This window comes from Leucoraja erinacea, chromosome 31, assembly GCF_028641065.1.
Source record: "Leucoraja erinacea ecotype New England chromosome 31, Leri_hhj_1, whole genome shotgun sequence".
Classification (NCBI taxonomy): domain Eukaryota; kingdom Metazoa; phylum Chordata; class Chondrichthyes; order Rajiformes; family Rajidae; genus Leucoraja; species Leucoraja erinaceus.
This window is the reverse complement of record NC_073407.1, coordinates 8,582,190-8,654,278: the sequence shown is the minus strand read 5'-3', so window position 1 is coordinate 8,654,278 and position 72,089 is coordinate 8,582,190. Positions and strand designations below refer to the sequence as shown.

General features: G+C 45.3%; 1 protein-coding gene across 7 annotated transcripts; it reads left to right on the top strand.

Annotated features, from left to right (window-relative positions):
* Positions 1-12,791: 12,791 nt before the first annotated feature.
* Positions 12,792-64,096, top strand: LOC129711879 (LIM/homeobox protein Lhx2). 7 transcript variants are annotated; one of them, XM_055659863.1, is made up of 5 exons: positions 12,792-12,926; positions 30,515-30,717; positions 34,309-34,667; positions 53,241-53,446; positions 60,303-64,096. In XM_055659863.1, the coding sequence occupies exons 1-5, from the start codon at positions 12,885-12,887 to the stop codon at positions 60,591-60,593; spliced, it is 1,101 nt and encodes a 366-aa protein (XP_055515838.1). In that variant the 5' UTR covers positions 12,792-12,884; the 3' UTR covers positions 60,594-64,096. The 7 variants fall into 7 exon arrangements, with proteins under 7 accessions (XP_055515838.1, XP_055515840.1, XP_055515842.1 ...); XM_055659865.1 differs by lacking the exon at positions 12,792-12,926 and adding an exon at positions 12,968-13,116; XM_055659867.1 differs by lacking the exon at positions 12,792-12,926 and adding an exon at positions 22,745-22,982.
* The last annotated feature ends 7,993 nt before the right edge of the window (positions 64,097-72,089 follow it).

The window sequence follows — 72,089 nt, the reverse complement described above, 5'->3', positions numbered from 1 at the left end:
GCGCGCGTCTATCATGTGTGTGAGAGAGAGTGTGTGTGTGAGAGAATGTGTGAGTGTGTGAGCGAGTGTGTGTGAGTGTGTGTGTGAGAGAGCCAGAGAGTGTGTGTGTGTGATTGAGTATGTGTTAGTGTGTGAGAGAGAGAGCGTGTGTGGGAGAGAATGTGTGAGTGTGTGAGCGAGTGTGTGTGTGTGTGTGTGAGCGAGTGTGTGTGAGTGTGTGCGTGTTGCAGCGAGTGTGTGTGAGTGTGTGAATAAAGAGCTGATTGAGGCGACCATGCAAGAGGGCTTCTTAAAAACTCCAACAGGTTGTGCTGTTCCAATAATGAACAATACCATAAATTGATTACAGTTATACTAGTTATAGGGCAACACCTAGTCTGTAGTGTAGCCAAGGCCCGGTCCATAGAAGACCATCATTGCTGACACCCGCATAAGGTGGAGGATGTGTGTATCAACCAGAGATTCAAGGGTTTACGTTTATGTTAGTAAAACGAATAAAGAGCTGGGGTTATTGATTAAAGGCGACCATGCGAACACCGAGGGCTTCTTAAAAAACTCCAACAGGTTGGCACGTTGCTGTTCCAATAATGAACAATACCATAAATTGATTACAGTTATACTAGTTATAGTGCAACACCTAGTCCGTAGTGTAGCCAAGGCCCGGTCCATAGAAGACCACCATTGCTGACACCCGCATAAGGTGGACAATAATGATCTGTTCGTAATTTTAGACTTGAAATATTTAATTTGTTAACCAGAGATAATAAAGTAGGCTGTGGGATTGGCTGAGTCTAGCGGGCCAACACGCAACGTTATCCATGGTACTCTGCGTGTTAAGGCTGCTGTGGTGATAACTCGCCGCGCACACAACTCGGGTGGGTTTGTAACTATCAACAACTAAACAAAACACTTCTCTGTTGTGCACTTCAGTGATATCACACCGCACATTGCACTGTCAGCAAATCCAACCAGATGACAGCAAGACTGTATAAACAGTTGTCAGCACCTTGCGGGAATACACGCAATCATACAACAGGCCTCACAAGTCTGTTTTTCTTTTATATTTGGACCAGCTACACCATTTCCTAAAGCTGGGGCCGAGTTCTGGAGTATATTTTAAAGTGACTTAAGTCGAGGAGTCACTCCACTGGGGGTATCTCTGTTTGCTTTAGTGTTACATTCTCCTAGCTAACAATGATCTATTCTGTTTAAGAAGGAACTACAGATGCTGGAAAATCGAAGGTAGACAAAAATGCTGGAGAAACTCAGCGGGTGAGGCAGCATCTATGGAGCGAAGGAAATAGGCAACGTTTCCGGCCGAAACGCCTTCAGATTACATTTTCTTTCAACTCAATCCCCTTTGACTCGTTTTCACACCTTACACCTCCTTATCAGTATCTCCCTCTCCTCTGACTATCAGTCTGAATAAGGGTCTCGACCCGAAACGTCGCCGGTTCCTTCTCTCCAGAGAGCGGATAGAAACTTGAGATGCTCGAAGCGGAAACAAAAGCAGTTCTTCCAGCCTGGTACAACTCCGCCTTCGAGAGCGCGAACGCTTTAAAGGAGAGAAGTGCGGGGGGCACAGAGAAGGAACGCGGTGCCGGCGGTGGCGGTGGGAGCAGACACCATGGCGGCATTTAGAAGGCTATTAGACAGGCATTTGGATATGTAGGAAGGAGGAATGTGGGTCGTGTGGATGCTGTGGAAATTCGTTCGACCTCCTCTCCCCCTACCAACCCTCACGGTCCCTCAGATCCACACCAGCCGGTCTCCTCTCCATCCAGGCATTTTGAGGGAGCCGTGCGGTCTCCAGTCTGGAATTGATCCGCTGTCTGTTTCCAGTCCCGCCTGATTCTCTTCACCTCTGGAACCCACGTGCCCCCTTTTCATCTGGGTCTGGTTTTGCCTCATTGTTTTTGTACAAAGGGCGGTGGGTGTATAGTCATGACTATTTATTTCAACGTGGGAACGAACGAGGTAGGTAGACTTTGAAAGGCAGGCACTATTATAGCGTTCAATAGGCATTTTGGACAGGTACGTGGACAGGATAGGTTTAGTGGGATATAGGCCAAGCGCGGGCAGGTGGGACTAGCGTAGATGGGGCTTCTTCTTCTATCGTGCGGCGTGCACAGCCTAAAGTTGTTGGACAACTTGTTCTATTTGATCTTGCGTTTGTGCACGTCGAGTTGATTGCATTAGTCGAAACAGGGCGGACCACGTGAAGGTTGCAATCTTCCACCCAGCGTAGATGGGGCATGTTGGCCGCTGTGGGCAAGTTGGGCCGAAGGGCCCGTTTCCACGCTGTATGACTCAATGACTCAGGTACTCTACGCCCTAATTTCATCCCACACTGCAGCGCCGGGGAGGTAGCCGGCGAGCAACCACCCACACCCATGCACGCTGTAAATGTGGCGAGGTGTCTATCCAGCCTCTATCATTCTTCTGGCAGCGAGTTCTTCGCCCCAACCATCTTCTGAGTTAAAAGGGTCCTCGTCTCCACTTTATTCCTTCCACTATCTCCTTGACCCCTTCGCCAACATGATTACTGTTCCATGTTCCGCACACGAGAGAGAGAGAGGCGCCGAATGTAACGTCTTTCTCTCTGAGTGAACGTGTGTTCACTTCAGCTTTTAGTTTAAACAGCAACAAATAACGAAATGTCTAAAAACGTTTCTCTTTTTCTCTATTTCCGGGACAGTAACTTATTCAGTAGATAATATGGTGTCATGTCGGTATCAGGAAATACAGTTATATATCTCGTGTAGAAGATTCGTGGACCTTGTCAGTAAACTCAGCCGGTTAAAAGATGTAAACTGCAAGCGAAGGAACTCGGCTATGGTGTAAGAATTGTGTTAAGAGTGTGCATGACTCCGTGTTTGCGCGTGGGAGAAATGTTCGTGGGAGAAATTAATACACCGGCTCACAATAACGTACACGTTCCGGTTTCCAGCCTCTGAAACTGACACGCTAATGTACCACCTTGTACGACTTTACTCCAGCTCGTCTCTCAGATGGCTCGATGTTGCCCCGACTTGCCGACGAGTGCCAGTCGCCCTTATTCTCCAATTTACAGCAACTGCACCGTACACCAACCGAGGCATGATTCTCCTTAGAATTGTCTGCTCCCACAAAATGCCGCCCCCCACCCCCCGCTCCCGTGTAACATTCAAGCTGCGACCCTTCATTAACGGGTCCACGGCAGATCCAACCCAAGGGGCTGTCCCATCGCACCAATCCCATTCTCAATCTCGCTCCACACTCTCATTCACCTCCAAGAAGCTCGCCGCCGGAGTGGGTGTAAAACTGACAGACACTAATCGCTGGAAACACAAGATACAGCAGATGCAATGTGCTAGGCAACTTCAGAATCCAGTTTGAAGAAGGGTCTCGACTTTAATGGTCGGCTGTCTATTCCCGTCACAAATGGTGCCCGACTCGCTGAGTGACTCGCTGGCCATTCTTGTAGACACAAGGAACTGCAGATTCTGGAATCTTGCGTAGAACATGCAGCATCTCTGGAGGACATGTATAGGCAACGTTTCGGGTCGGGACCGTTCCTCATACTAAGAAGGCTCCCGATCCGAACCGTTGTCTATCCATGTCCTCCAGCGACTCGAGCACTTTGTGTTCTACTGAACAGTATTGGACAGCTCTGCTCCAGAACCAAAACTGCACCAACTTCAGTCACCGAGTTGCTGTATACAGATGATGTTGGAGATAGGCGTTAATCTGGATCTGATCACGCAACAGCAATCGTCCACCCTTCAGAACGCATGGGAATACGGGCAATGGACTATTAGGAAAGGTATCACAGCTCTGGCTGACAGTGTCCAGGTCCACTGGCATCAACGGCGTCCACTTCCAACAGACATCTTCGGCACGGAGCCTCTAATCATTGGTTGAGCAGGTCACACTGCCCCATGCAAAAAAAAATAAAACTGCTGGAGGAACTCAGTGGGTCATGCAGCATCCCTGGAGGAAATACATAGGCAACGTTTCAGATGGGGCAAAGAACTGTGAACTTTTCGGCTCCAGTCCCTGCATCAGAACTCTGTCCCCATTGTCCAAGGCGGGAAGGCATAGCTTTAAGGCGAGAGTGGGAATGTTTAAATGAGATAGACACAAAATGCGGGAGTAACTCGGCGGGACAGGCAGCGTCTCTGGAGAGAAGGAATGGGTGACGTTTTTAGGTCGAATCCCAATCTAAGAAGGGACTTGACCCGAAACGTCACCCATTCCGTCTCCCCAGATATTCTGCCCGTCCCGCTGAGTTACTCCAGCATTTTTGTATCTATCTTCGATTGAATACCATAATGGCGTTTAAGAGAATTTCCATAGGCACATGGACACGTGGGGAATGTGGGGACATGGATCACGTGGAGACAGAGGAGGTTGGTTTACCTTGGCATCACGTTCGGCACAGACACTATGGGCCGAAGGGCCTGCATTTTTCAATTTCCTTTGCACTTACCTCTCTTGACAGGACAAATTTCCTTTGCACTTACCTCTCTTGACAGGACAATCCACTCATCCCAGGAATTCGCCTGGCAAAGTTATTCTACACTGCTTTCAATGTTCCTACATCCTTTTTTTTTAATGAAAGGGAACCAAAACAGTGCAAAGTCCCACCAGCACCCTGAGTGATAGGAGAAAGATGTCCTTACTTCTGAACTCCACCAGCTTCGCAAAAACTGGCTTAACATTTGCTCATTTAGTTCCTTGCTGCACCTGCCAATGAACTGGCTGTGATTGATGCACACAGACATCGATCTGTTCCTCATTCATATAGGTTCATAGGTGATGGGGAAATGTTTAATAAGAATCCGAGGAGTAACCTTTTCACACAAAGGATGGTGGGTGTATGGAACAAGCTGCCAGAGGAGGTAGTTGAGGCTGGGGCTGTCCAATCGTTTAGGAAACAGTTAGATGGGTACGTGGATAGGACAGGTTTGGAGGGATATGGAACAAGCGCAAACTAGTGTAGCTGGGACATTGTTGGCCGGTGTGTGCAAGTATGGCCGAAGGGCCTGTTTCCACACTGTATAACTCTATGACTCTATATCTTCCAACTCCTGAAACTAGCATCTCGCTCCGACCGACCTCTCTTGCATTGAGCCATTTCCGGGGAAACCTTTGAAAGACAACTAGGAATGTAATGCTCACTGACGAGCGGGATACCTGCCCTATAGGCTCCGACCCTCGGACACACATCAGGACAGGAACTTGAATATTTCCAGTCTCGCCAACGAGAGCAGGCGGTGGCCGCTGCAAGCGGCGGAGGAAGGATCAAAAACATAAACATTATTTTATTGACCCGCTGAGTTCCTCCAGCAGTTTGTTGCTCTTTTGCGCCAGTTTGCAGCCGTCTCTCGTGTCAGGCATCCAAATAATCTATCGAATGACCAACCCTAACCTCAGCGCTCCCACCTAGGGCAGGTTGTATAGATTCCACAATCTGGATAGAGTGTACGTGGGGAGGATGATTCCACTAGTGGGAGAGTCTAGGACCAGAGGCAGTAGCCTGAGAATTAAAGGGCGATCCTTTAGGAAGATGAGGATGAATTTATTTAGTCGGAGGTTGGTGAGTCTGTGGAATTCATTGCCACGGAAGGCTGTAGAGGTCGTCAATGGATATTTTTAAGACAGAGATAGATAGATTCTTGATTAGTACGGGTGTCGGGGTTATGAGGAGAAGGCAGGAAAATGGGGTTGAGTGGGAAAGATAGATCACCCATGATTGAATTGGCGGAGTAGACTTGATGGGCGGAATATGGCCTAATTCAGCTCCTATCGCATATGCAGGGCTGGAGGCAACGCATCTCGACACCGAGGGTCTACCTCGGAAGGATAATCCATGCCCAAGACTAATTGTCCATGGTAATTTCTAACCTCACGGAATTACCATGTGAACTGGGCAATGATGCGGAAGGAAGCGTCAGATCTATGAGAGAATGGGTATCTAACAATAACAACAGCCCTTACTCTGCAATCTGTCCACCAATATTATACAAACCATCCTATTCGCTATGCATAACACAAAGCGCTAGAGGAACTCAGCGGGCCAGGCAGCATCTGTGGAGAGAAACGGACAGACGACGTTACGGGTCTGTTTTCAGACTGGGTATCTTAAAGGGTCCCGACCTGTCTGAAGAACAATCTCGACCCAAAATGCCATCTATTCCTTTTCTCTGGAGATGCTGCCTGGCCCATTGAGTTCCCCCAGCGTTCCTTGAAATTTGCTCAAGATTCCAGCCTCTTCCGTCTTCCATGCCTTCCTTCTCCTTCTTCGTTCTATTTTACAGATTTGCTTGGGAGACGCAACGGTCTATTCATTCGCTGAGTACCATCAGCAGCTGGAATTTGTTCTTGGCAACGTGTGAAGAGTAACGGAGATGACCAGCCCCGTTGACGTTAGTACAAGTCACCATTGGGAGAAATGAGCGTTCAACTGAGAATGAATGCAGTCTCATCTGATTTCGTAACACGGATTGCGGGATTGTTTAGGGTGTGGTCAGACGTCGGCGATGTGATGTGAAATGCAACAACATTAATGGCCGTTCTCTCCAATCGATCTACCAAGACCATCGTGCCGGCATTTGCGATCCTCCAATCACCCAGCTCAAGGACCATGTCAGGCAAGAAAATAACTCACGAATGTGGAAAACGGGATCCAAAGCGGCGAATATCCGTTTACAAGAGCTAGGGGCCGTTGCGCCGACCAGACTCAATGGGTTTTCCTATAACGATGTTGACTTTCACTCTCTGATGTTGACAAGTGGAGATCGTCACCGGGTAATTTCCCCAGCGCGTCTACATTAGATTAATACAAGATTATTGCATATGAAAGAGTTAACATTCGCCCTCTGGAAGGCGACTGGAAGTCGTTGGTGGTGGTGGAGGCAGACACCATAATGGCGTTTAAGAGAATTTCCTTAGGCACATGGACACGTGGGGAATGTGGGGGCATGGATCACGTGGAGGCAGAGTTTCTTGGCATCATGTTCGGTACAAACATAAAAACAGTTTTTATCCACGAGTAGTTGCTCTACTCAACATCCCAAAAAAATCTCCCTTTGACCTGGTATTTTGTTGGTTCACATGCTTGATCAATGGTGTTTTATCATTAATGTTTTATTATGATTAATGTTTAGCGTTTTCTGAGTCATTCGTAATTGTCACTGTGTGTCATGTTGTGACTTGTGGGCGGAGCACCAAGGCAACTTCCTTGTTTGTGAATGCTTGGCCAATAAACTTACTTACTTACTTAGAACCAAGACAAGGTCAGTTGCAGAGGGCGAGTGGAAGAGAGATGAGATTGATACAACCAAACTAGTCACCGGACAGACTTTTAAATAATACTCTCTCGAATACTCTTATAGAAACTTCTACATCATGTCTACTGACTGCAGAGAACACATTGACTGATCACGGGACAAAACTAGCACATGCACACTGACTGGTTACACGATGGCCTAGGATTTCGGCAACTCCAACACCCAAGAATAAAGGAGGCGACAGAGAATGGTGGGCGTTGCCCGACCCATCACAGGCACTGACCTCCACGCCATCAAAGGAGGCACTGCCCAAAAAAAGACAGGCAATATCATCAAAGAGCCACACCACATTGGCCTCGCTCCGTCTGACTACCACACTCCGGATGAAGATACGGGAGCTGGAAAACTGTGACCACCAGGTTCTTCCCAGCGACCATCGGGCTCTTAAACACTACACGACACCCCCCGTCATATCTCACTCTGCGAACAATGAACCATTCTACATTTCCTTATCAACGTCTGCTTCGATCTGTCGTTTTCACACCTTACCCTTCCACTACCTCCAGACTCCCTCTCCCCTGTCTGAAGAAGGGTCTTAACCCGAAACGTCACTCTCCACAAATGCTGGCTGTCCCGCTGGGTGACTCCAGCATTTTGTGTCTACTGTGTAAACCAGCATCTGCAGTTCCTTCCTACTAACTTCAGCAACTATGTTCTACTTTGGACAATGCCTTTGGTTGCACTGCGATGTTCGGGGTTTGTACTACTGAGGTCACCTGGTATCATGGTTATTAAATTATTGTATTTTGATTATAGCATTAAATTAATAATATAATGAAAATGTGGTTATATCGTCAAATTATATATTATGTGTGTGTTTTTATGTTCACGGGCTGTTCAGCTGTAGGAAGTAAAACGTGTATTGTTATAATGTGGGTACATAGGACAATTAGACGCTTGAATATCATGATTTAGTGCTATGACAGACGTGTGAAGTACATGGTGGTGGTGATAGGGTTTTAGTTGAGTGAGCCGTAGGTGTGATGGCGGAACAGTTAATAATAGGGTTGAACAAATAGTTAAATATAATATAATATAATATAATATAATATAATATAATATAATATAATAGATATTTCAAGTAACACTTATTTTTCCTCTCCCTCCATCCTTCCCCACCTGAGTTCTCCAAGTGTGACTGTTCTCCTCATTAAACTTGTATATTTCTATGCTTCGTCACCCCCTAGCTAACAATGATCTATTGTACATTCTCCTCGAGCAGCGTCGCCTTTGATTTCTCGTTTTCACACCCTTGTCTCTGTGTCTCCCTCTCCCCTGACTCTCAGTCTGAAGAAGGGCCTCGACCCGAAACGTCACCCGTTCCTTCTATCCAGGGATGCTACCTGTCCCGCTGAGTTACTTCCGCGCTGTGTGTCTATCTTCAGTGTAAACTAGCATCTGCAGTTCCTTCCTACACTGAACGCTGCTTTGAATAGTCAGTCACGCCAGAACTCCTCCAGGTAATCCGGGATGAGTGGATTGCCTTTAGTTCCATTGCACCCAGCGTGCATCAAGATAGCTGACTCCCTTGTTGGGAAAGAAGCAATGGAAAGAGAGGGGGGGGGGGGGGGGGGGGGGCAGAGAGCCGAACTTGATTCAAGAACCAGAGACGGCGAAGAAATGCATAAAGACGAGGTGGCAATTACGAAGTGTTGGGGGAAAGAATGCACAGCTTGCGTCTGTCTCTGTAACGCCGTTCACCTCCACCGTCCACCACAAACTATCAATCTGCCAGTAAAGTACTTCCTGAAGTGCAGGCTGCAAGTGAGAAGTGGAGATTGTCAAAGAAACGGGAGAAATGGAACGGAGATTGAGATGGAACTATAATTCAACTCGTAAGGCTTGACAGACGTGTAGAAAACTGAAAAGGGAAGCCGATTAATAAAGTCAAGATGAAAAAAAGTAAATAAACGATAGAAATATGAATTTTGTTTTTGTCCTTGCTAAAAGGGAAAGCGAGGGTGGGATCTCCGGGCCGCAACATCCACAACCTGGTTCTTAGTCCGTAGTAACAACACAAAGGACAAACCTTAACACGTTAACCCAAAGCCTGTGTATGAAGGAACTGCAGATGCTGGCTTATACCGAAGATAGACGCAAAATGCTGGAGTAACTCAGCAGGTCAGACAGCATCTCTGGAGAAAAGGAATGGGTGACGTTTCGGGTCGAGACTTGGAGTCTGTTGAAGGGTCTCGACCCGCAGTTACTCCAGCATTTTGTGTTTAAATCAAAAGCTGTGTTGGTTGTAGGTTGGACTTGTTGAGTTAAGAGTTACACCCTGGGTTAATTCCAGTTGATATCAGCGCTTCATTTACACACGAGAACATCCACATTATGAGGGAAATAAGGTCTAATTCGGTTATATTTGCTGTTTGTAGATAATTGCCCTACCGAGGGAACGCGAGGTGTCAAAGGTGACTATTACTGTTGGATTATCAATAAGTCCTCAACAAATGACGTGACAAAATAGTGCAGTTATCCATCTTCAGAGATTCATATTCGCAAAAAGTTCGCGATGTGATCAAATTAGGTTTATCCCCGCCACTTATCATTTAGGAGCAATTACAAATGATTTGTCAGCGCACGGTGATATTTTGATACCAGCACAAAGGTAGATATCGACTGCGTATTGGAAGTCTGACAGAAACAAACTATTGATGGATGGGGCGAGGTCGCAGGAAGCGGAGAAAGACATTGATAAACAGAACTACAGTTTTAGGGTCGATGGCTAAACGAGGGCGCTTGAGTGGTGTAGGTATGTTTGGGCACATTTAATTGTCCGATATCAACACAATTGTAACACAGTTAGAATCCTGGGGACATGGGTTTGGCCCGCGATCTGCGCTTCCCTGCACGCTTTGTCCTTTACGTTCAGTTTAGAATGCTAGAAATGTTACCGTCTGATTGTGACAATTTAAACCCCGCCAGAAACTAAACACGCAAAACCTTCGCAGCCTTGAGGGTAATTTCAATCTCGCCCGGTTCTTGGGGAATGTGATTTAATTAAAAGGAAATAAAAACTCCTCCTACTCATTATTTGTCAGAGTGGGGCGGGGGGTTGGGAGGAGGGGGGGGGGGGGGGGGGTGGGGGTGGGGGGGGAGGGGGAGAGGGAGAGAAAGAGTGGTGTCGAGAGTTTAGAACTGGGTGGATAATGCCTAGCTCCCGAACTGACCGTTATCAAAACAGATAAAATATTCACTGCATGAGAGGCCATGCACAGAAAAATAAGTCATAATACTGCACGTAATTCTATTTTGGCATCGGCTATTATTTTTTATGCAATTGCAGGTATAAGTGCGAATTTCTGAAATGCTCCCTCTATTTTATATGCTGATTCTCAATTTTTTTTAAAGAAAAAAAATAATTAATATTATTTCCTGCTGTTTTCTTTTTTTTAAGGTTGGCTTAAAAAAGAGATTATTAATGTTAAGTGCACACCCCTCCAAAGCGCGTTCACACACACACACACACACACACACACACACACACACACACACACACACACACACACACACACACACACACACACACACACACACACACACACACACACACACACACACACACACACACACACACACACACACACGTGACGATGTAATTCTTATTTGACGGACCCTGGTGTACCCAGCTTTGTTTAACGAGCACATTCTCAGTGACAGATTCATTATTTGCATTCAGTTGCTTTAAGTCAAAACACATTAGTTACACTTACATTGCAATACAGATTTAATGATTTACTGTTTAACACCAATTTATTTTGATTAACATCTCGCTATTGGCAATTGTAAGTCCAATTAAATACAGGACAACAGCGATTATGCCTTGTATAAATTAAAAATTCCACAAACAGCAAATGTTACACATTATTAGTATAATTCTGCCTGTAATTTCATATATGAAATGTATTTAATGGAATGTTCCAAAGGGAGCCTAAAGAAAAATTAAACAGAGCATTGTTAAATAACTCGGGAATATGATTTTAAAATACCTTTTCAATATGTGACACGAAATTTGTATTTCGATGGGATTTTTTTTTTTTACGGCTGTTTAAGGTATATCAACAGTACATGAATATCATTGATTTCTTTTGGAATTGACGTGTATCTCCGGCTGCCAAGTTGGCGAGCGTGATACTGTTTTGCAATTTATGAATTTCGAGGAAGGATTTCAGAAAGTGTCAATCATTATAATGTCATTTTTAATATATCGTGTGAAATATTCAGGGTCATCAGCTCCTACACTGGAGAGCCAGTGGTGATTTAAAGCGGGGAATCTTGCTCCATGATGTATGCTAATCTGGGATGCATGCAGGTAAAACCGAGTGCGTGCATTGAACCGCCGCTTCGACATCACCGCTGCAGCGCTGTCATATGTTGTGGCTTTAAAGTGGGTTCATGTAATATAAATGATGTAAATGCAGACGATGTTTACCATTCTTGTCACCTCCAAACAGACTGTTTTCAAAATAATGACACTTCACACAACTCCGGGAAGGGCTCTGTTGGGTAAAGGGACACGTGAAAGATTCATTTACATTCTGAAAATGTGGACTGTGACAGCAACGTTGAAAATAATCTAATTGAGGAAATTAAAAAAAAAACAAAAAACTGTTGCAAGATTAAGAACCAATGCCAATTACAAACCCCCAAAGGAAAAGCCATTTGCCCATCAAGTGTTGCCCGTTAATAGCAGCGTCGAGACGATTCTTTTTTTATCAACAGTTATCGCTCCGTCTCTCTACACTCGGGATCCCACCTCCGAGACACAGCTGTCCCGTTGCGCTGCTGTCCCAACGCAAGTTTAGAAATTCTTTAAAAAAACACCCAAAGGCGATGGTTTATCACCAGCAACAATTTATTTGTCCTCGGGTCAGCGCCGTTATATGGGAGAGGCGCTGGCTTTTCAGCCGGCTTTGCTAGATGAGGTGGCTAGCTGTAAAAACTAATCTAAACCATCCGTTTGAGCGAGCGAACATGAGTTTCCCTGCTATTAGACGTGGCCGACGTGGAAGAGTAGCTATTCGTTTCCGGTACAGCACTTCATCGGAAGGGTTTTATTTTCACTGAGTTAGAGTGAGGGGAGAGGTAAAGGGCATTCCTTGAACTTATTAAGCGGGCGGTGCATGGGGTCCTTGGCAGCGTCGAGACAGCCCGACGGTACAGCAATTATTCCCAAAGAGGTGCTCTTTACATCTGCAGCATTAACATTTTATACAATCTAACCCCCCCCCCCCCCCCCCCCCCCCACCCCCCCCCCTCAACCCCAACCCCATTCTTTACGACATTCCCTTCCAGGTATGCGGAGCTCGTCAAAATATGTTATGACACGTTAAGATTGGTTAGAGTGGATTTATAAAAAAATCTTCACCTCTCCTTTGTCAAAGAATTCACAAAGAACACTAAACTGAACGCGGTCGCCGCACAACCGAAACTGTGGTTGGACGTTGTGGTTGGCGTTTATCAGATCATGGTCAGACGTGATTGACTTGTCACGGGCATGTTTAACAGAAAAAGTCATCCGAGCATCCAGCAGCAAAAAGTTCAGGAATGGATGAGGAATTGATGCGGGCGCCCAGCTCGACGATGCAGGTGGGTCAGAGGTCAGATATACACAAGGATTATAAAGGGAGTGTACTCTGGATCACAGCTGTATGTGGTGTTCCGTCTGGGTTAGTGGCGATCGAACACAGATCGGCCAATCGTTCATAAACAATCAGGTTACGGTCTTGCGAAGAGACAGGTCTGGAGGTGTCAACACAGTGGGCGAAACTGGCTGGCGGTAAGGCAAGATTTATCCAATGGTGGCGTGATATTGTTCGAGCCCAGCACAAATTTATTAGACTGTGAAAATTTAGTACACTTATTAATTTATGCTTGGTTGATGCATTAATCGTTTGTGAATGTTGCAATATCATATTTCACACACGCCTGCAGACATCCTGTGTACAAGAATGATGTATAATGTATAAACCAAATATCCAGACATTATGATGCCCTGATAAAATGCGCATGTATTAAATATGTATTTATTCAATTAAGCATTCTGCATGTTTTAATTTGCATGGGGCCCGGGTAAGCCGAGGCCGATCTCTAAGCAGTTGCTGTTTTATTATGTAGATCCGTGGACGCTGTAAGGTTATTGATTTTAATCCTTAGCAGCATGGAGCAGACTCCCAGAGAAAGCAGATTGGGAAATTGTAACTAGTGATTGCAATTGCAGAGAGAAATATCCGCCTGCCCCTGTCCAGGATCCAGCTCGCTGCTTTGCATCGGGTTTAAATATATCATGTACGTTTCCATAAAGACAGCCCTGGTGAAATATTTTAGAGGTGCCATTCGATGCATTGCACGTGTGGTGATCCTTGTTGCGCGATGATTAAAGAAAATGTGTTTTAAAAAAAATGTGGCGGTGCTCTATAAACCGGCCCTTATAAACACTGCATAAGCCAGGTCGCTTTGCAACGGCGAATCCCGTGCACGGTTGAGGTTTCTTTTGTGTTGGAACTCCAGTGTGGATTTTCTTTTCATTGTCCCGTTTTTTTCTGCTCTCTTGATGGGCCGTTCAATGGTGGCTAATTATCCAAATGTCGCTTCCAGAGAGTTTGACTTACTCCTACAGCGTTTTCCCGTTTTAGCAGAGCCATGCACGCTGTCAGGACTAATCACACTGCACGCCTCACTCTCGTGTGGTGCTGCTCGTCAACAAAGCTGCAACCATGTCTCTGTATTGTTAATGCCCACATTTATTGGTCTACTTAAGTAACGTTTGTTTTCTTTGATTCCAACGCGGTGTGGTCAGAGCTTTAATAAAAGCAGGGAAGCGTATTGTTTCACAGGATGTCCGCTGGACATATTTCCTAGTGAAATTTATGTTAAAATAAAGTAACGTTATAAGTACTATGATCTACTGTGATTATTTATCTTAGGCAATGACATTGCGGTGGCTGTTTAAAACATGGTTACATGCAGTGGGAAATAACATTATTAAAATGTGCCTACCATCATTTAATACGAGGCTGGTGACCGTTACTTAAGCACTCTGTGAAATTTAGGAATTTTCAGTTGCTGCGGTTTTAATGTGATGTCTAAAGATGTACTGTTGGATACAAGCTATTAACACCTAAACTTGACGCCATGGAGTGTAAAACTAGTATTCGAAAGAGGACACTGATATAGTCTTTGCGAGCACTTCTGAATTTACACGTTGATTTTGTAGCAATATTATTTTCTAACCGAGCTGATATGTGTTACTAAATCGTACGTCTGCGTTGCAAATAAACTGTAAACCAGCCTGAATAACGCGTGGAGATTTGTATTTACAAATCCCCTAGGGATATTCAGTACAACAATCAACAGTGTTAGTTAAACTAGTTAGTATGAATAAAGCGCATTGGTGACTTGTGACTAAATTACATAAATTGGACAGTAAAAGTCAGTTTTCTCTCTCGATTTACACTGAGCAAGACCTACAGAAGGACATGGTGATGGGGGACGGGTCCAATTGGTTTTTGATCTGTATAAATCTCTCGGACTGCAAATAGTTCTCCTGTTAATTTGCAAGGCAAATTAATTTGGTAGACGGTCAAAGAATTGGCTTTAAATTCATCGGTACGAACTTTCTCCCGCATGCTCAGATTTTGCAAATGTTCATTTGTGACCCAGCATAAGTTTTGGAATCAAGGACCAAGTTGGCACGTGTTGGTCAGATTTCCACGTTCTATCAGTTATTAATAAAACTGCACTACATCCGGATATTGACCGGCCCAGCGTGTTCACAATGTCCATACACATGAATATTATGGTGTAAAATATTCAATCGCGTTTGTCCGTTAGATAATTCACAACATGTGGGCACCGGGACAATGGAGGTAAAATTGCTGCCACTTTTACAGTAAGGTTTTACCGTCTTTGAGTTATTTGGAGTACAGTATTAACTTCTGCTGATATTACTGAGAAAAACAGTTCTCGTGAACGATCAGAACAAGGGGGTTGGAAACGCGTTGGGCCTAAGAGACGGTCTTATGGATGGCGAACGTAAACTGCAGATTGATCTACAGCCCGCATTCATGAATCAAACGCGGAATGAATTGATGTCACGACTAAAGTGTACAGCATAGATCAAATTATCAGACAACATAAGACACGCCAATTGCTGGCAGCTTGCACTCGCGTGTTGATAGATTGGAGGGACACCCATTCATCGTCATGAATTATCAAGTATGATTGCAAATCAGTTAATCAGCCAGAAAGTTGCCCTTCGTATTGTAAACCTCTCCAGCGAGTTAATGGTTTAATTGTAGTATTAATGCACGACTTAGTGAAACTCTATTAGCATTGGTTAACATTGATACCCTACACATAGAAATATCTCACACAGGCTTCAATGTTTCAGCAAAAGATCCAAAATTAAAGTTTCTGTCCACTGATACGGACAAATTGACGTCAAAACCAATGTCTTGGGCACGAATAATGCTAAATGTCGAGAAAGAATTTGACTTTGAATTGGTGTTGGTTACACTTACAACAAGGCAATTATTTTGTTAACCAGATCACGCGAGGGCAGGTGCAGAATAAACGGTGTCTTGATGCAATAAGGAATGCAAATATTTACAAAATGCCTCCCATCACTGTACATTTAGACCACCACACCCACCACACACAGTATTTGATACGAGGGTTGCAGCGTCTTGGCCAATCTGCAGTTGGAGGTAGCTTCTGAAGAAAAACCTTGTCTCAACATTTGCCAGCACAGTACGTCAGAATACGAACCACTTTTGTACAAACAGCTCGCACCTATTTTATACTGCAACTTTTATCCACCATGGCAATACACGTATTGGCTATTGCTTAAATCCCCTGCGCCTAATTCCATGGACTACCTATAGCTTTCCATTGGCCAGCATCCAAAGTTAAATCGCTCACTAGCACAGTGGTGTTTGGTGCAGTTGACCCCCTCACCCTCCCAGTGTTAACAGGCAGTGTTAATTATTCTGGTTTACTGGGTATTAATGGCTTGACCGGTCAGGTCTTCCCAATTGATTAACTAAAGTAACTCATGATTGTAAGGTCCAATATGCTTGAACTGTTTTATCAGTCCAGTTGCCTTGTTAGGGTAGAGCGGTAACAACTGGTCAACAGATGTCAGTCAGGCTGAAATAATGATTAATCTGTTGTACAACAGGGACCAGTTACCACAGCAGACTGTGTTCACACACACAGCCACCGTCAGCTGACGAGACAGTTTCCAATACCGAGCAGAGCTGACAACGAGATCCTCCCTGCCCCCCTGCCTCCCTCCCTCCCTCCCCCCTCTCCCTCCCTCTCCTCCTCCTCTCCCCCTTCCTGCCTGCAACATATATTTCGGCCTTAAACGGGACTAACAGAACTAATGGGTTGACAGGTCCAACACGAATATAGTTGCTTGGCGAACAGCAGCTTGCAGTAAAAGTCAGTGCCGATTTCACAGTACACGTGGGCGGAGGTGTGAACAAGTCAATTTCACAGATTGATTCATGCAGTGGGTGTGCCGTTTCCAACCCTTTATTAAATCGAAGGAATAAACACCACTCGGCAATTTACTTCACAAACAACGAGAGCGCTCCTGTTCGCATGGGATACTCTTCTGAGATAGAATTTGAGGTGTTAGTTGCCTCCCTGGCCTCGGGTGTTTAGTTCCAATACAGATTGAAAACAAAAACATTAAAAAAAAAAATTAAGCCTGAATGTAAAGTTCTGATGACGTCGAAATCTCCCCCAAACCAGAGATAAAACAAATTACTTGTCAAATTTCAGATCATCATTTAAACCGAGGCGATGGCGTGTATACTAATCCAGAAGGACTTCGATCCTGATAATACTTAGGTTAATTAAACGATAGACCCCCACCATACAGTCTTCAGTTAATAGTATAATTTAAATAATTGGAATAAAATATCGTGTTTGATGTATTTTCTGGAGATTAGAACTGTCGGGATAATCAAGCTCTTGATTCTGATTTATAAAAGTTAACCGAATCCGCCGGTTCGCATTGTACAACTCGATAGATACAACTATTTCACGGAAAAACAATACGAGCCAAAACCCTACACGACATCTTTGGATTATTTTCCATTTGTTTTAGTGTAAAGCAGTTCTACTGAAAACAGAATAAAGGGGAAACATGCGCTTTGTACGATATAGTGACTGTCACTTAGTAGAAGCGTATATTTCACCGGCTCTCCCAAAGCATAGGTTTCTTAGATTAAAAGGTTTAACTTTAAACTTGTTACACTTAGCGAAGTGAGTTACGCTTGTATGAACCATGTTTTCCAGCTCGCTTCTGATGGGCCTTGGAACTTTCTTGTGACGAGGCGTCTGGCCCCAGAGCTCTTGTCAAATCCATGAAATATAAATGCAACCATCTAACCAACTGATCAACTTTGATGATCCGGTCAAGGAAAAGCAGGCTAAACGTTAGAGATAGCTTCTTTTTTTTTGCCAGCGTCAGAACACTTCCTACTAAACCAACATTTAAATTAGTTGAGGCGGGCATGCAACGAAGATTGGAAACACTAACATGACCATCATCATAATTACAATCAACACGTAGAAATGACCTGGCACCTTTATATGTTTGGCCTGGCACTTAATTAATCTGCTTTCTTGTGAAAGATGTTGACGTGTTTGGAGATTTAAAAATAAATCTAACTTTTTTTTCTTTTGAGGGAAAGGCACAATGCTCGCCTTCCTTTTCCTCATAGCGAGAATTATTGACTAGCTTCCAACCTCGCCCTGCAAAAGGTGCAATGCTCTGTCCTCAGTAGGAAAAAAAAACCGACCAGGAACAGTTAATTAAAGCAAGGACCGGCTAATTGCTACTTGCGCTGATACGCAGCGATCTTAAAGTGCGTTTGGAAGACGATGGGTTCAACGTGTGAAGTGTACTTTCTAATTTTGTTTAACAGCGTTTATGTGTGTAGAACCTTGGGCATTTTGGCCGCCTTCTTCCGATCATGAGGCAAGCCGTGACATTTAAGTGTCCAATTGAGTTCTAATTAATGGGAATGCGTAGCCCGATCCTTTAGTGGAAGGACTGATACACTGAAGCTTTTATTTAATTTTCGGCAGGTGGCTCCGTTTAATGAGAAGAGGAGAATGAACCATAGACTGTTTTAAAAAAAGACGAATATATTTAAAATATGAACTTAATTCAACATAGGTGTTTGTTCGGTCCTTATCATCAAACTGACAAAAACAAAGGTATTTTAAAGGTTTGTCTAACCTCTCCTGCTAAATCAGTTGCAAAAATAAACATTGTTCAACGCTGAATAGGCATCTTGACATTCGGTTTCCTACGTCTCAAGACATTATACGAAAATTTCCCGGTATTAACTGCTAGTTGTTTGTGCCTTGCAGGCTGTAAACACGGTGCAGTGGCTGGCTAATTCGGTATACACGAATACGTACGCTGGTACACGTTGTGTTCTCTTTGGTTTCTGGGCCCGGTTACAAAGTTCCATATACTTTTTGTTCTACCTGGAACAGTAAAAACTCCCAAAAGTTTGACTTAAAAAAAAAGTTTGAACGTGAAACCACTTATAAGTGAAATCCCCAAATCGCCCCACCGCTTTGCAGGGATTGAAAGTCCAGACCGTAGGCATTGTGCAAAGTGACAAAGTAAAACTCGGAGAACAAAACACATCTCCGGGAGTTCATGTAGTTCCACGGTCCTTCCATTATCGGGCTGGGATCAATTCGAATCACATCGACTGCTCGGGTTGCGGCTTTTAATTTATAACGTTTTTAAAAATGTTTCAAAACAAACAATATTTTATTCCCTCTTATTTTCATTGACTGCAATTGCGCCCGAAGGAAATTCACTTACGCCGATCCACACACACACATACACACGTATCCCACATATACAACTACACATTCACATATGTACAAGTACACACACGCACACGTGTATGCAAACGCACACAGGCACATATCCCAAAGCACATGCCAATTAATACACAAACACTCACATAAACGCACTCAGAGATAAACTCTCATTCAACATACAAAGTACTGGAAGAACTCAGCGGATCAGGCAGCATCTGCGGAGGGATTTAGACAGGCGACGTTTCGAATAGGGGCCGTTCTTCAGACTTTAGTCAGTTTCCTGTGATGGAAACAAGAGAGATCGAGAAATGGGGGAGAGGTGTGAGATGGATACGTTTGAAAAAGGGTCCCGAACCAAACCGCCGTCTGCCCATTCCTTCCTCAGATGCTGCCTGACCCACTGAGTTCTTCCAGCACTTTGTGTTTACCTCAAGATTCCAGCATCTGCAGTTCCGCGTGTCTCCAGGAATACAACGCGCACACGTGGGCACATGCGCACGACCACATGTACGCAGAGATGCACACACATGCATGCGCTCGCATGCAACCACATGTCTACACAAGCAGCCACTTTAATTCCGGATGTACGGGGACAGACATGTAGTTGAGCTCTTTTGTTGTAGATGTTTAACTAAGCCGGTCTCCTGTGCGAAGCCAGTCCCTTGGAAGTAACGCGATCCCCTTCTCTGCTGTTTGATGAAGAATGCGGAAACATTGAGCATTCCAAAAAAACACTTCTGTGTCTAAAAATTTCATTTGTAGACAGATTTCCCGCAGACGAAAACCCCCTACAGCAATTCCTATAACTCCGCTCATAAAAAGGGGAACTTGCAGAAACACGTCAAATAAAAGGGCCTTCTTTACTTAATATTTCCCCGAGAGGAGACTTTAAGTGTCTTGAGTCTTTTTGATGTGGAAAGGAAATTAAGAAATATCAATTCCTGCAGTCTACAATAAACACGTCCCATCTGAAAGTCTGCTGGCTTTGAACCACAGCTGAATAACATTTCTCAGCGAGGGATATGTCGCGGGGGGAAGCATGGTCCTGCACTAAGTGAGCACAGTTCGGATGAATAGTTGATCCGTCCTGTGAACCTCGGTCATGGGTCCACCTTCTCAGGCCGAATCTCGCTCTTTGCCTATTTGCCACATTTATGGTATAAAGCCACTTTACTTTTTTAGTTGTTAATGTTTCATCTCGTTCGTAAGATTCCATATAACCCCGCCAGGACAAATAATCACTGGCAAGGTTATACTGGCAATAGCTGCTCATTAATTCAGGCCAGAGCTTTCTTTATTATCCCGAGTATCATTATTTTGAAGGGAGACAGCAGGGAGAGGTGGGGGAGGGATATACACACACACTCACACACATTCACACTGACACACGTATACGTACACACACATATACACACACTCACACACTTATACACGTACACGCACACACTCACACACGTATGCACACACACACATACACACACGCACACACGTATACACGCACACATACACATACGCATATACACACTCACACGCAATATCTCTCACTCACACACACAAACATGCATACACACAGCACACACACACACACATACACAGACACACACACACACACACACACACACACACACACACACACACACACACACACACACACACACACACACACACACACACACACACACACACACACACACACACACACACACATACACACACATACACACACACACACACACACACACACACACACACACACACACACACAGACACACACGCGCGCAGAACCACGCTACTCAGACACAGGCAGTCTCATCCCCATATACGCAGACAACCCCCACCCCCACACATGCATGCAGACACACAGATATAGACACACACACTCCGGTACACACAGGCAGACTCATTCACACACCCTCTCACTGAAACTCGTACCCTCTTTGCTTTTATCTATGTACTTGAGCTTGGCTTGGTTTTATTTATGAATTATTTATACGTGGTATATCATCTGCTCGGATAGCATGCAGGACAAAGCTTTTTCGCTGTACCTCGGTACACGTGACACCAATAAACGGAACCTATATCAACCAAACTTAGACGCACACTTACACATCCACACTTAAAGACACACACACACACACGTACTCGCACGCTTCATCTTCCACTCACAGACGGAATCCAGGTGCTCGCGGAAGAGATTCTCCAAAACATGTGCAAGTTACATGGCACAGCTGACTCGCATTTCTCCAGCTCCAGTTTCCAAAACATGTTTTTGGGGAAAGCAATCGCGGGGATGACGCAGGGAGAACCAGAAGGGAACCAGAAGCTACCTTTATCAGAAAGGCTGTGCTGAGAAAGAATAGATTTTTTATTTCCAACTAAATGGGAACGTTTCCGGGGAACCTGCTGATATGTATGTACAAGGTTGGTTGAGGGCGGTGTGATTTATTTGGCAAGGCCAGGTTTAATCTTGCTCAGCACAGAACCGACAAAGCGATAATATTATCACTACGCCGACAGTGGTGAAAACTTAAGAGAGAAAAGGAACCGTGGATAGACACAAAAAGCTGGAGTAACTCAGCGGGTCCGACAGAGAGTGAGATGCTGTCTGACCCACTGAGTTATTCCAGCTTTTTGTATCTATCTTCGGTTGAAACCAGCATCTGCAATTCCTTGGTAGAGAAAAATGCTGGAGAAACTCAGCGGGTGAGGCAGCGTCTATGGAGCGAAGGAAATAGGCAACGTTTCGTTCCTCAGGCTCCTTCCTACACAAAGGAACTGCAGATGCTGGAATCTGCAGCAAGACACAAAATGCTGGAGTAACCCAGCGGGTCAGGCAGCATCTGTGGTGGGAATAGACAGGCGACGTTTCGGCCCGGATAAAGTCTCCTATCCATTCCCTCCACAAATGCTGCCTGACCCGCTAAGTTAACTGTAACACTGCGTTTTGGGGTTAAAGCCTAACACTGGCTTACAATAAGGTTCCACTTTCGCCTGTATGAAATAACGCCAACGATTCATTAATCAGATCTGTACACGGGCATCTTCACACTCACTGGGAAACGACTAATCGAGACAGCGGACATTACTCCGAATTCAAAAGAGAGTTTCAGACCGAACTAGTGAACTGAAAACTTCAGGTCAGCTCACATGGCCCCCCTCCTCAGCGTTGGCCGTTCCCCCATCATACACACTAGTCACAGTCTCCCGATAAAACAAAAGCGAGGCGTTTCAAGCTTTCTAGTAACGATCGATGGTGTATTTATTTACTTGTAATAAATACAGCGGCCGCAGCGTGATGGGCAGAGCCGCGCAGATTTCCAATACCACGTATTCCCCGCGTCCGGGGATCTCGGTTGTTCAGTGAAATATTGGCGCTGAAAACGTGACAAATGAGCTTGTCAGTAGGCAGTAACTTCTGCACAATTAAGGCAGGTAGATTTCACGCCCCTCCCATTTAGACCGCGACACCTACGCGCGATCCAATTTCAATGAAGTCGCAGATGTTTACCAGCCCAAGTGTGTGTGTGTGTGTTTTTTTTGACGATTGTATAGTAGGAAATAAGCCCTCCTCTCTGGGACCTGGGGGATCTACATTCAACCGGAGACTTGGTGAGGGAGGGGATTGTTATGGATCTGAGTTGCCGGATTCCACTGACTCCGCGGCTGGTGTCTCCAAGCCTGGCAGCGTCTCCTGTCCCACTAATTGGGCGCGTCTTTACGTGGGGATAGGTGACGGCGCAGGATGGGAGGTAACTCCGGCCGGACACAGCCTGCGTGAAGGTAAAAGGCCTCGCATTTATTTTTTGTTGTTGTTGCTGTAAGCAAAGGAAGACGCTGCTTCAGGAAACCATTCACCAGCCATTCACCTCCAATTATTTTAGGAAGCGGAAACTGTGAATGAAATGTCGCTACCGTGAGGACACCAGGGTGTACAAGTCCAACCGTTTAGCGGACAAACAGGCTCGGCGACAAAGCTCAAGGGTGAAGTCTCCCACCGACCGCCCTTCCGCTGTCCGTCGGTGACTTCGGATCCAACGCACGCTTCAGTCCCCCTGTCAACAAATACCATGCTCGCCTTTATTCCACCCGAACAGAAACGGCAAATCTTGATCAAAAACAAACATTAAACATCTCCCCAATAACGCAGCAAAAACGGGCTTCAGGCAGAGCAACAGATCAGACAGAGCACACAGTTCACAAACTAATCCAATTTGGACCTCAGCGCGCCGTTAAATGATCAGAACGAGCATATTAAATGTAATTCAATCTGATATCTCGTCCTTTCATTCAGAATTAAAATTCCGACGTAAATAAAGCGCTTGATTACTGCACTCGAGAAAATGACTGGAGAAGGTTGCAAAATAAACCCCATACTTACAGCAGCAATAACTATGATTAATGACACCTTGTCAATCACAGTGAATAAAGATATAAATACGGCATCAAGCAATATACTAGGCGCCTGGAGCAATTACAGGTTTTAATTCGCTGTTCAATTTATATCAAATTAAGTACTTGAATTTTAAATTCAGATAAAATCATTTAAGTGGGGAGTAATATGGTGATGGTGCTGTCGCTGTATAATATCAAGAGGTTTGCCTGATCATGGTATCCAGATTACAACCTGTCATTTCACAGATCGGAGCTCGCTCGCCTAGATTAAGCAGTCTGCGCTTTGAGTTCTATTGTTAGGAGTTAGTCACGGTTTGTTGGCTGGTGCTACCTTTGTGTGTTGGTGTGGGAGCTGCTGATAACAGATGGCAGCGGAGTGTGTGACGTGTGGATGCTGAGGTAGTTTGCAGCCGAACCATCAGTTCACCTGTCACCTATCACCCAGCGCAGGAAACCCAACCTGCACACAGTCTACGGTGCCCGCGCCGCTCCCTGAGTGACTAGATAACAATTATTTTAACGAACCCTTTCAAAAAGACCACTGAACCGAATCTAATTTAGATCCGCGGTCTCTTGATGTACATTCACAGGACAGAGATGTGTGTGTGTGTGTGTGTGTGTGTGTGTGTGTGTGTGTGTGTGTGTGTGTGTGTGTGTGTGTGTGTGTGTGTGTGTGTGTGTGGGGGGTGTGTGTGTGTGTGTGCCTGTGTGTGTGTGTGTGTGTGTGCTTGTGTGTGTGTGTGTGTATGTGTGTGTGTGAGTGTGTGTACGTGTGTGGGGGGGGGCATGGGTTTGTGGGTTGGTGGGGGGGTGTGTGATTGAGAGAGTGTGTGGGTTTGAGTGTGTGTTTGGGCTGTGTGTGTGTGTGTGAGAGAGAGAGAGAGAGAGAGAGAGAGAGAGAGAGAGAGAGAGAGAGAGAGAGAGAGAGAGAGAGAGAGAGAGAGAGAGTGGAAACTGCAGACACTGGAATCTTGAGAGAAATACAAAGTGCTAGAGTAACTCGGCCGTTCAGACAGACAGTGCGAGTTCATGCGTGTGATTGGATTTGTGTTAGTCTGTTTCAATCTGAAGAAGGGCCTCCACCCGAAATGTCGTCCGCACATTCCCCCCACAGATGCTGCCTGACCCGTTGAGTTCCTCCAGCTGCAGTTTCTGTTTCTATATCTCTGTATGTGTGTGTGTGTGTGTGTGTGTGTGTGTGTGTGTGTGTGTGTGTGTGTGTGTGTGTGTGTGTGTGTGTGTGTGTGTGTGTGTGTGTGTGTGTGTGTGTGCGCCATATGCGTGATGCCAACAAGTTGCCAATATTAAAATATGTTATAATTCTTTAACGGGAGAAGCGGTGAAAGCTTCCCCCCCCCCCCCCCCCCCCCCCCCCCCCCCCCCCCCCCTGGATTTATTTCCTGCAGATTCACACCCGTAAGGCAGCTCTCTATACACGTGGATTCCACACAGCCGTGTAAATTGCAGAGGGAAATGCGATCTAGAAGATAAATGCGTTGCATTCGTTCTATATACATGTTTGACTGCGTGGATTAGGTCTGACGCGGGTTGCACTTTGTTTGAATTGCATCTGTATTCACGGGTGCCCCCGGCTCTTTGTGATCAGCCTAGGACGCCTTGATTTCCAAGTTTAATCTTGTTCTGATTGGGCATCGTCCGCTCCCTCGACTAACATGATTATTTCTGTTTTCTAAGGCGATCTGCTTGTAGTACATGTTATTCGAGGTTCCCAACACCCACCCTGCGCTCCGCTCAGAGGCGAGCGCTAACAGCTATATTTGCAATGCATTCGTGAGAATATTCCAAAAGGAATTATTTTAATTGCAACCCAAAAAAAAGGAGGAAAATTCAGACGTCACGGCTGGCATACACGTTCTGGGGATTTAATGATACCATGGCAATCGTCCAACTCTTGGTTCATTCAGCAATTACCTCAGGATACAATATCTTGGCTGTTGTGGGAAACTCGGCGTGAAAGAGTACGGCTTGTATCCCCGTATAACGCTGCAGAATTGATATTCCTATATGTTTCAGGGAAATTATTTCCCGAGAAAAAAAGGTATAAACGATATCTAGACCGGGATGCAGTTCCTAATGACTGGGTAGGGAGGGAGGAAGGGAGGAAGGATTCTCAACCACGTTCAGTTGCCAGCGATGAATCCAATGTTGCCCCGCAGTCGCTCTTTGTCACAAAAAAAGGGGGAGTAAAAAAGCATTCAGCCACCAGAAATGGTTAACAACGGAAAGACATGTAAGTAGAACAGTAACATGCCAACTTGTTTATCTTTGGACTGTTTAAACACGCGTTAACAACTTTGAATTTAATGACCAGTAGACTGGCATTTACACTACCCCCGCTATCCACACCGGCGGTGCACTTTAGGCTATTTGCATCTTAAGTTTGCAAGATGTGGTCCCCGCCAATGACAGACGCTCACAACTCTAGCTTATGTAGCGTCAAATTAAAGATGCAGCACTTCAATGTATCAACCTGTAAAACGGATGCCCAGTTGAGAAGAATAATCATCTGTATTGGCGGCATCATGAGTTACTCCAGTATATTCTGTCTGTAAACTCTACCTTCTTTTATACTGAGTAAAAGAAAAGCGGTGGCAGCCAATTTAGGTATTGTCAACAGGCCTATTGTAATGTGAGGGAGGCCTCTGTGTGTTGGCTTTGCTGCCACGGGTTGTTTGTCAACTATATCCGAGTGTGGCAACTTCAACGTTACCTGCAATTCAGCATTGACATTATTAGAGAGACGCAGGATAATAACTGTGGGGTTGTTGTCAATAGAAATGCGTTCTATTCATGTGCAGTGACTTTATAAATTGTTGACTTATTCAGGCAAACAATTGTACAACGATATTCTCTCCCCTCGCTCTCTGGTATTAACAGGGTAACATGTAGCGGTTGTACACAAAAATGCTGGAGAAACTCAGCGGATGCAGCAGCATCTATGGAGCGAAGGAAATAGGCAACGTTTCGGGACGAAACGTTGCCTATTTCCTTCGCTCCATAGATGCTGCTGCACCCGCTGAGTTTCTCCAGCATTTTTGTGTACCTTCGATTTTCCAGCATCTGCAGTTCCTTCTTAAACAAGATGTAGCTGTTGTTATGAGGCGGTATTTGAAAACATACATCCAATGCTGACTAGGAAGTAGACATTTGTGTTGATATTTACCTCTCTCGAAGACAACATGAAGACCTGGACAGTACCCACCGTAATGTATTTTTTTAATGTTATTTAAGCAATCCTTCCCCCCCCCCCCCATTCCCCTTGCTCCAAGCATTCCCCTTGCTCCAAGCAGAATCGCATGCATTTGCAAACTTTGCAAAAAGACAGCTGGCTTTCGTAGTTGCGGGGTCCCCAAGTGATTGACTCGGCCAATGCATATGTGACAATCAAAAAAACAACCTCACTGTCCCGCCGGTGATTGGCGACCGGGTTTAATGCGGCCCGGGGAAGTAAGACAATCCCCCGCCAGGGGGGGAATCCTGCCCCTTGGGTGTTTGCAATGTGGTGCCGAGAGGAACCAACCGACTATCTTTGTATGGATACTACCGCTCTATTTGCATTTATAGACGGCTTGCAGTTTCACAACTGAATCTAAACCTCATTGTTCTTCCAACAAGAATCCTACAACAAAAAACGAACTGCTCGTTAAATCCGTTCACAATATAAAACCACACAAATAATGAAAATTAAGACACCGGTTTTTAAGGCAGACCATATATGTTTAATGGGAACCGCTGTCTTTCTCGCCACTGATGACACATCGACATTAATAAACAAGAACACTGCAAACGAACACGAACAACTTTCGAATTCTATTTTAAAAATCGCAGCCAGCAACAGAGTTTAAAAGATCTAACAATTGCACCACTCGTTCACATGGGATTGGTTTGTTGATAGGAACATTTTGCAGATAAGTTGGCTTTTTAATTTATCGTCAATCGCAGACAATCTGAAAACTTTGCTCTTAACGGAAAAAAAACACCCGGAGATTTTGAAACTCTACCTTTTGATTTTGCAAGAAGTACCGACAGAAATATCTGATATCAATGATATTGAAACAAAATCAGATTACATTTGAATGGTGAATATTTACCTTTTGCAATGACTGCTACATATGCGCTTCTTAAATCAGGAGACTGACACGGCGCGCACCGTTATATGAAAATGGTTCTTTCGCCCGATTTAAGGTGTTGTGTTTAAGGGCAATGGCGAAAATGCAAGCCCAGAATTGGGACTGTCGTTTGCACTCGTTTGGGGTTGTACCTGATCATTTTCAGACCAATCCACACACATTCAATTGCAGTTTAGTGCAACTGATGGTTTGCACAATGTTTATTTATCCCACTGTCCGCCACCAACGCACACTGTGCAACCCTGTGAAACCCAATTAACCGGGGTTGGAGATAACTTTCTTCCGATTCATCCGAAGCCCCCGAATTTAATTCTGGGGCAGTTAGACGCTTCTTTGCAAAGCAGCGGCGGAGTTAGTCAGGGTAATTATTGCAATGACCCGAACGCGTGTAGCCAGGGCTGCGATTGACTTAATGGGACAAACTAATTAGGAATCTGCATGGGGAAAAAAAAATCCTTGAGCTCTTAATTTTTTTAATTTTTTTCCATGCAGTCTCCCTTTAAATCTGAGAGCCCCCTCCCCCACCCCCACGCCCCCACCCCCAGCACGCGTTGCGATAATAAGAAGGAGGTGGCTCTGGTGCGGCCAATGGTTGCACAGGGGAGGCGGTGAAGTGAACGTCCCGGTAGAAAAGGCGCGGAGCCGGCGCTAGCCCCAGCTGCCAATCACGGCGAGCATGAGCCAGGCAGCTGAGCCGCGTTAAAGGATTACACCAAATTCAGAGCTAAACCCCACCTCCCCAATTACTCACAGAAGGCTTTGCTTTGCACAAGAGTAACTTACTAAAAACAACAAGCCATCAAGTCTGCAGCTTTTTGCATCGAGATCAGGCATTACAGAATACAAACCCTCCTAGTGTTTTCCCTGTGACCAAGCGACTGATGGCAACTATTTAAACCCGAGCGGGGCACCTTTCTCCCCGCTAAACAAACAAAAAAAGGTCGCGATTCATTTTTTGGTGAAAAAAAAAAATCTTATTCTTTTTTTAAAGAGCCGATCCCGTGGTCTGTTCTCGCTTTTGTTTCTGTTGCTGGGAGAGAGGTCGGGAGGTAGCGCCGTGTGTGTGTGTAAATGCATGGCTTGAGTCTTCGTCTTATGGAAGTTCTGAATTCGAAATCTCAGCAAGACACGTGTAATTTCCGCCACTCAGCGATGCTTTTCCACGGAATCTCGGGGGGTGAGATGCAGGGAGTTATAGAGGAGATGGAGAGGCGTTCGAAGATCGAGCCAGCAAGCAGTGCGGGGATAGACATTGGGGAAACGGAAACGGTAGGCATCAAAGGTTTAACAAATCTATAGAGGACTGCGCTGGGATTGGGCAATTGTTATTTAAAACAAAAAATCGTTTTATCCACCACGCCTCACGAAGTAAGTTATGTATTTTTTATTCTCCTTGCTATGATCTGTTTTTACCGAGAACATGTTACTTCCTGCAAAGAAACTAGAGCGACTTGTATCCAAACTGGAGTTCGGAGAGTGAAGTCTGGCTGCTAGAGCTCTCGGAGTCTCTCTCTCGCTCTCAGAGATGGAGGATTTAATCGAGCAAATGTCATTTTTTATCAGATTCTAAAGGAAGATGTGTGAAATTGGGAAATCAGAACTTTGAGGAGCGCCTACAAGTAACCAGACCGGAGAGGAGTCTCGGATTACAAACTCTGACTTTTTTTTTTAAACCTTTACATTTCACCCAACAAACGAAACAAAAAAAACAAATGTTTTTTTTTTAAAACAAAAATTCAATGGCAGCTTGATTTCGGGGTTTGAACGAGTTTTATTTTGTCGAAATTGAAATAGCGATGACTGCGCACAGGCGAAAAGAAATCGGAAACCCGCGCCGAAAAGATTCAACTATTCGAATATACTTGGTATTTCTCTCGGTGTTTCTAACGCAACGAAAATTGGGATTAAGTTGTGGGGTAATTGAATCTGTGGAGGGGAATTGCAGCTAACATAAACTCGCAAATATAGCTAAAGAAAAAAACCTTTCAACAATTTGTCAAAAACGAGCGATAAGATGTTGCCTTTATTGAAATGGGGTTATTTCACTCCGCTGGCGTCTGGGTTGCAAAGAATTAGCCGCAAAGGAGTAACAGGGTTTAAAAATAACCGGAGCCCAAGAAAGGCCTGTATCATAAATAATAAAACTTGTCATAAAACAGCGACTTTAAACCTGACAGTTATTGCAACAGAATATGATTAATAGTTTGGCAAAGGATCAGTGATCTCTGTTTGGAGAACGAGAGCGCTGCTTGCATTGAGCGAAAATTGGTAGCAGGAATATCTGCATTAAAATGTGGATGAGACGTTTTAAACAGCAGGACTTGTGGTGCATACAAGCAAAATACTATAGAGAGGTTAGACACAAGGAATTGCAGATAATGGTTTATTTTTTTTTTAAAAGGCACAAATATTGTTAGCCCAAATTTACTTTTTATAATAGTTTCTTTGAAGGTTTGCAAGAATTCTGAATCTGCACAAATAATATTAAAGCGATGATATTTACAACCAGTAACAATACCTTGTTAACTTTAATCAGACATTATACAGCACTGCACCGATTATAACATACTCTCTGCTGACTGTGGATATAATGTAAAACGGGTAACGCGTTGTAGTGGAATTAATCCTACAATAATTTGTGCTTTTAACGCTTTGGGAAAATAAGAATCTTCTCGACGGTGAGAGCTGTTGAGGAGATGCAAAGCCTTGTCTGTGTCTGCTGCTTGGTACAGTGGTGCCGTTGGGGTAAATCCTTCTGTTGTTTTTCAGACCATGCCGTCCATTAGCGGCGACAGGCCGGCTCTGTGCGCAGGCTGTGGGGGCAAGATCTCGGACCGCTATTATCTACTGGCGGTGGACAAGCAGTGGCATATGCGCTGCCTCAAATGCTGTGAATGTAAACTGGCTCTGGAGTCCGAACTGACCTGCTTCGCCAAGGATGGCAGCATCTATTGCAAGGAAGATTACTACAGGTACCTTAAAAAAAAAAAACCCGCCGTGTTCTAAACCACAATCTACAGTCCAAATCCCATTTTTTGGGGGGCAAGAGAGAAGACGTGAAATTTCAATTGAATTCGTTGGGATAGTCGGACTTAGACTGATATAACCATAATTAACGTTGAACGTTGTTGCTGCCGTTGTCGGATTCACTGTGAGCCGGTTAAAGATTTTATTTTTACATGAAGGACTTGAGAATGGAGAGTAGATACCGCACTCGAAGCAGAGTGTTCAGTTTTCCCGGTGGCGAAATGAGATGGATTTTAAAATAAAATTGTTTAATGTAATGAGATACTTAGATACAATGTTTGTAATGTCCTTATCACTGCGTCTGGGTGATAGCGTGGAGGCAGAAAGGATTATCTATGATGAAACCGCCTCGGAATATTGAATCCAAACACCCAATTAAATTGATTTGTGCGAGACAAAACAGTTTGAAACCAGTTATTGGATGTGTAAAAAAACATTCAAACCATTGGGCACTAGTCCCGCCGTAGGTAGATCACAATAGAATGAATACAATGAGGTTTGTTAATGCTCTAATTAAGCTTAATTGTGTCCTAACTGTGTCCTAACATATAAAATGTAATGGCCACAAACAATGATTCGTACAGTTAAATGTACTGGAAGGAACAGCGTCCAACAGTTACAATAACTTGGGCAGATTCCGTGTATATTCCCGTTGTATCAGGCGAAAGCCGTAGGCATAAGGTTGGCCAATTTATATGTATTTGGGGCGCTTGTTGTGGAATTAAATAGCTTTGTGAATTTAACGTGTGGCAAAAGTGCATAGACGGGGAGATTCGACGAGACTATATCCTCAGACCATTGTTAACGGACTCGAAGAAGGGGAAAGTCAAACAAGGTTTCTGTGGCGCGGGGAGTTTCACACGGGGGTGATCAACACTAGTTACCGGTGTGACGTTGTGTTTTTGAAGGCGAGACATACAGGGTCGTCTGATTCTGTTGTATTGCAGGAAAAAACGGTAAATTATTCGCTCATTAATAGTGAGAAGCAAAAAAAGCTTTCTCAAAGTTGTGTACCGCAAAAAAAGTGCGGAATACGACAATCTGATCCAATTTAGTACAGTTATAGGCGCATCTGTAGAAGGGGGGAGGGGGGGACACAGACAGTTCACGGAGATTTCACACCTAGCGTCAGTTTGGTCTGTGAGATATTCCTTCGATATTTGCATAGGCCGTTTAAATAGTTAATTTTTTTAATCAGGCGGTTTTGCACGGAACGTCATGTTTATGTATGACCCTGTAATTAAAGGACGCGCTACGCAATTTAAAGCAAACCGGAGGAGATACAATAGTGAGTCTCAGTTCAGTTCGCCTGTTCTAGGCCCAACTTCAGTTCCCGTGAAGCAGTTTTAAAGCGTCCAGTTCACGGGAATTTTCGAGCTGAAGATAGAGGGGACAATGCAGAGACCGAATTATCACGGGGGAGGAGGTTAGCTAACATGTGTGGGATACAGCGTAGGAAGCATGTAGTGCGAGGGATTGTTTAACACACTCACACACTCACACACTCACACACACACACACACACGCATACTCACACACACACACACACATACACAATATCTCTCTCACACACACACACACACACACACACACACACACACAATATCTCTCACACACACACACACACACTATCACACTCACACACACACACACACACACACACTCTCACACACACACACACACACACACACACACACTCTCACACACACACACACACACACACACACAATATCACACACACACACACAATATCACACACACACACACACACACACACACACACACACACACACACACACAATCACACACACACACACACATCACACACACACACACAATCACACACACACACACACACACACACAAAAACACACACACACACACACATACACACACATACACAATATCACACACACACACACACACACACACAAATATATATATACCTCCAGTTTGGGCTCCTGTTTCAATGGTAGTTAACGAAAGTGAAAGTGCGAGGTTTAAACTGAGCGCACCTTTAACCCAGTGAGAGAGTTAAATTGTTTATTTAAGAAGGAACTGCAGATGCTGGATAATCGAAGGTAGCCAAAAGTGCTGGAGAAAGTCAGCGGGTGCAGCAGCATCTATGGAGCGAAGGACATGGGCAACGTTTCCTATTTCCTTCGCTCCATAGATGCTGCTGCACCCGCTGAGTTTCTCCAGCACTTTTGTCTACCAGAGAGTTAAACGAACAGCTGTAGAATGTGTGAGTCCTTTACCGAATTAACTACAACCTGTAAAATGTCTGTCTGTGAGGACTGTAATATTTCTAAAGTAAAAGCAATTAAAAAATAAAATATAGATACAACTAGGGAGTGCATGAAGTTGGCCCTGATAATATTTACAGCGACGGTCTTCCATAAGATGGTCAGAACTTCGAGCCAGTCGCATCCAAGTGATGACCCGCCCATGAGTGCGTTTGATTTTTAAATTGGCACTTCAGGTATACATTGAGGCGTTTTGAAATTCATCTCTTCGTCTGTGGAATGAGTTATTTCTGCTAACGTGTTGTTCGGTACAACAACGGTATTAACTCCTGATCGGATCCGTGGCCAAAACCGAAACCCCTTTCTGGGAGTCCTGACCATTCCTGGGAATCCAGTTTACTGCTTGTTTACATGCATGTACGTGGATGGAAGTACAGGTGTGTGTGTGTGTGTGTGTTAAAGACACAGCGAGAGATAAAGACACACAGAGAGATAAAGACGTTGAGACAAGGCACAACTGCAGGTGCTGCAATCTTCAGCAAAACACAAGGTGCTGGTGTAAATCAGCGGGTCAGGCAGACAGAGATTGTGATTTTGTGTGAGTTTGTTTCAATCTGAAGAAGGGCCCCATCTGAAATGTCGTTCGCCCATTCCCCCCCACAGATGCTGCCTGACCCGCTGAATTCCGCCAGCATTTTATGTTTTGCTCAAGTTTCCAGCATCTGCAGTTTCTTGTGCGTGTCTGTGTGTGTCTATATGTATGTGTGTATTGGCGTGTGTGTGTGTTTATGTACGTACGTATGTGTTGGTGTATGCATGTATGGGATGTGTGTATATGTATAGCTGCGTGTGTGTGGGGTGCATATATATATATATTTGTATATATATATATATGGTATATATATATATATTGGTGTGTGTGTGTATATATGTAGTGGTGTGTGTATTGGGTGTGTATATATGTACTGGGGTGTATATGTATACATGTATAGGTGTGTGTATTGGTGTGTGTGTGTGTTGGTGTGTGTGTGTGTATTGGTGTGTGTGTATATGTGTGTATTGGTGTGTGTATGTATATGTGTATTTTGGTGTGTGAGTATGTGTGTGAGATAGTGTTGAATTGAGCAGTGCAGAATGCTCCACTTTCTGTGTACAACACTGGTTCGTTCACCAGGAGTATCTGCTTGTGGTGATGTTGTTCACCATAACAGGGGGTTTAAACGAGTCCAGCCACATTTGACACGAGACACCCATGTATGAAACATAACACTGTTCTCCCGTTCTCTGCAGGAGATTCTCCGTGCAAAGGTGCGCCAGGTGTCACCTCGGCATCTCAGCCTCGGAGATGGTGATGCGAGCCAGAGACTTGGTCTACCACTTGAACTGTTTCACATGCACGACGTGCAACAAGATGTTGGCGACAGGAGATCACTTTGGCATGAAGGACACCCTGGTCTACTGCAGGATTCACTTCGAGACTCTGGTTCAGGGCGATTTTCAGGCTCACTTCAACCACACGGACGTGGGCTCCAAGGGTGGCGCCGCTCTGGGTCTACCCTTCTACAATGGTCTGAACACTGTGCCCAAGGGCCGGCCCCGCAAGAGGAAGAGCCCGGGGCCTGGAGGAGATCTGGCAGCATATAACGCAGGTAGGAACCGCCCACCGCACCGGGAACAGGCTGGCTGTGATCACTCTTGGAGTTGGGACACACTTGGTGGGAGGGGGAGGGGGAGGGCATGACTCCACAGCCGACTAGTTTGTCCATGTTGACTGCAGGCAGGATGGAGGTGCACCCGAGTCAGGATACTGTACCATATCAGTTTGAGGAAGGGTCTCCCCCGCTTCGTCGCCTGGCAATTTCCCTCTGCAGATGCTGTCTGATCCTCCAGCACTTTGTGCTTTGCTCAAGAATCCAGCACCTGCAGTTCCTTGTACTTTCAGAATAACACCCGACAGCTCTGGCCCCGGACACAAAGCGCTGGAGGAACTCAGTGGGCCAGGCAGCATATGCCGAGGGGGAACGGGCAGGAAGGACCCTTCTTCGGATCTGTAGTTCTGGGGTCCAATGTCGTCCAAACTCGCTGAGAAGTTGCTGTAAATGTGACGCTCCCGCAGCTTGTAAACGACTCACTCAACCAGTTCAAGTTACAGGCTGTGTCTCAATAGCCAATAGGTGCAGGAGTAGGCCATTCGGCCCTTCGAGCCAGCATCGCCATTCAATGTGATCATGGCTGATCATCCCCAATCAGTACCCAAATCTCCTGACACTCACTCGTCAGCACCCACACCTCTTTGGAACAGAACGCCCACACGCGTGTGAGTGAGTGTGAGTGAGTGAGTGTGAGAGAGAGAGCGTGCGTGTGTTTAGATGTGCGAGAATGAGTGCATTTGTGTTTTAAGGCTTTCTGCTCTTCAAGTTTCGCTCGCCTTCCCTCGTCTCATGTTTTACTGAGATATATATATATATATATATATATATATATATATATATATACACCACATTATTCTTAAAGCGACAACAATGTCTCAATTCTGACGCATCTCCCCAGCAATGCACAGCGCGTTCTGGGATCCGCCCTGAAAAGTTTGCGAGTTCTTCCGACCACGTTGCCAGGTACACACACACAGTACTAACTTTAAACATTCGCATTGAGCCAAAACGGCAGGGGGGATGTGCAGGTGACGGCGGCGACACTCGAGGCGGTTGGGATCTTCAGCCAAGCTCACAGTGCTGGAGGGACTCAGCGGGATTGGACAGGCGAATTTTCCGTCGAGTCGAGGACCCCTTCCTTCTTCAGTGTGGCTACTCCCTCCACAGTTGCTAACTGGCCCGCTGAGTTTCCCCCAGCACCGCGTGCTTTGTGAAGGAGACGATTGAAGCGAAAGTCGTGCTCTCTGGGTTCTCTCACTCAATCCCCTCCAGCCCCCTGACACTAGTTGGAGGACGTTGGTGAGATATACCAGCGCGCTGGGTGTTTGTGAAACAGTGTCGGTGTGAGTGCATTTGTCCTGCTGCCTGTATAAAAGGGCGCCATTTGTTCAAGAGGCCTACACTGGTGATAAGGTTGCATGCTGAAGCCCCCCCTCGCCGATCTTCTGCCGTGGCAGAAAGAACTGCAGATGCTGGAATCTGCAGCAAACCACAAAGTGCCGGAGGAACTCAGCGGGCCCGGGCAGCATTTGTGAAGGGTCTGAAAAGGGGCCCCGACCCGAAACGTTGCCTGTCTATTTCCCTCCATAGATGCTGCCTGACCCGCTGAGTTTCTCAGGCATTTTGTGTTTATAACGAAATATGATGAACTGGAAGGGGTTTCAAAGTTAGATCCCCCTCCAAGCTTAGGGGCGCTCTGAGGGGTGAGTTGTGTGTGGGGGTGGGGGGGGGGGGGGGGGTGGGGGGGGGGGGGGGGGGGGGGGGGGGGGGGGGGGGGGGGGGGGGGGGGGGGGGGGGGGGGGGGGGGGGGGGGGGGGTGGTGTGTGTGTGGGGGGGGGGGGGGGGGGGGGGTAAGGAGGCGAGCTCATGTTTGGCGTACTGGTGTCGTGCTCAAATGCCGCTCGCTACTCACATATCTGCCTTAGTTTTGGAAACCGCTGGATAGGACAGTCCTCTTGACTGACTGTTATAATGGGAGCCTTTTCTACCTTCATCACCCCGACTCGCATCCCCCCCCCCCCCCCCCCCCCACCCCTCCCCCCTCCTTCCCATTCTTAAAATTCCGGATGCAACATTGTTTGTGTTTCTGTTGTGATTGCCATGGAAAGCGTAAACAATCTTTGCAGGACTTAATATATTCGCCTATAGTTGGCAAATGTCTCAATCCACATTTCAATGGGACACTTCCATTTAATGCAACGCACCGTGTACTTGCACCCCTGAAGGTGACTCGGGCGGGCGATCTGCACAGACCGAGGTCCAAATTCATGGAATCCTTTGCAATGATTGCAATAGAAGTCTCCCCGCCATTGATTCGCTTTCAAAGACTCCGGGAGTTTACTGGAGACTTTTTGCCACATTGTACTTGGCTCTTTAGAAAGTTGGGGTGGGAGGGTGGGGACTGTGAGCAGGTTTCAGAGAAGGATCGACACTGACAAGTGGGTAGCAGGTCAGACATATCCTGGGTCTCCAGGCGCCTTTCTTTGCCAAGATTTCTCTTTTATTCTCCCATTTTCTGCTCATCAGTCGAATAGGGTGGGGGCAGGGGACCATTTTTTCCCGAGACCTCCAGTGTTTTGCGGTCAGTACAATCAATGAGTGAAATCTTGTGGAACACGGGTTTGGCTTGAAACGGAACACCTGTACAAAACAAATAACCCCCCCCCCCCCCCCCCCCTCCGTTTCCCAGCGAGTCAAACAATCCCGAAGAAAACTTCACTCTGAGTAACTCCAGCTTTTTGTGTCTATCTTTGAAGATAATCTTTTTTTCGAAATGTCATTCCCATCTTTATGATAGGGCCCCATTTCTAGCAGCCGTTTACATTTACATTTTAATTTAAGAAATTGCAATTATTTGGTTCAAAATTGCATTGCTAGTTGTGGATTGAATAGTAACCGTGTTTTGATTTTGCTGGAACGGCCAAACGCTGCCTCTCTTAGAACACACATTTCCAAGCAAAACAACAGAAAACAGGTTTTACAAATGAAAATATTGCATTGTGGAAAAAAAAATAACACACAACCCGTTTTAGGTAATGGTTTTTATTTCTAGCCACCTGCAAGTTGCGAAAACGATGCCGAAAACAGTAATAACCATACAGATGTTGATATTCATTCCCGTTCGGCACCATTTATGTTGGCAGCGGTAAAGGGAGTAAATAGCGGGTCTAGCTAGCAATCGCATCAAACCTCGACTTCCCTCGAGTGACTGTACCCCCCAAGTCCTCCTAGAGTTTAGAATGACGCCTGTTTTTGTTTTACAATACATATCTGTCGGGCCGCTCTTTGTGGGGGGAAATTCTAGTGTTTAAAATCGTTTGAGTTCAGATTATTTTTTATATTCTACAGTATTGCCCTTTTGTTAATTATCGTCCGTGTGGTGTTTTGAAATTTATGAATTCCAATTGGGATTCTTCTGTTAAAACCTACTCCGTTAAAATATAAACCCCTCTCTCTCTCTCTCTCTCTCTCTCTCTCTCTCTCTCTCTAAAACATATTTCCCCAAGATAGCGAGGAAAACACAGATCATAAAATTTGTCAATATATTCATGCTTAACTCATTATCTGAGCCACTTCACGCAGCACTGGTCAGTTATGCTAATTGAGTCTATTGCCTACTAATTACACGTTCCCGTTACTAAACACTTTGTTGTTATACATGAAACGGGGCTTGCAATCCTCTGAATGAAGAGAAAAAACACCAGTTGTTTAATTTGAGAGAGAGAGAGAGAACCATTTACAACAAAGACATTAGGAGAGAAGACAAAAAGAGCGATTTGCTTAATTTCTCACCACTTGCGTTTATTATTTACTAAATAGATTTTCTTTTCGTCTTGGAAGAAATTATTAGAATCAGTCTCCCAGCAATGGCGATCCAGTCAATCTGAACTGCTCTTCCCAGCTCCGTATTCTCTTTGGATCATTGGCTGGTGTCTGGCGCCGGATTTTTTACATCTATTCCCCAAAGCCTTAATACAGAGCTGACACTGATTAGTGGATTTTAATTGAAGGAAATTGATCTGAAGTCGTGGAACAGATCACGGCCAAATGCGAGCGTAAACGGCAACATGGGTTTTGGAATCCCTGAAATCTTTTAAAAATTGGATTACATCGGAAAATCCAGTCAGATCGGAGAATTTGAAACCTGGATATGCTGCGTAAATACTGCTTTTGTATTGTGTGAATCGTCAGATTAACGCGAGGCAGGCTTGTAAATACATACTTGCAACAGTATTAGGGGTTGTTTTTTGTTCGAACCCGAGAGTAGCAATCGTTTCTGGAATGTATCTGCTTGGAAGCGGCGACATCGCGGTTAAAGTGCCCCTTCCTAGTGCCAGGGTAAAGTAAACAAGTATTTGATTTTTGGAAATATATAAAGGCTGTATCTTATTAATCGTTCCTGACACCAATTCACATTAGTGGCTGCGCTACTAGCCAAGCAGCTGTGACTAGAAGAAGCCCCCCTCCACTCCACCACCTCCACTGCTTTCCCAACGCAGCCCGTAAACGGGAGCATCATCACACCGTGGATAGACCCACGTTCAATTTATCAACATTCGTTGTAGAATTTTACCATCTGATCACTCAGACCCGTCCAATGTGAGGGGAAAGTCGAAGAATAAAAAATGCAAGGGCGCCTGGCAACTGAGAGATTTTTAAAAATTATTTAGCCGACCTCTCACTACTAACTGCCACAGAGACTTTAATTCTGTTGCATCGTCGGTGTTGCTGGTGAAAAGTTAGTTAAGGCTGGTGCATGTGGCCACTGAGTCTGGATCACTGCCTCCCCCTGGAGGCGGTCTGGTGACTAGCGCCGCGAACCGTAACACTGTCCACTGGACAATGAACGAGGCAAGCAAATGCAATCTCCTCCCCGCTGTAAACATCCACTTGGTGTTGTTCTTGCTGGTGATGTTTGATTGGGAGTTTGCTTATGTGGTTGGACTAGTCTGGAAAAAAGAACCTCAGTAATAATACAACACCAAACATGCAAAAGTAGCCTTTATTGAATATGATGATAGGCCTATCTTAAAGACTCATTTTTTAAATAACAGATCAGTCTCCAAAGAATGTACAGCAACATTCTATGACTGTAGAAATATATCTAAACAGTGAAATAAGATGACAAACATTCACACCTTCTTGTCATTTTCTATATTTTGGAGAGAAAATGATAATATTTAGGCAAAACTAAATTGTGAAACAAGATCTTAAAATACTGACAAGATAATTATTTAATTTATGAAGTAATGTAATGGCACAAATAGTTGTTCTTCATATGGCAATTATGCCTTGACTGTAAGGAATAATTTCAACCTTCCTTGACTGTAAATGTAAGGTGATGATTCTTTATCGGAACTCCGTGTGTGAAATGTATTTCAGAACAGTGGCTCTTTGGTTTCTGGTGTACAGCGCATCTATGCAAGGTGCTGGTATATCTTGGCCCAGCTGTGATACAATGCACATGATGCGTGGACTGAATGCCAGTAGTCACTGACTACATAACATTACGGTCGAGGTCAGACCAGTCGTGCAACTTGCGTAAATTTCCATGGCCGACTTTTTCCTTTCCTCTGGCTTCTGCCTGTGACAGTTAAGGGCAAGAGTGGTGATTGGTGCTGTAAACCATGATTTGCCAGAACATAATGCCACACAGAAGCATAATATTCTCCAACACATTGTCTTCCTGGGTTCCTAATGATGTGCTGGGGGAAACACACGGTGACAAGGTAGCTTCAGGAGTTGTTCTGAGCAAGTAGATCAGAATAAGCCTGGAGACCTGGAGTGCCCGGAGCATCTGATGGAGATACTTTTATTGCGGAGGTCTATTCGATTTAAATAAAATTTAGGAGTGATTGACGCAGGAACGTAACCAGGCAGAGAAATTATAAAATTAACTAGAAAATGCAGCAAATACTCAGTCTTTTGAGTCAAGAGTTTTAATGTCATACATCCCAATACTGAACAATTAAATTCTTGTTTGCTGCAGCACAACTGATGTGTAAACATGGCACTCTGTAAAACAGATAACAAACTATATATATATGTATATCTATATCTATACCTATATCTATTGTATGTGTGTATATATATGTATATGTGTCTATATGTATGTTTATGTATATGTGTATATATATATATATGTGTATAAATATACTAATAATAATAGTGCAAATCCAAGTACAATGCTCCCCAGTCTACATAGTTCAGAGCTTATTTGGTGGATGCTGCCTGTCCTGCTGAGTTACTCCAGCATTTTGTGTCTACCTTTGATGTTTAATAGCCAGATAGTTGTGAGGAGTTAGTTGAGCATTGTTTTAACAGTGCGCCCCCCCTCCCCCCCCTCTTCATAACTCGCCCTTGTCCGAGTTCTGTCCTAACTTAGTGTAATCACGTGTCTATACTCCCGGGGTTCGAGGAATGCTTGCTTCCATTCTGGTTCGGGAAGCTTCGAGGTGGCTAATGAGGGCAATGCTGGATCTCCAGATACGCCCACTGATGGGACGGTTGGGTGGGCCGTTTGTGAACTGTGCTCAACATTTCTGTGTACTCCTAACATTTGGACTCAAAAGTTCTCTATGCCCACCTGTACAGCAACTGAAACAAAACCCATTTGTTTGAAAGTCGTTATCGCAGGATGCGGATGTTACTGATGAACGTGTCATTTACTAGCTCTGTCCCTGGTTTTTCTTTCCCTAAACTGCGTAGTTTGCTGGGCCATTTCTGAAGAGTCGCCCATATTGCTGTGGGTTTAATGTCACGTACAGGCCCAGACGTGGGTAAAAACAGAAGGTTCCTTCCCCTGAAGGAGATTAGTCATCCACATGGGGTTTGCAACATTTCTGTAGTTTTATGGTCATCATTGCCAATGCTGACCTTTTTAAAATTCTTGCTTTATTTAATTACCTGCACGAAAGTCCCCCTCGCTGCCCTGCTGGGATTTGAACTCGTGTTTGGATCATTAGTCCCGGCTTGCAGGTCATTAGTCCAGTTAAAAACGACACTCTCTGCTGTTCCTCTTCGCTTCCAGGCTGTTGTTCGCAAACTATCTCCCCAAATTGTTCTTCTGTTCTGAGATAATATTCTCAGTCCTTGTTACAAATGGGTCCCACCCTCGGATCAACTCCACCACTGAGGTCGATTTATGACTCATCATCGCCCACCTTCCGACAATTGTGCATTTTAATAAACATCCCTTGGCGTAGGGTTTGTCACAAAAGTGTTGGGACCTCGGGTGTAAAGCATAAAATTTAACCTGGAAATACATGAAATGCATTAACAGAACAACGCATATCAATGTCTGTGTGGGTAGGGAGGAGAAACAAATGCCTTTGCAGATGCAGGGAGCACAGAAGCTTAGATTATCACTGGGAAATAAAAGATAATAGATCGGACCTCTGCTGTGACTGGTTAAGCCAAAAGACATTGGGTACAAGCATTGAAATCTACTAAGCGTGCCCTCTTATTAAGATTAATTTTCCAACGCAAGTATTTTTAACACAAGCAGAAGCACGTTGCAGCGGGTAGTGCTGCTGTCTTACATGTCCAGTGCCCCGGCTTCTAATCCTGACCTCCAGTGCTCTCTGTGTGTGGGGTTTGTTCATAAGATACTGGAGCAGAATTAGGCCATTCTGCCCATCAAGTCTACCCCGCAGTTCAATCATGTCTGATCTATCTCTCCCTCCCAACCCCATTCTCCTGCCTGCTGCCATTACCCCTGACACCCGTCCTAATCAAGAATCTATCAGTCTCTGAAGTTTGCTAGTTCTCCCTGTTGCTGTGTGCCTTCCCTCCCACATCCCAAAGATGCGAAGAATCTTTGGTTAAGTGGCCTCTTACATTGCCCCTGGTGGTAGAATGTGAGAGGGAGTTTGATGGGAATAAAATAGATCAGGCCGGGTTGGCACAGACTCAGTGGGTCGAAGGGACTGTTTCCGTGTCACTCTACGACCATTGAACAGATAGAAAAGCTCCATGTGATACAATCTGTTAAAGTAGCCGAGGCGTTACATGTTTGGCGTATCTGTCCACATGTTGATTAGAAGACAAGGAAAAGAGATGCGTAATATTAAAGTGTGTTCTAAAGATGAATCGGAGTTATACATATTTATAGTTATCATAGTTAAGACTCACAGTTGTATCACAATTATGTGGCACAGGCATATACCCTTTGGCCCATCAACAGCCTATCTACATTAGTCCCATTTATCAGCACTTGTCCATAGCCTTCGACCTTGGTGATTGATTTACCTGTTCCTTGGTGTCATGAAACTCCATCATCCACTCAGTCAATGCGCCAGATCCCCTCAAAACCTATTACCTCTCGCCCTATATCTGTGCCCTTTAGGTTTAGATACCTCTGCTACAGGGGAGAGTTTCCTGTTCTCCACATTACCTATCCTGGTACACACCTCAATCAGGTGCTTTTTCAGCCTCCTCTATTCTGTGGAAATCCAAATCCAGCGTCTTCATTCGCACTTCACTATCTCCAGAATGCTCTCCCATCGACACTGAACAATTTCCTGGCTACATCCCTTGCATAAGGGCCAGTATGACATCTCCTCTCATCACGCTGTCTGTGTTCTGGTCCTGACAGTTCTGGATGCATTTGAACAATTCCACCCCCTCGTTATCTTTCACACTAAAGTGGACAACTACTGTGCTTTAGACTTTAGACTTGCAGCGTGGAAACAGACCCTACGGCCCACCGAGTCCGTGCTGACCAGCGATCACCTCGTACACCAGCACCATCCTACACACAAGGGACAATCTATAACTCGCAAAAGCCAATTCACCCAGACACCTGTACATCTTTGCAGTGTGGGAGGAAAGCTGAGCAGCTGGAGAAAACCTATTTGGTCACAGAGAGAATGTACCGTTGATCTCAGGTCTCTGGCGCTGTCGGGCAGCAACTCTACCGCTCTGCCACTACGTCCTAATACTGTACTCGGAAATTATTCTGTGAATTGTCTACATGTAGAACTGTACAGCACAGAAACAGGCCCTTCGGCCCGCAATGTCTGTGCTGAACACAATGTCAAGACCAACTCTTGACTGCCTGCACGTGATCCATTTCCCTCCATTTCCTGCTCATCCATATGCTTATTTAAAAGACACTTAAACACCATTATTGTATCCACACCACCACCCGTGGCAGTACATTCCAGGCCCTCATGACTCTCTGTGTCTAAACAAAAAAAGACGCGTTGGAGGACCAGGCCTCCCGTGGGGGCTATGGGTGAGTGGTGGAATATTGCGTTGGGGAACGTGTTGCGTTGGGGGACCAGGCCTCCCGTTGACACTTGTTCTAGTCTACTTTAAACTTTGCCCCTCTCATCTTAAAGCTATTTAACATTTAACAGCCTTTGACATTTTTATCCTCCTAAAAAGATTCAATCCTCTGGAAAAAAAAACCCTGCCAATGCTTCTCATAATTTTATTTACTTCAAACAGGTCTCCCCTCAACCTCTGATGTTCCAGGGAAAACAATCCAAGTCTGTGCAAGTTATCCTTGTATGTACTCTGACTGTCAGGAAGTCTTTAGTGACCCCCCCCCCCTCCAAAATAGGATTGCCCTCTTTTTGTTGCTGAATTCTTATCTGTACGGCCTCATTTCAAGTATTTCAAGTCAAGTTGAGATTATTGTCATATAGGTGGTGAGGTGCAGTTATCATGAACATCTTATTTGGAGCTGCATCATGGGCACGTGGACTCCGACAACGAAAATATAAATCATACATAAATTCATATAAATTCTGCAAGACAGTCGAAAGATAAAGACTGCACAAAAATAACACATTAGTGTCAAACACATTTAGAAAACAAGTTGAAGGTAGTGGAAGACGTGAGCCATAGTGTTCAGTAATTTAGGGAGGTTGTACAGGTCGGTTCAGGAACCTGATTGTTATGGGAATGTAGCTGTTCCGGAAACTGATGGTGTGTGACTTCAGGCCCGATGGCAGCAGTGAGAAGAGGGCACGGCCAGGATGGTGCCGATCACTGATGAAAGATGCTGCCGTCTTGAGTCAGCGCCTTCTGTAGTGTTTAGTTTTCGGTTTTAGCTTTCGAGATACAGTGCTGAAACAGGCCCTCCAGGGACAATTTACAGAAGCAAATGAACTTACGGACCTGCACATCTTGGGAATGTGGGAGGAAACCGGAGCACTTGGAGAAAACCCATGTGGTCACAGGGGCAACATACAAACACCGTACAGACAGCACCCATCATCAGGATCGAACCCGGGTCTCTGGCGCTATGAGGCAGCAACTCTACTGCTCTGCCGCTCGAGCAGATGCCGCTCATGCAGATGCATTCAATGGTGAGGTGGACTGTGCCTGCGATGTACTGGGTTGAGTCCATCACTCTGCAGTCTCTGGACTTCCTGTGCTTTACAGCTACTGTTCCAGGTCACGATGCAAAGCGTCACGATGCTTCTACATGTGGTGGGCCTTCCAGCAAATCCTCCTTCCTTGTTGCAGTCATTGATTTCTGCATCAACACTTGCAAAGCCCCCCTAACGTTCCCCTGCCATGCCCAAAATCTGTATTGTTGACTATCCAGTCCTTCCCTTCCTTCTGAAGAAGGGTTTCGGCCTGAAACGTTGCCTATTTCCTTCGCTCCATAGTTGCTGCCTCACCTGCTGAGTTTCTCCAGCACTATTGTCTACTTTCCCTTCCTTCAACATCTTTCCATCATGTGGTGTGGAGGTGAAGGTGCGATGCAGAAGTAGTGCAAAATGGCAGAAGTTCAGCATTAGTTTAGTTTAGTTTAGAGATACGGCAACAAATCCGGCCCTTTGGCTTCTCCGAGTTCACGCTGACCCTCGATCACCCATTCACTGTAGTCTCGGTTATCCCACTTTCCCACCCACTCCCCACACACTCGGGGCAATTTACAAAGACCCGATTAACCCATCAAACCCGCACGTCTTTGGGATGTGGGAGGAAACCAAGTGGTTAAAGGGAGACAAAATAAAGCAGCAAACATTTTTCACAAATATTTAGCTTCTTCCCTACAGCCTTTTGAACACTGGCAGGCTGGGCGATGAGGCTATTAAATCAGGCTATTAAACACAACAACCTCCAAAATAGCTCTCAACACACATTATATATTCATACCCACACACACACATTTTGCACACACACACACACACACACACACGACTACACACAGATCCGCATCTCACAAAACAATCAACCACAACAAAACACACAAATACACACACACACACACACACACACACACACACACACACACACACACACACACACACACACACACACACACACACACACACACACACACACATTATACATACATATATATATACTGAATGTATTGTTTACGGTGTACTATGTTTACATATTCTGTTGTGCTGCTGCAAGTGAGAATTTCATTGTTCTGTTTGGGACATATGACAATAAAACACTCTTGACTCTTGAGATCAGGATTGAATCCTGGTCTCTGGCTCCTCGAGGCAGCAGCTCTCGCAGCTGCGCCACTCTGTAGTGTTGAGCAATGAATGGTAAAGCACATCAGATGCTCTCTTGTATCGGACAGACGTACGACATGCAAGACCCCGTAGCCTGCGACTGCCCACTCTTTACACTGGGAGCAGTGAGCATTAATGACCACCTCCATCCCCATAGAATGCAACTTGCTCTTCCACTGTTGCAAGTTGCAACTTCCATAGGAACTAGTGCATCAAAATATGTCAACATCCGTGTCCAAGTGCCATCAAATTCCTTCGCAAACTTAATTTTTTTTAGCGTATGGGATTTTTTTTTCAGGGGATTCTAAGGCTGAGGGGAGACCTGATAAAAGGTTGAGAGGCGTAGATATCCGGCACCTTTATCCCAGCATGGACACATCAAATAAGAACGAGCACGGATTTAAAGTGAGAGGGACGAAGCTGAAAAGAGATGCGTGGGAGATGTTTTGTTACAGAGAGTGTGATGGGGGGCTGGAACGCATTGTGGGGGTAGTGGTGGTGGAGGCAGATACCATAGTGTTGTTTAAGAGGCTTTTGGATAGGCACATGGATATGCAGGTTTGGAGGGATATGGATCACATGCAGGAAGTGCAGATTAGGGTTCGATCCTGACCACGGGTGCTGACTGTATGGCGTCTGTACGTCCTCCCTGTGACCGCGTGGGTTTCTCCAGGTCCCACATTCCAAAGATGCGCAGGCTTGTAGGTCAATTGCCTTCTGCAAGCTGCTGCTAATGTGTAGGATGTGAAACTGGGATGACATAGAGCTCGTGTGTGACTGAGTGATTGTTGGTTGACACTTGTGCCTGTTTCCACACTGTATCGCTAAGCTAAATGTAACTAAACTACGTTTGAGAGATTTTTGTGAAGATCTAATGTGGTGGACATAGATAATCAAAGGGAGAGTTTCATGGATATGGCAACCCCTGCTCTGGAGAAAAAGAGCCAGAAGACACAAGTAACTGCAGATGGACACAAAATGCTAGAGTAACTCAGTGGGTCGGGCAGCATCTGTGGAGGGTATGGGTCAGGTGATGTTTGGACAGGTGACGTTTGGGTCAGGACCCTTCTTCAGCTTCTGTCAGAGGGATAATTCTTTTGGGAAAGAGCGGAGTGATCGGTTGGTTCTTCAGACTGAGGAAGGGTCCCGACACGAAACATCCTCTGTCCATTCCCTCTGCAGATGCTGCCTGACCTGTTGAATTCATCCGGCACTTTGTGTCTCACTCACATCCGGGGACATGGTTGCCTGCGGATATCATCCCGGTTCTGTTGACCACTTCATGGGACTTTCTGAATCAGAGGCCAAAATATCATCATTGAGCTTGTTTCTATGGAACTCTTAAATTAAAGTGGAGTCATGTTTTAATGCTTTTCATAAGTTATCGGAACAGAATCGGGCCATTCGGCCCGTCAGGTCTACTCTGCCATTCAATCATGGCTGATCTATCTTTCCCTCTCAGCCCCATTCTCCTGCCTTCTCCCCATAACCCAAGAATCTGCCAATCTCCACCTTAAAAATACCCACTGACTTGGCCTCCACAGCCGTCTGTGGCAATGAATTACACAGATTCACCATCCACTGACTAAAGAAATTCCTGCACATCTCCTGTCTAAAGGTACGCCCTTTTATTCTGAGGCTGTGCCCTCTAGTCCCAGACTCTTCCACTGGTGGAAACATCCTCTCCACATCCACTCTTTCCAGGACTTTCACTATTTGATAAGTTTCAATGAGGTGTCCCTTCATCCTTCTAAACTTTGGTCTTTTCAACGCAAGTTCTAGTCGGCTGGGAACACCCGAGTGCATTTGATTCTGGAGGCACGTTTGTTTATGCCGACTGTTTCACGGGACGATAAGGTCCACATTTAGGGCCCACCTCGACCTGCTCCTGAGAAGGCCGTTAGGTGTTGACCACATTGCTGTGTGTCCAGAGGGAACAGCTCTCCATCCCACCAGACTCCAGAAGATCAGTAGGACTTTGCAATGATTTATGCAATGACAAAAAGACAGAAAGTGCTGGAGAAACTCAGCTGGTCAGGCTGCACCACTGGAGTAACATGGATAGGTGACGTCTCAGATTGGGACCTTTCTTCAGACAATGATTCAGTTGTCAACTCTTCCACCTCCAGCTGCCATGGTCACAATGGGCTGGTGTAAGTTGCCAGGAGAGTGAAGATGAGCAGCAGTATCAGGGGGACACGGTGGAAATGCGAAGAGGAAAAAAAGGGATTGATGACGAGCACAGATCCAGTGGGCTGAAGGGCCTGTTTCCATGCGGGATGACCATGACTATATCCAAACCGGATGATAGTCTTATTGAGGTTTATAACATTTTGAGAAGATGTGGAGTCAAATTTACAATGGGGGGCTGCATAACTGAAAAATAGACGTGTTGGAATACACAGCTCAGGAGGCGTCAGTGACTAAGGCAGGCACGGTGGCGCAATGGTAGAGTTGCGCCAGAGTCCCGGGTTCGATCCTGACCACGAGTGCTGCTTATACAGAGATTGAACCTTCTCCCCGTGATCGCGTGGGTTTTCTCCGGGTGCCCTGGTTTCCTCCCACACTCCAAGGACGTGCAGGTTTATAGGTCAATTGGCTTCTGTAAAATGTTAATATTGGCCCTAGTGTGTAGGATAGTGGTAGTGTATGGGGTGATTGCTGGTCGGCACAGACTCGGTGGGCTGAAGGACACGTTTCCATACTGTATCTCTAAAGTCTGGTCTAAAGGTGGAACAGTTCAGGTGCCTCTTGCTACCTGGCTCCTGGTCCTTAACCAAGCAGATTCTTGATCTTCAATGCTACCCCATTAAATATGGCCACTTGTCTGCCTCCACCATCCCCTCAGGCAATGACTCTCAGACCTCCGTCCTCTTCAGCTGAAGAAATAATTCCTCATCTCTTGTCTGACCCTTCCTCCAATTAACGTTAATCAAGCCTCCTGATTATTGATCTTCTGCCACGGGAAGCAGGCCCTTCCTGTTTAGGCCCCTTACACTTAATTAACATCTCAGTTCCAGCTCCTCTCAGTCCCAGAGGAAACAGCCACAACCAGACCTGTCTCTCTGCATCGCTGGATAATCCACCAGCCCTGGCATGATCCTCGTAAATCTCGTCCGCCACCCCTGTCTGGTGTCTTCCTGTGGTGCGGTGACCAGAACAACACAGACTTCTCATCGCTGTGGGCTGGCCACGCTTTAATGCCGGGCTTTTCAATATCAGATTTATTTTATTAACTGAAATTAAGTGTCGTGGTGGGACTTGAATTAATAGCTCCCCGTCATTACTTCACAATTGCTAATACATAGCCGCTGTCACATGCACATAACAAGCTATGGGACACCATGAACAAAGACAATACCTGCATTATTTGGTGGGGCAAGGAGCCATGAGTCTTTCATTGTCATTTGCATCAGGCAAATGACAATGAACAATGCAATTCTTACTTGCTGCAGCTTTGCCGGCACCTTCCCTGGGTCATTTTTGGCCAGATTTAAACTAAATGTAGCGTTTAAATCACTTATTATAACATTTTAGAAATGATACTCCTTTATTCTAAAGCTACAAATATGATTCAAGGCATCCATCAAGAGAGATACTTCATTTCAATGGTACACAAAAATGCTGGAGAAACTCAGCGGATGCAGCAGCATCTATGGAGCGAAGGAAATAGGCAACGTTTAGGGCCAAAACCCTTCTTCAGACTGGGTTTCGGCCCGAAACGTTGCCTATTTCCTTCGCTCCATAGATGCTGCTGCACCCGCTGAGTTTCTCCAGCATTTTTGTGTACCTTCGATTTTCCAGCATCTGCAGTTCCTTCTTAAATACTTAATTTCAATGTTACGTCCCCCATAAGCAAACACTGTTCTAGACTTTAGTCTTTAGAGATACAGCGCAGAAACGCACCCTTCAGCCAACTGAGTCCACGCCAACCTTCCTCCCCACCTCATATTGCTACTTAAAGTAAAATGATCACATTCACGCTTTAATCTAACACCTTCTCATTCATGTTGCTATTTTGAATGGAGCAGGAAACTGTGATTTAGACCACGTTTAGTTTAGTTTAGTTTAGAGATACAGCACGGAAACAGGCCCTTCGGCCGGCCGAGCCCGCGCTGACCAGCGATCACCCCGTACACTAACACTATCCTACACGCTAGGGACAATTTATAATTTTTACCAAAGCCAAATAACCTACAAACCTGTACGTCTTTAGAGTGTGGGAGGAAACCGGAGTACCTGGAGAAAGCATATGCGGTCACGGGGATAAGGTACAAACTCTGTACACACAGCAACCATCGTCAGGATCGAACCCGGGTTTCTGGCGCTGTGAGGCAGCAAGACTACCACTGCGCCACAGGGCTGACCCATTCTGTAATTTGCTAGAACACCAACCAGATTGAAGTATTAAGATACAATGCATATCATATTCAGAAATGTTTAAGAAGGAACTGTAGATGCTGGAAAATCGAAGGTAGACAAAAGTGCTGGAGAAACTCAGCGGGTGCAGCAGCATCTATGGAGTGAAGGATTGGGTCTGAAGAAGGGTTTCAGCCTGAAACGTTGCCAATTTCCTTCGCTCCATAGATGCTGCTGCACCCGCTGAGTTTCTTCAGCACTTTTGTCTGCCTTCATATTCAGAAATGTTTCTTTTAAAGAGCGACTTAATTTGGTTCTTCTGTGCTTAGCGGGGTGAAAATACTGGCGTACCATAGTTTGATGAAGTTGGCAAGCAGCATGCTGGCAGAGTTATTCAGTCCTTAAAGCATGTTCTATATTCTCTGGAGTTCAATGTAGAATATGGGACTGAGGATGGGTCAGCGCTGGAACAGGCCCTTCGGCCCACAATGTCCGTGCCAAATATGATGCTGAGTTATACTTGTTTCCTCTGTCCGCACATGATCCATATCCCTCCATTCCCTGCATATCCATGTGCCCATCGGAAAGCCTCTTAAATATTCCCATTGCATCCACCACCACTGACAGCAGATTCCAGGCACCCACAACCCTCCGCATAAAATAAAACTTGCCCCGCACATCTCCTTTAAACTTTGGCCCTCTCACCTTAATGCTATGCCCTCTATCCTTTGACATTTCCATCTTGGAGAGAAGGTTCTGACTGTCCACCCTATCTATGCCTCAGAGAATGACGAACAATCTTATTGAGACATGAGATCTTCAGGGGGCATCACTGATAGATGTTGAGATATTTGAACCAGTGGGAGACTCACGAACGAGGGGGACAGAGATACAAGATTCGAGGGACGATCATTTAAAACTGAGGTGTGTGGAAGTTCCTGGTTCATTCAGATCGGTCGAGAGATGGGCACCGGGTTGATCAGCAGTATCGGACTGAGAGAGGAGCAACTCCACGGTGGTCCCAACAACACTTTGATTAACAGCTCCCTCACCCCACCTGCCCATAACATGACCCTCCCCAACTCCATAGCAACTGGACCCGGCGTGTAAACCCTTCAAACTCTTCGAACAAGGGTCCAACCGGAAAGGTCGCCTATCCATGTTCTCCATGCTGCCTGTCCTGCTGAGTTACTCCAGCATGTTGTGTCTTTTTTGTTGTTGTGAACCAGCTTCTGCAGTTCCTTGTGTCTCTGATGCCCGATTGGTTCATTATCTAGATTATCGAGCCCGGGGCTCTGGCACTGTAAGGCAGCAACTCTACCGCTGCACCACTGTGCCACCTTGCGATATTCCGCATTGTATCTGCTTCTACCAACTCCCCTGGCAGTGTGTTCCAGACATCTGTCACTCCCTGTAATAAACTTGCCCGGCATATCTCCTATATACCATCCCACTCTCACCTTGATGCGATGCCCTTTAATATTTTGATGCTTGCACCCTGAAAAAAAAAGACCCTGTCCAAGGCTCTTGGAATTTTATTAACTTCTATTGGACCTTGTGGCACAGTGGTAGAGTTGCTGCCTTACAGCGCCAGAGACCCGGGTTCGATCCTGACCACAGGTGCCGGCTGTACAGAGTTTGTACATTCTCCCTGGAACTGCGTGGGTTTCCTCTGGGTGCTCTGGTTTCTTCCCACATTCCAAAACTGTGCAGGTTTGTAGGTTAGTTGACTTACTGTAAATTGCCCCTAATGTGAAAAAAATAATATAAAATAATCTCATTTATATAGCACATTTTTAGTCAACTTGCATTGACCCCAAAGTGCTTCACATAATTACATTACATTTACACACAGGCAAAGGTGGGTGAAGTGTCTTGCCCCAAGGACACAACGACAGTATGCACTCCAAGCGGGATTCGAACCGGCTACCTTCCGGTCGCCAGCTGAACAATTAGCCCATTGCGCCATCTGTCGTCCCAGAGACGTCCCACATCTGTCGTCCCACGCCATCTGTCCTCCCTGTCGTGAAGGATAGAAGTAGTGGAAGGGCCTGCTTCTGCACTGTAAACTAAACTAAACTCAACTAAACTAAATCGATCGTCTCACAGCCTCTGATGTTCCAGGGAAAACAATCCCAGTTTGTCCAACCTCTGCTTGTATTTAATACTCTCCAATCCAGGCACCATCCTGGTAAAAATGGAGACACAAGGAGGCTAGAATGAGTGGGTCAGGCAGCTTCAGTGGAAGGAATGGATACATGACATTTCTGTGTGGATATGGAACACACAGGCTGCTGGAGTAACTCAGAGGGTCAGGCAGCATCTCAGCAGAACATGGATGGGTGATGTTTCAGGTCAGGACATTTCTTTATAGATCTTGGTAAACCACTTCTACACCTCCTCCAAAGCCTCCATATCCTTCCAGTAAAGCGCTGGGTGACCCAGAACCTATTTTCCTGCCCATTTCCAAAACCGGCCCTTCTTTCATTGAGTTTTCGCTCTCCGTTATATTTGACCCATTCGAGATGCGTCTCAAGTCAAAACTAATCACCAAACTAAGGGCATCTTCCTGCATTCACAAAGTGGGAACATCTCCAAGTAAAAGGTGCAGAGAACACTGATTCTATTGAATCATCAGTGGGATGCATTTTTAGCCAATAGTCACACTTATTCAAAATTTCTTCTTAAATTTACAGTAAATCTTCCTAATATTTTGTAGCATTGAGTTGTAATGAAAATGATGGTGAACACTTGGACAGAGAGCAGCAGTACCCGCCCACGCAGAAGACAAAACGCATGCGCACCTCGTTCAAACATCATCAGCTGAGGACCATGAAGTCTTATTTTGCCATAAATCACAACCCCGATGCGAAGGACCTCAAGCAACTAGCACAGAAAACCGGGCTGACAAAGCGCGTCCTGCAGGTAAGAAGATCTCGCTTCAGTTAAATGTCGGAAGTTCTGGAAATCAGAAAATGTAGGCAAACAGCTCTGCGGAAAATGCTCAGCAGGTCAGGCAGCATTTGTGGAGGGAACACCAGAATTTAGTTTAGTTTAGTTTAAAGACACAGCATGTAAACCAGGCCCTTCTGTCCACAGAGTGTCGATCACCTTAGTTTCCTTTAGTTTAGTTTAGAGACACGGCATTTAAATAGGCCCTTCGGCCCACCGAGTCCGCGGCGACCAGCATTATCCTACACGCTAGGGACAATTTACAATTTTTTTTGTTAACCGAAGCCAATTAACCTACGAACCAGAATGTCTTTGGAATGCGAGAGGAAACCGGAGCACCCGGAGAAATCCCATGGGGTCACCGGGAGAACTTTCAAACTCTGTACAGACAGCACCCATAGTCAGGATTGAACCTGGGTCTCTGGCGCTGTAAGGCAGTAACTCTAAGGCAGTGGGTAGTTGAGGCCAGTTCATTGGCTATATTTAAGAGGGAGTTAGATGTGGCCCTTGTGGCTAAGGGGATCAGAGGGTATGGAGAGAAGGCAGGTACGGGATACTGAGTTGGATGATCAGCCATGATCATATTGAATGGCGGTGCAGGCTCGAAGGGTCGAATGGCCTACTCCTGCACCTAATTTCTATGTTTCTATGTTTCTACCGCTGCGCCACCGTGCCGCCCTGATCACACTGGTTCTAAGTTATCCCACTTTCGCATCCAATCCCAGGGAAAAATGTACCGAGGCCAATTAACCTACAAACCCGCACGTCTTTTGATCCGGGACGGAACTGGAGCACCCGGTGGAAACCCATGTCGTCACAGGGAGAGTGTGCAAACTCCACATAGACAGCACCTGAAGTCAGGGTTGAACCCGGGTCTCTGGCGCCATGCCACAGCAGCTCTACCAGCTTGGTGTTAATGCTTCAGTTCTGATGAAGGATCATTAAATTGAAGCATTGACTCTTTCTCCCTTTGTAGATGCTGCTGCTGACTCACCGGACATCAGTTGAGCCCCTTTTCAAATGATGTTGCTCAGGCAACCTCTCCTCTTATCCTCCCTTCCTCATATTGCTATTTAAAGTAAAATGATCATATTCGCGCTTTAATCTAACACCACCTCCCACAGGATGCCATTGTGAATGGAGGAGGAAACCGTGATTTGGTCCAACCACTCATTTCTCAAACACGTTTGGTTTGGTTTAGAGATACAGCGCGGAAACAAACCCTTTGGCCCACTGCGTCCACACCGACCAGCGATCATCCCGTACACGAACACTATCTTACACACTAGGGACAATCATCCCGTACACTAGCACTATCCTACACACTAGGGACAATTTGCAGTTTTTACTGAAGCCAATTAACCTACAAACCTGCACGTCTTTGGAGAGTCGGAGGTGGAGATAAACCACGTGGTCACAGGGAGAACGTGCAAACTCCGTACGGACAGCACCCGTAGTGAGGATGGAACCCTTGTCTCTGGTGCTGTAAGGCAGCAACTCTACCACTGCGCCACCGTGCCCCCCCTTCACGGAGCATGTGTTACAATTAGAATCACACTATTGTGGGGCTGTGACATAGGAGAGGGAGACCATTCAGCCTGTTGAGTCCATGCTAGCTCTTGGATTTGGGATGTGGGCTCAGCCTGCCCTGCGCAGCTGGTTGAACTGCTTCCTGCCAGCGCCAAAGACCTGGGTTAGATCCTGACCAAGGGTGCTATCTGTGTGGAGCTTGCACGTTCTCCCTGCGACCACCTGGGTTTCCTCCGCGTGCTCTGGTATCCTCCCACATCTCAAAGATGTGCGGGTTTGTGGGTTAATTAACCCAGTACCATTCACCAGCACTTGTTTATAAGGTATAGGAGCAGAATCAGGCCATATCCCATCAAGTCTACTCCACCATTCAATCATGGTAGATCTATCTCTCCCTCCTAACCCCATTCTCCTGCCTTCTCCCCATAACCCCTGATACCCTTATTAATTTAGAATATGTCAATCGCTGCCTTAAAAACACCCAATGACTTGGCCAGCACAGCTGTCCCTGGCAACAAATTTCACCGCCCTCATCTCCTTTCTAAAGTACATCCTTTAATTCTGAGGCTATGGACTCTGGTCTTAGACTCTCCACTCTATCCAAGCTTCTCACTGTCCATTAAGTTTCAATGAGGTCCCACCTCATCCTTCTAAACTTCAGCGAGGACAGGCCCAGTGCGTGAAACGCCCATCATATGTTAACCCAATCATTCCTGGGATCATTCCTGTAAACCTCCTCTGGACCCTCTCCAAGGCCGGCATATCCTTCCTTAGATATGGTGCCAAAAACTGCCCACAATATTCCCAATGCGGCCTGACCCGTGGCTGATGAAGTCTCTGCATTACATCCCTATTTTTATATTCGAGTCCTCTCAAAATAAATGCTGGCTTGTTCGGCATACGTCGGCAAACAATGTACAGGCTTGTCCAGAATGCTTCTTAAGTGTCTCTGACTCCACGCTCTTAAGTGTCTTGGCTCCACGCTTGTTCGTCAGTTCCCAAATTTCAAATTCACTTTTCTAAACATCCCAGCTGCTGCAGTAGTGGGGTCTAATGCTCGTGCAACTGAATCAATAATCCGAACCCATGTATTGAACCAGTAACTTAACCACTAACCTCCCATCTGAGCATCAGAACCATACTCTTACAAACAAAACATAACATCATTTTGTTTTTGGATGGCACAATGGTACAGTGGTAGAGTTGCTGCCTTACAGCGCCCGAGACCTGGGTTCGATCCTGACTACGGGTGCTGTCTGTATCGCGTTTGTACGCTCTCCCCGTGACCGCGTGGATTTTCTCCGGTTTCCGTCCACACTCCAAAGACGTACAGGTTTGCAGGTTAATTGGCTTTGGTAAATTGTAAATTGTCCCTAGTGTGTAGAATAGTGTTAGTAACCCTGTATCTCTGAAGTCTAAAGTGTAAATTGCAAAGACCTTTGGATTGGTTCCTTTAGATGAGAGTAGAGTTTTATTTTGGGCAGGGAGGTGGGGGGGGGATGTTGCGGATGGTGAATGACAAATCGATCACTATTGGGGGCTCACGTCCTGGTTTGCTTCAGTGGTTGCCCCCTGTCCATGGTCGTTGTCTGATGGCAATGAGCAGTGAACACTGTCTGGGAAGGTGGTCGGAGAGGTCAAGAGAGTTCGGATGATGATGGCACCACAATGACACCAATTTATCGAGCAGCTGAAGCAACAAATGCCAGCCATGCCTGTTTGTCTCTGGTACCATACAAACCCAGCATTGTTCCCTTAATTTTAAAATAGCATTTCCCATTCTTTCACTAATCCTGCTATTGGGTGATGAACATCGATCTAGTTCACCTTCCTATACAGTGTCTCTCACAAGGTGGTTAGAAGCTCTGTGGTGACTTTAAATGACAGCAGTTTAATGTGGTTTAGATTAGAGATACAGCGCGGTAACAGGCCCATTGGCCCACCGAGGCCGCACCGACCAGCGACCCCCGCCCACTAACACTATCCTACAACGCTATGGACAATTTACACTTATACCAAGCCAATTTACCTACACACCTGTACGTCTTTGGAGTGTGGGAGGAAACCAAAGAAATCGGAGAAAACCCATGCGGGTCACGGGGAGAACGTGCAAACTCCGTACAGACAGCACCCATAGTCGAGATCGAACTCGGGTCTCCGGCGCTGCAAGCGCTGCAAGACAACAACTCTACCGTTGCGTCACCGTGCTGCCCGGCTTCTACCAAATTCAGATCACGTGTGAAAAAGATGATACTGCCAGGTCCGTTAGAAATTCAATCCCTGTGCAAAACCCCCCAAAAACCACCATGATTTAGAGAGTAGAAACAAGAAACTGCAGAAGCTGGTTTGCACAAACGGACACAAACTGCTGAAGTAACTCAGTGGGCCTGGCAACATCTCTGGAGAACATGGATATGTGATATTTCAGGTCATGACTTTGAAAAGGGTCCCGACTCAAAATGACATCTATTCATGTTCTTCAGAGATGCTGCCTGACCCACTGCGTTGCTCCAGCACTCTGTATCCTTTTGTACTCACTTGGTTTTTTGTATTGGAAAAGACCAGGAAGGATTGTGTGTTGGGACGTTCCTGATCAATGCCGAATAAAACCCTTGCATTTACACTGTAAAGTATAACATTATACTTCAAGAACTCAAACAGTGTAATCAGATAACATGGGGCATCTATGTGCTTTTTCTAACTGTGTGGATGCACTCATTCAATAATCTCCTTCCCCAGAGGGAGATATAGTTATTCCTACACGGGGTACATGCCCACTCTTACGGTGGCACGTTGGTGAAGCTGGTAGAGTTGCTGCCTCAAAGTGCTACGGACACGGGTTTAATCCTAACCTCGGGTGCTCTCTGTGTGGAGTTTGCTTGTTCTCCCTGTGACCGTGCAGGTTTCCTCCGGGCGCTCCGGTCTCCTGTCATTTTCCAAGGACGAGTGTGTTTGGAGGCTCATTGGCCTCTGTAAAATTGACCCTATTGTGTAGGGAGTGGATGCAACAGTGGGACTCGATAGAACTAGTGATTAATGGTCAGCGTGGACTTGGTGGGTGGAAGGACATGTTTCTATGCTCTATCTCTCAGCTAACCAGACTATACTCCATAGTACAGATGTATATACAGTGTACAGAAGTTTATGTGGAAGTTCTCCCAGCTAGGCCCAGTGGGAGTCCCACAATCAAAGGCAGTAATTGCCCTGTGGGCAAGAATGGAGCAGTTATCCACAGCACCTCAATATGATGCCGTGACAACTATAACGATAATACCTAGGGTTTTGAAACTCAGTATACATTTATTACCATCAAATACCACCACTAAGCATATCTTCAAAGACCGGACTAACACAAGGCTTTTGTACATATGGGCACATTTACTTTCTTTGTTGCAAAATGTGTTGCCTGAAAGATTTAATTACCCTGGCATGCACGGATGTTTGCTCTTCGCCCGTGTACTGCATTTCTATCCTCGCACAAAGCACTTGCAACGGAAACTTACATGGCATTTACATGGTGGGTCATCTATTAGAGGGGCATCTTTGTGTTTCACATGGCGGTGCAGTAGAATTCATTGTACCCCTAACCTCTTTTCTGTTTACAAAGTGCACTCTGGATGGAATTGCTGGACGCCCTCAGTTCCCAGGCATCGGGAGATGCTGCGACATGTAGATTAACAACTTTTTTTATCTTGGGATTAGCTTGGGGCAAACATTTGTTCTGTAAACTCTAGCGCATAACATCAATCCATCAGGGAGTGCGCCATGCACCAAATTAATTTGGCATAAAACACATGTATATAATTCACACGTGCCATCCACATGGAGATATTTTCCAGTCATGTCTCTGGAGACTGCAGTCATTCATACTTAGTGAGGGAGGCAGCAGGTTACTCATATCGACGTTTGACATAATAATTCATTATAATTTGTCACTGGACTGCCTCAAGCAGCATCAAAGGCAAACAGATAACTTTTAAGGCATGGAGGGGATATATTCCTTGGTTCATGTGTTTCTGGTGTGATTTCAAATCGTCCTGGAGGCTTGTTTGAATGGAACAGGGAGATTTCTATAGATAGACACAAAATGCTGGAGTAACTCAGCGGGACAGGCAGCGTCTGTGGAGAGAAGGAATGGGTGACGTTTCGGGTCGAGACCCTTCTACACCCGAAAAGCCGGCCTTTCCTTCTCTCCAGAGATGCTGCCTGTCCCGCTGAGTTACTCCAGCATTTTGTGTCTATCTTCGGTTTAAACCATCATCTGCGGTTCCTTCCTACAAAGGGAGATTTCGATACCGCCTCATATTTTGCGGTTGGTTTAAATACTTCATTTTAACTTTTAGTTAGGTAACATATAAATAAAAACTTGCCAAGAATATGCACAATCTAACCAAAAGAAACGTTAAATATGGGAATATTATTATATTGGAATGTTGTCTGAAGCCAACATTTCTAATGGTAAAAATGATTAATAAAATTAAACATAGAAAATCTATAAATTTGTCAACAGTTCATTTTAAAGTTGAGAATGCAGACACTTGGTGACCCTCTGATTTCTACCAAGTCTGAAAAATCAACTTAAACAAATGGATGCATCGTAATAAATATTTAAAATTGCATTATTTTTTTAAATATTGTGTGCATGCTTGACTCTTATTGCAATCATCAGATGTTTAAGTCTCTTTAAACAGTTTTCTGTGTTAATATAATCCCTTCCACTTCAGGATTTGTTCCTCGACAAAATCAGGCGAATGTTTAGAATGCCTCACAAATTGCTCCCTTACTTTTAGAAAAAAAAACCTCACAAAGTCCTACAATACCGAGGCAGGTCCTTAACGGCATCATATTTGGTTAAACCGAGAGAAAATGTAATTCAGGTTGTTATAGGGCAGCACAGTGGTAGAGTTGCTGCCTTGCAGCACCAGAGACCTGGGTTCCATACTGACTATTGGTGCTGATTGTATACAGTTTGTACATTCTCCCTGAGACCGCGTTGGTTTTCTCCGGGTGCTCCGGTTTCCTCCTACACTCCAAAGACGTACAGGGTTTGTAGGTTAATTGCAAATTGTCCCTAGTATGTAGAATATTGTTAGTGTACAGGGATCGCTGGTTGGCGTGGACTCGATGGGCCGAAGGGCCTGTTTCCACGCTGTATCTCCATAGTCTAAAGCTGATCAAACGCTAAAGTATTATTTCTAAGGCAAGTAGCAGATGACTTTCTGTTGTGATCGCGTTACTGACGTTAAGCTCGCTACGTGGGTTAAAAACTGGTACAATATTACGTCAAATTGGTTTGCAGGTGTGGTTCCAAAATGCAAGAGCAAAATTCCGGAGGAATCTTTTACGGCAGGAAAATGCAGGGGGTGACAAAGCGTCTGATGGCACGTCGCTGCAAGCAGGAACGCCGTCCGGCCCGGCATCGGAAATCTCCAACGCCTCTCTTAGCCCTTCGAGCACCTCCACGACATTAACTGACTTGACTAATCCTTCTATGCCAACCGTGACATCCGTTTTAACGTCAGTGCCTGGCAGCCTTGAAGCGCCCGACTCGCGAAGCCCCACACAAACTACTCTCACAAACCTTTTCTGAGAACTCTTTTACACGACTCCCACGGAGAAGAGGAAAAATCTTAGTTTAATTACAACTGTATTTTTAATAGATGCTTTGTACAACTGACTAACAGCACTATGGATCTGTACCGAAAAACAGAAAAAGCAAATCGGGAGAAACAAAAAAAGGTTTACATTCTGCTGCGGACAAACTTTGCAGAGTTGAGTTGGATTCCCTCTTGTGTAACTGTACAGTTTTGTGGACTGATCAAGGCAATGAATTCAAAAAAACGAACCATGAAATAAAGTTGGCTAGGATTTATGTGTAGTTCTAAGTTTTCAAAGACTGTCATGTGCCTTAATATACTGTCTTATAAACACACTATGGACTGCATCTGCATTCAATTCAGATTTATGAGGTCAACTCTTACCACTTGTCTATCTGGTGCACTGGAAGTTCAGGAGCCTTTCGAAATGTCACAGTGAAAGGTCAGCTTCAATAAAGTTGTGCTAAAGGTTATAAAACAAAACACAAAGCAAAGAAGGTTTTGGACATTGAAATATTGCAGTATGTGATTGAAGGGAATAGAAATATCTCAGTATCTGTATACCTCTTGAGTTCATTATAGGTTTGCAGTTATACCTCAATGACCATCCAGAGTTCAGGGGGTCTATCTCAGTGGACCAGAAAGGTAACATTTGGTTTTATTGGGCACTTTCATAGTCATATCTGCAACCGTTTCCCCTTTTGCTGTTGTGTCCCACATACATTTGTTTTGCATTATTTAATATATTCCAGTCTGAGGACTGAAATAACTGAAACGTTACAAGAACTGGGACACTGCAAGTTACCCAATTCAGGTAAAGTACTCCGAAGGCCCTTTGATGTATCCAAACCTGCCCACCTACATGCAAGGAAGTCTCCATAATGCATAACGCTGTGAGTTTGGGGAGCGCCCAGCTTCAACTGTAAACACCTTCTGCGATTGAATTGTTAATTGATGGTCTGTGGCGGTGAATTATCCCAAAACTGGGAGCTGAAATTAACATTCGGACTCGCCGACAGAAGGTGACATGGATTTTCTAAACCACTCCATATTGTGAGGGAAACCAGGCTTGGATTGGTCCGAGCTAGAATGACGTTGGTGGATTACGTTATTCAATGGAGTTGAGGGTGGGGGGGGGTACGTTAAATAGTTCACAAATAGATTGCAATTCATTCTATAAGAAAGAATCTTGTTATCTGTGTACGCAGCAGATTATTTCCATTCCCCGCATTCATCTCAGTGAATCCATGGAACAGGTGCCACTTTGCCCGTCTGAAATACAAAGTTTGGTTGAGAGTTGGCAAATTTCTGCTTCAAAGTTAAAAAAATAATATTTTAAAACGTAATATTGGAATGTTACCAACGTTTACAAAGGAAATTTAGGATTTAACATTACCCCCTTTAAAAAAAAGCATCTGTCACGGACTTCATTCTAATTTGTGTTTCAGTTTAAAATGTTGAAGATTGACACCTTGTTCTACAGGCACTTTGGAAAAATGATCCCATCAACGGGAACTTTTAATGTGTTTTAATTCCTCTCGTTTCACATCTGTTGCCACCAACGTCCTCAGTCAGTCCTGATGGTGGTGTGTCTGATGGCTGTACCTACACAGTGAAGCTGGATGGAGGATTGATAGAATATAGAACAGCACAGCACAGGAACAGGCTCTTCAGCCCACAATGTCTGTGCCGAACATGATGCCAAGTTAAACTAATGTGCTCTTACTGTTCATGATCCCAATCCTTCCATTCCCTGCATATCCATGTACTGATCTAGAAGCCTCGCAAATGTCACTCATATTTGCTTCCACCAACACCCCAGGCAGAATGCTCCAGTCACCCTCCACCCTCTAAAAAAAAAAGCCCCTTTAAACTTTCCACCTTTGTCCTATAACCTTTGACCTTTCCACCCTTGGCCAACCCTACCCTATCCTTGCCTCTCACCATTTTACATACTTCCATCAAGTCTTCCCTCAACTTCTGATGCTCCAGAGTAAATGATCCAGGTTTGTCCAACCTCTCCTCACAGATAATACCCTCTGCAGCACCCGAGTGAACCTCATATGCACCCCCTCCAAACCCTCCACCCCCTTTCTGTGATGGGACGGCCAGAACTGCACAGAGCAGCATTTCCCCAGGATGAGACACATTGCTATGGGCTCCTGGATTACTACGGGCCCCCATTGCCATGGGCCCTCCTCTCAGACCCCTGGCTCCAGGCTAAGTTCAACAGCAGGCCCACCGCCTGTGGATCTGCTTCCCAGGCCTTTGTGCTCCCAGGCTGTTTACAGGAACACTGTTCGCTAACAGAGTTCTGCAAGGTCGCTGTGCGAGTTGCTGATAAAAACGATTTCACTTTGACACCTAATTTGAATGACACTGAAGAAGAAAGGCTGCTTAGACTGGAGGCACGCGGCACACGACTTATTACTTTGGAGAGGACAAAGCCAAGTGCCAGGAACTCTGGTACTAAACGGAGCTGAGCTACTTGTAAATGGATTAATTGGCACAGAACAAAAAGAAAATTAAGAGATTGCCCTGATATACACGTGCCGTGTCTGAGCAGTGATGTGTTCAGTGTTTACTGGGAGGCTATACAGTGCTGTTGACAGCACCCACTTATACAGCAAGTCAGCCATGCCAGAAAGTTTGCATTACAGACCCAATGCAGCAGATGCCAGGTCAATTGTGTGTCTAATGTGGTACCAGCCTAGAGAGTGAAACTAGGAGTTAAATTGATCAATACGACCAGTGGATAATATGTAGCCAGATAGCGATGTTAGAAGCCTGGACAGAAAAGGTTTTGCTGCCATTTTGCTACCTAGTGTGCAACTGTATCATTACATTTGATCCTTTTTAACTGTAAGAGAAGTTTACCCTTTCTGAAGGGTTAGTGTGGTCAGATGTGATTGCCACTGGTTTTGTAGTGCCGTTAATCCTAGTCTGGGAACCTCATGATTGCATTGAAGTTGATGCATTAAAAAAAAGTTATTTATTATTGTTCAAAAGTACCAGAGTCGCACACAGGATAAACAGTCAGAAATTCTAAAAAGAGCAAATTCTACTGAACACCATGGCTTGGGATACAACAGCGCATTCTCGCCCTCTGAGTATGTTTGGGTAACTTCACAGCCCAAATGAAGCTCCGATATTGCATTCCCTTCGTCAGGAGAGACAGGCAGATGTAGACTTGTCATTGGCACTGTTATTTAAAGCCACAGACATTGACAGGGAAGTGAAGAGGCTTCTCCCGCCAGCAATGGGGTTGTTGAGGTAAAGGCTGCACCACTGGAAGAGGTGGCTATGGAAGGAAGCTGCCAGCAATAGGCCGGTTGGCAGACACCAGCAAACGAGGCGAAGTATGGATTGGTTACACTTGCACCGTCTACATTTCTCCCCATGTCCAAAAGAAAGAGAAAAAAAAACGAAGAAAAAAAATTAAATAAGCTGGATAAAGAAAATTAAAAAAAATATATGAGTACATATTGCAGGTGGATTCCCTCAAAGTTTTTAAGGCATTTTGGAATTCAGCTCCTCATTTTCATTGGGTTCACTACATTGAGGCGGGTCCCCAGTCTGAATCCTCCATTTTAAGTGTCTGGAACTGTGAGAGCATGAGGCCACTTCAACGCCAATAATTCCCGCACTGGAGTTGCAAATGACAAGAGAAGCGTTACCTAGAGGAAGACTATTAGGCCGCAGTGGATATTGGTGCGGACACTTTAATGAACTTTGCCGACCCTTTTTATTGTTTTGATGCTGTTGTTTTGTCTGATTGTCAAAAGCACGCTGGCTTTGAATGCTGTACATTTTCTATAATATCAATTGTACTGTCCTGTACGCATTCTTGTGCAGTTGAATGTGATGTATTGAACAGTCTTCATTTCTGTTGATATGTATAAATTAGCATAAAGTAGTTCTAATTTTTAAAGTGTTCTCTTGGCAGTGAATTTAATCCACAACTCCATGCCGTTATACAAGTGGAAAATGTCAGGCATGTTTTCCACCAGACACCTGGACCCCGGCTGCACAGTCTTTAACGATTTTGGGTGTAAAGTCTATACAGAGTGCAGAACACCATTCACAAGAGGGAAATAACACATCGCTGAAGACATAAAATGCTGGAGTAACTCAGCGGGACGGCAATGGGTGACGTTTCAGGTCGAGACACTCAGACTGAGAGTCAGGGGAGAGGGAGTCTAGAGATATGGAAGGGTAAGTTTGAAAATGACAGATCAAGGCAGATGATGATGATAAGGAAATGTAGAATGGTTCATTGTTCGCTAAGGGGAAAGTGAGAAGGAGGAGCGAGTGTGGGTTCAAACGTGGTGGAAGAGCTGGAGAGTTGGAGGAGTCACAGAGGGGGAGCAGCGAGAGAGGGTGCTGCAGAATTCTCTTGTCAGGGGAGAGGGAGTCTCCAGCATTTTGTGTCTATCTTCGGAATAAACCAGAACCTGCAGATCCTTGCAACACATAACAAATCTCGCACAGTTAGTGACAGAGCATCTTTCTCGAGGCATCAACGCTCATAGGTCGAAGTAAAAGATTATTTAGGGGTTAATCAATTTGTAAATATGATTTTTTTGCAGGTAGAGCAAGTATTGGGGTCAATTGAGACGGCAATTTCCAGCATTTGAAATGTCCTATCATTAAAAGAATGAAAATTATAAGCCTGGAAGCCAAAGAGCCTACAGCGGAGTAAGATAGACCACTCCTTCTAAATGCAATGGGCTGATGTGTAGTACGCAACGGAGCGGAACGTGGGACTTTTTTTCATCCATCTCTGTAACCTGACCCGACTCGCAGTGTAATCAACGTTGCGGGCGAACAGTTTTTGTTAATAAATTATAATTCTGAAAATGAGGAAGATCTATACCAAATAACTTTTATTTTTACGAGGATGTTTCCATAACCAGCTTCCGTCTCCGCACTAGTATCTTTGCTCCGCTACGGGATCTTTGGTGCGGAGACGGAAGCCGGTTATGGAAATGGGGCCGAAAAATTACCCATGAATCTGCCCATGACCGTACTACGATTTTTTCGTCAAGTGGCCTATCTTGCTCGCTATAGGATCTTTGCTGGAAACTAGGCGACTTCAAGACAGAGGTCATTTGAAAAGTGAGCTGCATTTGAAAAAATGTAAAATGGTTGCTGGTCATTTTTTCAATCAAAGACAAATTGACCAAATACAAAGGTACAATACTTGCTCTTGCTGCAAATAGGTAAATAATGTTCCCAGATGGGACTTGTGCTGCCAGACAACAGCAACAATGCAATCATGAATAATAATAAGACTGTTTCTTTCACGGTCTTCTGCAGTTAGCTCCAGCCTCCAGCGTTATTCCTGGGATACAGCTCTCCAGGCCTTTGTTATCAAAAATGCCGGGTTTGTTCTTTGTTTAATTCCCTGTTATCAAAACTTCCTTCATTAAAACAGTCTTCTGTGGACGAGGTAAATACCTGGCTGGTATTTGATTAATAAATCAGAGGCTCAGAGTAGGTGCTTGTGATGAAAGAGATCCTGCACTGTCTGGACCCATTTGGCTTCAATATCTTAGGTTTCTGGAAGCTTTGAAGCATTGACTGGTATATTGGACGTGGAAATGAGGTTATTTATGATACTTTTTTGTGGAGAGCTCCAATGGGTTGTGAAGGAAATGAATGTAAGGTGGTCCCTTGTTTCTGCAGGATAATGTGGGCAGGAGTATTAACCTGCCTTCCGTTAGTAAAAGCATTTCTTCAAATTGCTAGACATTTCTTCAAATTGGTGTTCAGATAGCTAGTGGATGAAGGGGCAATGTTTGCAGATAGGCCTGGGATTTACAAATGGCCAGTTGCTCTGTTCTCATCTCTTCAGTGATGCCCTCCAATGCTCTCAACTATCCCGGCGAGCAGTCGGCTCTGAGCTCTGAGGTCTCCAAGCTCTTAGTGGACGGCCCTCCACGGCCATTATTAATGGCTCTCCCCTCATGGCCCGCAGGCAGAACTTGCGGAAATGAACGACCGTGCTGCTTTCTTCCTCCCTGGAGGAGCAGTGATTTATTGTTATCGGTTGCCCGAGCTCCCTGTCCACTCTAAACCCTATCACTGAAAGTGGTCTGAAGAGCTTAGAAGGGCAGGCATCTGAACCCATTGCCAGCTGATTAATTCTTCGAGAAGCAAAGCCCTACGGCTGATCAAGCTCAGAGAGGGCGTCATGATGGCGCAGAGGTGGAGCTGCTGCCTTACAGCGCCAGAGACCCGGGTTAGATCCTGACTACGGGTGCTGTCTGTGCAGAGTTTGTACGCTCTCCCTGTGACCGTGTGGGTTTTCTATGGTCACTCAAGTTTTCTCCCACATCCCCATGACCTGCAGGTTTGTTGGTTAATTGGCTTCTGTACATTGTAAATTGTGTAGGATGGAACTAGTGAACGTGCGATCGTTGGTTGGTGCGGACTCGGTGGGCTAAAGGGCTTGTTTCCACGCTGTATCTGTAAACTAATCTAAACTGAACCAAAGGATTACGTTGCCTGGTTTCAGCACGATAAAAATCCAGAGCTACATAGCAACAGGGCTTGGTTTGTACCACTGGGAGTTATGCACCTGCCTGCGAACATCTCCAGAGATGAGCGGCTCTTCTCCCTGGAGGAGGGAAGGAGCCTGCACGGCTCTTGTTTATACTCATAGAGTCACGGAGTCCTAGAGTCTTACACCATGGAAACAGGCCCTTCGGCCCAACTTGCCCACACCAGACAACATGTCATTGGTGGAAAGTCTGGATTGTGTGGTGGACTGGGCTGCATCCACAACTCTTAGCAGTCTTGACATAGTGCGAGCAATTTGGTCCGACATGTGGTTCAGGTGATAGTGCTCTGTCCTCTTGTGTCAGGAGGCTGTGGCTTTGAGAGGGAGACAGAGAGGAAGGGGGGGGGGGGGGGGGGGAGGGGGGTGGGGGGGGGGGGGGGGGGGAGAGAGAGAGAGAGAGAGAAGAGAAGAGAGAGAGAGAGAGTTAGTTAGTTAGTTCGTTAGTTAGCCAGTTAGTCAGTTAGTCAGTTAGTTAGTTAGTTAGTTAGTTAGTAAGTTAGTTGGTTAGTCAGTTAGTTAGAGTCAGTTAGTTAGTCAGTTAGTTAGTTAGTTAGTTAGTTAGTTAGTTAGTTAGTTAGTTAGTTAGTTAGTTAGTTAGTCAGTTGTTAGTTGCAGGCTGGCATTCCAGTATTCAGAGAGAGATACCAAGGTCCCTCTACCCCATTGGACATGAATGATCTCAACTTTATAGCCATGGGCACCAAGGTACAGTTTGCAAAGCTTTGTTTGGCATGCTGTCGAAACAGGTTAGATAATACTATCCATAAATACGATCAAGTCCAACTCAAGTACGATGCATAGAGCAGAGAGGAAGATAGAATGCAGGATATAGTTCTCAGCATTGTTGTGCACTAGTTCCAAAGTCCAAGGGCCTGTTTCCGTACTGTACCTCTAACATCTACAGAAGGACTTTAAAGTCCACAATGGGGTAGAGGTGAACCTAACTTATGGAGGAACGTTCAGACGCCTGATAACAGAAGGGAAGAGACTGTTTCTGAGACTGGTTGAGCGGTTTTCAAGCTTCTGTATGTTCTGCCCGATTGGAGTAGGGAGAAGGAGGATGGGACAAGTCTTTGATTATGTTGACTGCTTTTCTGAGGCTGCGTGAAATGCAGATGGGGTCAATGGTAGGAGGTCAGGTCTGTGTGATGGACTGGGCTACACACACAACTCTCAGCAATTTCCTGCGGTCTTGGGCAGAGCCGTTCCCAAACCAAGCTGTGATGCAAATCGGCTGGTCGCCCAGGAGTACTGCAGGCACCATCCTTCAGATGCCAAACCCGCATGTATTTGGGATGTGGGAGGAAACCCGCAAAACATGCAAACTCCACACAAACAGCACCGAGGTCAGGATCCAACCCGTGTCTCCAGCGAGGTGAGGCAGCAGCTCTACCAGCTGCACCACCGTGCTCGCCCTGGTGTATGGAGAGAAGGGGAGGAGGGGCAACATTTAAACGAGATACAATCCTTCTAATTCAATTTCTGCAAGATTATCTTACACTGGAAAGTGAGGAGTTTGTTAAGACGTGAATATTAAACTTCCAAAAAAAAAAATCTCACTTTGGTCTCAAAGACCTTACATTATTTAAACTTCTTGGACAAATTGGATAAGATGAGTAAAATTCTCCAGAGAAACTTCAGTCTATTATTAGATGTGCAGGGATTGCTTGTGTGTGCCTAATGAAGGTGGCTCCTGTAGCACAAAGCACCAGACAATGAAGTCATGTAGGTTCATTGTTTAATCAAAGACAATTTAAACTAAGCTTCATTGAAATATTATCATAAAACCTTCATGTAAATTCCAGGATGCATCTGGTTGTGTTTTGGCAATTTGATATCTGTCAAATTCGAACATTCTCCCCAAATTTAAGGCAAGAGTCTCAGAGAGGATGGGAGGGTGTGTGGGTATTTTGGGACAACAAAACAATCAACAATCACCAACACATAATTGCCTGATTTACTTTCATCATTCAAAGTTTGAAGTGTCATTTTGCAGTTTTCTGCCCACTCAAATTCACACGGAGTGGACGGTGCATAGAGCAGTACAACGCAGGGACTGGTACAGATGCTGGTTTACAAAGTGCTGGAGGAAATCGACGGATCAGGCAGCATCTCTGGAGAACATGGGCCCTTTTTCAGACTGGAACCAGCCTGTTCCAATGTTACAGTTCAGAAACTGGTGCTTCTAGATCCTTCATGCTGAACGTGATGCCAAGATGAGCTCACCTCACCTGCCTGCACATGATCCACATTCCTCCATTCCCCTGCATATCCAAATGCTTAAAATCCTTTTATAGGAAGCATCCATCCAAAAGCCTCTTTAACGCCACTATCGTATCTGCTTCCACCACAACCCCAGGCACCCACCATGGTGGGGGCCCGTCACTAGCGATGATGGCAGGTTGTGGAGTCTAGAAGAGGGCCGCACAAAATCCTGTGCGTGAATGAGTTTAAGGTGGAGAAGCTGTGGCACTGTAACAACCCCGCCCCCTCAGCCACAGAAGTCAGAATCCAGTGGTATGAAAAATCATTGAGACTTCTTGGCTGCAGTGGGCGGCCATGTCGTCTGTAGTGGCCTGACTAGCCCTTCGCATTCCACAGTGCATTGCTGCGTCGCCTTTCCAGCTGTTGGTTCGTAAAGATCTCTTCCACTTGGCCCGCCAAAGCAGACTTTCCATGAAGGATGAGCACGTCCCACAGGTTGAACTGGACTACATGGTACCAGTTGCAAGGCCACATCTGGACCTTGACTTTACCTGGCACCCACCATCCTTAATGTGTAAAAACTTTAAACTTTACCCCTTGAAAAGAGCTCAAACCCACACAGGTTGAAACACAAGTATCTCTGTTGTTCAGGTCATAATCATCTAAGCAGGTCATCATACATTCACACTGGTGTGGCTACTGCCACGCAGGGGGTAGGTTCTTACAATATGAATGTTATAATTAGGCGGAGTTATAATTACTAAGCATACCAATTGGCTAACATGCAATAGCCAATCTACACCCCTCTCACCTTAAAGTTATTAGCCTTCCCTATCTATCAATGCCCCATCATCATTTTATACATTTCTATCAGATCTCTCCTCAACCTATGATGGTGCTGAGAAATAATTTCCAGGATAATGTTCGGATAATCGAGATTAACAATTTGCATTACCTTTTAAATATTGAAACAAGGACAATTTACGAATAAAGTACACAGGATGTCAACATGGTTGGCTTGTGTTGATTTATTTGAGATCTGTTTAGTCGGAGTTTGGAATGAAAGGGTAATAATGGAGGGAGCTTCATCAGTAAACCTCTGACCTGGGCAAGATATTAGGCACATACATTGTGGGCTGAAGGGCCTGTTCTTAGAATCATAGAGTCATAGAGTGATACAGTGTGGAAACAGGCTCTTTGGCCCAACTTGCCCACCCTGGCCAACAATGTCCCAGCTACACTAGTCCCACTTGCCTGCGTTTGGTCCATATCCCTCCAAACCCGTCCTATCCATGTACCTGTCTAACTCTTTCTTAAACGATGGGATAGTCCCAGCCTCAACTACCTCCCCTGGCAGCTTGTTCCATACACCCACCACTCTTTGTGTGACAAAGTTACCCCTCGAATTCCTATTAAATCTTTTCCCCTTCACCTTGAACATATGTCCTCTGGTCCTCGATTCCCCTACTCTGGGCGAGAGAATCTGTGCATTTACCCGACCTATTCCTCTCATGATTTTGTACACCTCTTTAAGATTCCCCCACATCCTCCTGCACTCCATGGAAAAGAGACCCAGCCTACACAACCTCTTCCTATAGCTCACACCCTCTAGTCCTGGCAACATCCTCGTAAATCTTTTCTGAACCCTTTCAAGCTTGGCACTATCTTTCCTATAACATGGTGCCCAGAACCGAACACAATATTCTAAATGCGGTCACACAAACGTCTTATACAACTGCAACATGACCTCCCAACTTCTATACTGAATCCTCTGACTGATGAAGGCCAATGTACCAAAAGCCTTTTTGTCCACCTTATTTATCTACCTGCGACTCGACCTTCAAGGAACCATGCACCTGTACTCATAGATCCCTCTGCTCTACAACGCTCTCCAGAGGCCTACCATTTACTGTGTAGGTCCTGCCCATGTTTGACACCCCAAAATGCAACACCTCACACTTCTCTGTATTAAATTCCATCAAACATTCCTCCGCCCACCTGGCCAATCGATCCAGATCCTGCTGCAATTGTGCTGCATTGTTCCATGTTATAACTGCGGGGTCAAAGGACGTGCAAGGAAACCCACGAGAGAGCTTTCAAACTCCACACAGACAGCAGCCGAGATCAGGATCGAACCCGGGATCGAACCCGTGAGTTTTCAGGATAGGAGCGGATGAAGACGCAGGGATTTGTCGTGTGGGTGCAGCGCAGTTGGCAGGGCAGGTCTGTGCGATGCTATCAGGCAAACCTACAGCTGAGAGTTGGCCACTGTTGAATGGGGAGATAGAGCCTGACGAGCACTAGACAAGGGTAGAGAGAGAGGGAGAGGGAGCGAGAGAGAGGGAGAGGGAGAGAGCAACTCCACTGCCGGCACTGCCACCTAAAATTCAAAGCTTGGAATGCAATGCTGAAGTTGCCTCGCAGATTGATAATTATGCTGATTATGTCATTTTGTTCAGACATTGTGGCCATTACTAGCCCTGAGGGCCCCTACCGCCACCTTGTAATGAGGCGAGCTAATGACAGCACGCTGATATAATGGCGGGTTTAAAAAAAAAAGCTTCATTAGCGGAAGTGAATCCAAGGACAAAACTAAAAGATCAGGGATAATAATGAGCAAAAAACCCCCCCAAACAAGGTCACTTTTTATGATATTATTGCTCCGGTGTGAATGACCTATCCTGAAAGGGAAGGGATTGTGACTGGATTCTCTTGGACC

What these genes read in the sequence shown, in the direction of transcription:
- LOC129711879 (XM_055659861.1), top strand. Translation starts at nt 28,817, where the DNA reads ATGCATGGCTTGAGTCTTCGTCTTATGGAAGTTCTGAATTCGAAATCT. An exon ending in TCTGGCAGCATATAACGCAG is followed by an intron (nt 34,668 to 53,240) that starts GTAGGAACCGCC and finishes AATATTTTGTAG; the next exon opens with CATTGAGTTGTAATGAAAAT. An exon ending in TGACAAAGCGCGTCCTGCAG is followed by an intron (nt 53,447 to 60,302) that starts GTAAGAAGATCT and finishes ATTGGTTTGCAG; the next exon opens with GTGTGGTTCCAAAATGCAAG.